This window comes from Amphiura filiformis, chromosome 16 (genome assembly GCF_039555335.1).
Source record: "Amphiura filiformis chromosome 16, Afil_fr2py, whole genome shotgun sequence".
Lineage (NCBI taxonomy): Eukaryota > Metazoa > Echinodermata > Ophiuroidea > Amphilepidida > Amphiuridae > Amphiura > Amphiura filiformis.
In genome coordinates, this window is record NC_092643.1 from 60,757,653 (window position 1) to 60,829,741 (window position 72,089).

General features: G+C 37.7%; 2 protein-coding genes and 1 long non-coding RNA gene across 3 annotated transcripts in view; all 3 read left to right on the forward strand.

The window, feature by feature from the left end:
- Nucleotides 1-2,816: 2,816 nt before the first annotated feature.
- On the forward strand, nucleotides 2,817-34,437 carry LOC140136292 (AN1-type zinc finger protein 1-like). The gene is made up of 9 exons (XM_072158019.1): nucleotides 2,817-2,939; nucleotides 8,175-8,217; nucleotides 24,183-24,222; nucleotides 25,241-25,374; nucleotides 26,481-26,572; nucleotides 27,324-27,445; nucleotides 28,255-28,413; nucleotides 28,823-29,039; nucleotides 33,374-34,437. The coding sequence occupies exons 1-8, from the start codon at nucleotides 2,882-2,884 to the stop codon at nucleotides 28,985-28,987; spliced, it is 813 nt and encodes a 270-aa protein (XP_072014120.1). The 5' UTR covers nucleotides 2,817-2,881; the 3' UTR covers nucleotides 28,988-29,039; nucleotides 33,374-34,437.
- A 2,798-nt stretch (nucleotides 34,438-37,235) lies between these two features.
- On the forward strand, nucleotides 37,236-38,054 carry LOC140172790 (uncharacterized). Its single transcript, XM_072195917.1, has one exon. The coding sequence runs from the start codon at nucleotides 37,236-37,238 to the stop codon at nucleotides 38,052-38,054; it is 819 nt and encodes a 272-aa protein (XP_072052018.1).
- A 33,125-nt stretch (nucleotides 38,055-71,179) lies between these two features.
- LOC140136297 (uncharacterized) overlaps nucleotides 71,180-72,089 on the forward strand; it is a 272,880-nt gene continuing 271,970 nt past the window's right edge. Inside the window, exon 1 of the long non-coding RNA XR_011856643.1 lies at nucleotides 71,180-71,484. This is a non-coding gene — a long non-coding RNA (uncharacterized lncRNA). The remainder of the gene's footprint in view (nucleotides 71,485-72,089) is intronic.

Sequence of the window (72,089 nt, forward strand, 5' to 3'; positions counted from 1 at the left end):
CCTGATAAGTCAGCATGTATTTTTAAATTGCTAAATAGGCCTATTAATCTTAAACCTTTTTGACCCTCCAACGCTTTCTCAAGTTACGGTCAACATACTGCAGTTACTGTCCGTTTTCCTATACACAATACACAGTGCTCTCACCATTGACGCGTGACCTGTACAAATGATGTATGTTGGGAGAATGGACAATTGCCTATAGTTAACATCACTGTGTGAAAAATAACCAGCCAATATTTTATTTATTCTCCAAAACTTCTAGCAAATATATTTCTCTAACATGACCTAAAATTACAGCTAGGTTAGATGTTCAGAAATGGTCGCACTTTTGTAAAATATGAGTGAGGGCAAGGCATAGCTAGCCAACTCCCCGTGTTAAGGGAGTGTTCATAAATACTTTGGTGGGGGGCTGGAAAATATTTTTTTCATGTCGAAATTTTTTTTACCCCCCCCTCTTCGCGAACCCAAAACTTTTTTGACCCCCCCTCTTAATGGACCTAAAACTTTTTTGACCCCCCCCTCATATTAGGTTCAAAACTATTTTGACCCCCCCCCTCATTTGTACTCTATTTTCTCCCATGATGGGGATGAAAATGCCTTTATTGTGACAATGTGCGCATACAGCGCGCAAACGTTTTGTATTTGACACTATTTTGGCCCATGATCATGGTGAATTTGGGTGGAAAAGGGGTTCCTTGCCCCTATTCTTTTCCTTTGCCCTCCAGATTTTATCTTTCATTTTTCATTCATCTTTGTCATGGGGCACTTTCCCCCCTTGCCCCTGGCTACGCTACTGCCGAAATGGGGTGTTTTGCTATTTGCTGGGCCAGTTCGTGTGATCGCGAAGCGCAAAATTTTGCAATTTTACCCTATTTGGGCCCAAAACACAGTGCTTTTCGATGTGCTAAAAAAGTTGCATAGGGCAGTTATTGTTTTTATTTTTTCTTCTATAGGATTTTTAGGGGATGTCCCCATGGAAACGATTAGGGGGGAAACGTGTACCCCGGTTCTCCAAGATTCCTCCGCCTATAATTGTAAAGCAACATGATTTAGTTGATAATAAATTAATAATCTGTACTGCATGAAACATTATTGTAAAAATTGTCAACACTAAAGAAGAACAAAGTTATTGCAGTCTTTTGGTGATTAAAAGAGCAGATCAGAAGGAACTGACACAAACCTCAAAATTAAGTTATAGACAACAAGAAAATTTTTAACACTTCATACTTATATTGAATGACTTTTCAAAATACATAAAGGACCTGATCAAATACCCTTATCTGGAATGAACTTTTGTTCTGGTTTTAGGGGAACATTTGCGCGCGTAGCGCGCGAAAAAAATTTCAGGCTATTTTATATTTTTTGCTTCAGGACTAATGTTGCTAAAGTTTTACACCCCCCTCTACGTGCCCAAAAACTTTTTAACCCCCCTGTTCATACACTCAAAACTTTTTAACCCCCCTCTTCAGAACTCCTAAAATTTTATGACCCCCCTACATATTTTCCAGCCCCCCTACCAAAGTATTTATGAACACTCCCTAATTGAATGGAGATTTGACCGAAAATATTGGTATCGGACCGCTCACTTCTGAAGGATGCCACAAAAAAACGGTAAAAGCTACATCTAAATTATTCTAAATAGGTTCTAGAAAATAAAGTTTTGTAACATGTCCTAAATTTTTAGCTAATTTAGATGTTTGGAGAGGGTCGCACTTTTGTGTTTTAGGAAGGATATGTAAACGACAGATAACACCAAAAATATGAAGAAATTATTTCCAAACCGTGTTAAGTCAACAATCATTATGTTGCTCATTTTGAAGAATGCTGGTTAACAAAAAGCAGGTCTTTGTCTCATTTCGTGAACAAAAGTACACATACCATTGTTTCCTAGTTCCTTTATAATCGGTTACCCAACTGAAGCTATAATACGCAAACTTTATTGCGAGTATCGCACATGAAAACAGTCACATGTGCACAGCCAGAGAAGATCCGATTTAATCAGTTGAGCTGTTTCAATGAGTGTTATCTTGGTTTAATAGCTTTTAATGGGGTTAAGTCCTGCAAAGGTCGAGATGAATTCTACTGTAGACATGACTGCATCATGAAGATTATGATCCTCTATTTATGTTCAAAACTGAATCAACATCTTTTGGTGTGTCAATTTCAAGTGGATACCCAATAAATTAATTATAAAACACATAGGCCCCAATGGTCTAAACCAGAAATAATTTTCTACCAATGATTAACTTTTGGCAAAAAAGATATTGAAGAAAGATGTTTGACCTGGGGATAGCATTATAGGTCTACTATACTACCATTCACAAACACTTTCAGATCTAAAAAATTTCAGGGCCGAGGCCCACATGAAAATTATGGGTCAACCCCATAGCAGTGGCGTAGCTGCCGGGGACAAGGGGCAATTTCCCCCGTGGCAAAAATGGCCTATTTGGATTTTGGGCCCCCGCCCCCTAGTGCAAGGTAAAAAAGAGGAAGAAGAAAGAGGAAAAAGAGAGGAGAGAGAGGGGGAGAGAGGGAGGGGAGGGGGCACTGAGAGATGGGGAATACGATATGCAATAGGCCTACCATACGATTATTATTATCAATAAGCCTGGCAAAAATTGTCTATTTGCCCCCCCTAAGTGCAGGGAAATTTGGTGTTTGGGTCCCCGCCCCCTGCCATAGAAAAGCATATAAACTCAATTTTTCAGCCCCCCCCTTAGGAGGGTCAAAACTTTTAAGCCCCCCCACCCCCATTTTGCATCGGGCCTCCCCAACAAATTTTGGGATGTGGTAGATTTAGTGACGTGCGCCCTTGATGTTTTTGCACTGTCAGCCATGCTTGTTGTTGCATTTTGCAACACAAACAAACCCAACCAACACGATGGCTGAATTGGTTCATGTGGGAAAACATTGTACTGTGACAACTTGCAAGCAACTCGGTAATATTTTTGGCAATAGTTTGACTGAGATGTAATGTAGTTGTAGTGAATAATGAATTAATTTGCATCATTTGTTATAGATGCAAGTAAGCTTAAAGGTCCGTAAACCCGATCGACAGCATCATCCCCCCAATTTTTTTCATTGTTGATGAGGTTTTGGTATCACATACTATTTTTCTCATTACTATCCTGAAATTTGACGCTCCAAGTCGATGTATTGCCGGAGAAATCATGAAACACAGCGGTTTTTACAGGTTACCAGTTTGTAAATACTAAAAATTACTCCGGAATTCTGGGGCAGGGAATTATGAGCGATCATCAGTCTCCTCAACAGCTACTTTGGTTTCGCGTCATACACATTCTGTGAAAAAAGCGAACCACACTAACTGCTGAGGAGACTGTGCGCCGTATTTAATTATAAAACTTCCACGCTTCACGTTGTGGGCTGTTTAGCTCAATTGATTAGCGCGTTTGTACTTACCCGAGAGGTACCCGGTTCAAAACCCGGTACCGGAAGGTTTTTTTTCTCTCCATTTTTCCCCCAAACATTTTTATATTCATTTGAAATGTACATATTGCAAGGGAAATATATTTTGTTTCCTTTTTTTCTGAAACGGTACGAAAAAAACAAATATTTTCCGTTCAATACGGGCCGGGCATTGTACATCATACGAACGCGAATTGTTGTTGTTGCTTGCCTGCCCAGAATGCAATTCATGTATACCAAGGTATTGGATTGCAAATTTGGCTATTTATTCACATTTACGCTGAAAATGCTCTCGTTTTTTCACAAAGCAGCATAAAGGGGGCGATATTTGATATTATTATATAATTTTAAAGACAATCCATATCCAAAACCAATAGGGTTACCCCCCTTTAAAACACATTTAGAGAAAAAGTTATTGATGTGGATCAAAATTCAACAACCATGAGTAATTTGTTTGATACTTCTGTGGTCCAGGTACGCAATGATGATAGATTGTATACAAATGTAGAAAATGTGAAGTCCCATCCGCTTTAACTCGCGATGACCAATGGATCAACCTATTCGCCAGCGCCAGCGAAGTGTTAGTAGTGTTTATACGTGTAAGGCCACCCAAGTAAAAAAACTAACATGTTTCACATGTTTTCGAAAAAAAGGAGGAAGAGGGGGCTTTTTATTTTCTCATTTTTTACCGCAAAATTGGTGTAAATAGCCATACTTTAAGCTGTTTTAGCATACAATAATGCCGGGAAAAAGGAGGAGGCCCTTTTTTATTTGTTGTTCTGAGAGTTCCACCCCTCTAATGATTACAAAACCTTCCTAAAATGTTTCTTGTATCTTAACAAGGCTATAGAAAGCATCCCAACTTCCTAGACATATTATTTTGAAAAGTTATAAGGGTCATTATTGTATTCTGGGGTCCAATGGTGTCCGGTTATGACCGACACATAATTTGCCCTGAATTTTGAAAACTGTAACAGGTATTTGGCCTATTTGTAATTTGTTATACAAAACAAGTGGGTTATTACTAAAAACTTTCAAAAAAGAAATTGTTAACAGCTATTTTTAATTTTTATTACATGTAAGGTCTCGAAAATCATGGACACCACTTGTGACAAAAAAGATCATCTACATCTGGTTGCCTGTTAGTTTCATTTATATGTGACCATTGCTTATTTTTTTGGTCTTATTGAGTGAATAGGATGTATACTAAAACTGTATGAAAGAAATGTTAGAGACAAAACATCTGTTAACAAAGACAGCGCTTACATAAAGTACATATTTTGGTGTCCAGCGTTATGCGACGTTATGACCGACATGTAAAAATGCAAAATGTGCTATATTTTTGAAAACAACAAATACTTCAAATGATATATTATGACATGTTTAAATATATGACTGACAAATGGAAATTGCAAAATAAGTTGAATTAAAGTTAAAGCTGGATATTGTACGACAAACTGGACACCGAGTTATGACCGACACATGAAAGTGAATAATATGTCATAATTTTTAAAAATTGGGTATCTGATAAACAATGAATACTTAAAACAACAGTGTGATATGTTTAGATAAATTTGCAGGTCAAATACACTTTTCAAAGTATGACATAATTACAGATAGCTTGTTATTGTCAGTCATAACTGGACACCAAATGATTTGGTGTCCAGTTATGCGCGACACCACTGGGCACCTTAAATTCTCTCATGTGCACAAAATTGATGTTATAGAAAGTCATCCACTTATCTATTATGCCACACTTGTGCTGGCCCACATAAAAATGGCAACTTTTAATCTAAACTGACAGAAATTGTACAAAACAGGCCCAATAGTTAACTTTTGGGTCAATTTTTGACCATGTATTTTGACCAAAATGCAAATATGCTGTTTTGAAGGTTACAGCAACTTCTTATAATGTTATTTTATTTTTACATTATAAAAGCTCCTAAACCACATTTAACTTGCAACTTTTTAGCCATTTTGGCATTTATATTTTTGTTTAGCAGGGGTTAAAACATGTTTGGTGTCCGGTTATGCGCGACATTTTAGAGTGATTTCTCCACAGTTATGTGCTTCATTACAGATTTCTGGGCAATCATCGCTGAAAATATTTTGCAGATTTTGAAAGAGTATATAATTCCACTCAATTTAAGCTAACTTTTGACATTAAATATTCAATTTTGAAATTTTGACTGTATGTCACACTATTGGACCCCAGAATACAATAATGACCCATAACTGAATTTCAAAAAATAAAAATATATTTGAGGAAACCTCAAAAAAGGAAGCGGGGGGGGGGGGGGACGTGAAACATGTTTATTTTTTTATTTGGCCTAATCCGATTATCACTATGTCAACTGAATCACGCTTTTGAATTCTGCACCACTATTGAAATGATCGCAACATAAAGTCTATGGCATATGTGATGCGATCAAGCAAAATGAGTCTGATGTCGATCAAAATCAAATATCTGTTTTCAATCTCTTTATATGAGCCATTCTCAGAGCTTTATTTTGCTGAAAACCCCATTATAATTAGACTTATGGTTCCAGAGATATAACCATTTTAGTGTTGCTCAGAACAATAAAATGCAAAGGAAGCTGAATACTATTATTGATTATATCTCAAAATCAATATTCCCGACATCCGACTCATTTTGCTTGATCGCATCACATATGTGCTACAAATTCCAAAAGGTGCGTGATGCAGTTATTATGTCAACCACTTCATTTAATAGTTGTAGTAACTACAAATTTCGAACGGTCAGAGCCTTATTGGAACTAGGCAAGTCAAACTTGGTTTGACATTCCCAACCCATCTACAAAGTAGGATATCAGATGGATCATTCTTAGTCAGTGGGAGTGGTCTTGTTCGTAGACACATTTCTGATTGGATAATCGCATGATTTCGGGTGCCGTCTATCAGGCCGTAGACGCCCCCACGTCATCATGCGTCTTGATAATCGTAACACGCGTTTAGAGGTGGCGTATGTATCGCGCTGGATGCGTGAGACTAGTGCGGAATACGCGAATGCGATAGCAATCTGGCGCAACAGAATACGTGAAGTTGTAAACAAGTTTCGTTCATTTTATAATGAGGGGAGTTTTTATGACGGTAACTTGGTTTTTGTTTAAAAAATTTGTTTACAGTTATTAAAATAATATTTAACTGACTAAGAATGAGAATAAACAATAGGAATTTTATTTTGCCTATCCTCTACCTATGATAGACGACAGGCAGGTCCAATATTTTTTATCGTAGTGGATACGGCGCCGCATCCACTACTCAAAATATTGGACCTGCCTGTCGCTCTATCACACGATAGAGGATAGGCAAAATAAAAATTCCTATCGTTATTCTCTAATTTTACATCACGACTTGTCAATTTACGCTTTCTGAAAACGCTCTTGTACATAACATACAAAACCACGAACTCACGAACTTTAACTTGCACTACTGACAAAATTGAGCTAAAAATTCAATGCATTTTGAAATCATTAATAGACTATGACATGAATACAAATTATCAATTTTCATATTAAAAATACAACATATCTTGAAATTTTTTTTTTTTTTTTTTTTTTTAGGTCAACCATGAATGATCCTAGCATTTAGGTCTAGGTCCAGGGACACTACAAAACCGAAAAAATAAAAAACTTAACTTTTTTGAATTTGGTACCGGGCAGGGTATTTCCTGCCGGGTAATGTAATCTCGGCGGGTACCCGTTTACCCGCCCGAAAATGCCAGCCTTAGCCATAACCCGTTTTGTGATTGGTTCAGATGATAGTGGCCGACGCCATTTTAATACAGCAACCCCAGCAACAGCCAATATCGTAAGCAAAACAAACAATATGACGACAACACTGCCTGGACATTGGACGCAATTATTTTTCCCCAAGCCGAGGTGTGTTTTTAGCTCAATTGGCCCCGTTAAAAAAAAGTGCACAAAATATATTTCCTAGTTCACATGAAAATAAATGATTTTGGTTTCAAAATAAATATGCAGAAAAAAAATCACCTGCGCTAGGGATGGGGATTGAACTTGGACCGCGTGGGTGGCAGGAAAGCCTGCAGACAATACACCACGTAAACTTCTGTGTTGTGTACATGTGTGAATTTTTAAGTATTGTATCATAACATAGTGCGTTTTTCATACAAAAAATTCAAAAAACAGTCTTACAATGAGGTTCACTGACGAACGGATTTAGACTGATAAAATTCTTGATAACATAAATACACTTTTGGAATTATTTGAGACGTTTACGTGTAAAACCAATGACGACGTCAAAATTCAGTCGATCTTGGCCGGCCCCCTGGATTGGTTGAATAAAATATTTTCCGCAAGATTTTGTGAGCCAATCAATGAACGCGATGGCCTTTTGGTAGTTTTGATCCGACCCTGAAAAGTGAAGTATGTCTATCCTGATTGGTTAAAAAAATTACTTGGACAATTGCTAAGCCAGTCAGCATGCTTGATTCTTATAAACCATGTAGAGGTGATTTCCTGCTGGTGATTCACGGATCGAGTATAAATTTAGCTTGACAACTCATGATATCCCACATGCTTGGAATTTACTATCTTATAGTTGCGATATTTCTGTTTTGAGAGTTGATTTTAACAAGCATGAGTTGCACTTTTATATTCAAGTAACCACCGAGGTATGAGATATATGTAGAAGTTAGTACGGTACAGTATGAAAAAGGTAAACTAAAAATTGTAACTTTTCTTGTCTTTCTTTCATACATGTAGATTTCTTGCCCATTGTATGTAATGGATGCTCACAGATATTTTGGTAAGTACATACAACGCACTGAAGGGTCTATTGTTCTATTGTTTCCGATTTGAGCGCTGACATATTGGAAAATGTTGCCAATCAATATTCATGAAGTCGTGCGATCAACACCTACAGCTGTTCAATTGGGCGACTTTATTGTCAGGTGCTTTTATTAATACATTCATAACCTCATTAATAAACGCGATGTGTGCGATCCAATTACATTTAGTTATTTGTGAAAACGCGAACGCAAATTGAGGTCATTAATATCTCACAATTGACCGCAAAATGCGTAATTGTTCCAATGTCGCACACAATTGACCGGCGTTCAGCGTGTTGTTGTGCGGCGAGCAAACTGTGTGGCGCTGGCTGCCGTATTTGGATTATGCGCTACCATATTTGCACAGATTGTGATCGCACTTTTGTTATTGGTCGTCATGTTTTAGCCTGATCGATTTTTTGAAAGGGAAGATGTAAAAATCATCTATTTTTATAAACTTTTGAGCAAAATTTTGTATTATTTTGTAAGGTGAAGAGATTAAAGTGACGGTTATGAATGGAGGTTAATAACTGCGCATCGGTTATTTGGAGGACATTGTGAAAAATCTAAACATTTTGCTTTGGACCTCGGAATATCCCTCGGGCTACGCCCTCGGGATATTCCTCGTTCCAAAGGCAAAATGTTTAGATTTTTCACAATGCTCTCCACATAACCGATCTTGAGTTATTAACCTGCATCGTTGATCCGCATAATTATATTTAATATAGTATTATAGGCCTACAAGTATGATTTGCTTTGCTTTATTGATTGATTCAGAAATAGTATGGCTATATGCTTCAGCAAATATATCACATTTGAGGTGCAGGGTAGACTCCTATATACGCGATGCTCATGTAAAATACTATGGTAGGCCTATACATAATAAAACACGATGTGGACCATGGCTAATGTCTTTAAAAATACTACAGTAGGAGTGATATCATAATTACTTCAAATCCTTATATGTAGACCTATTGGCAAACAATGTAGACAACTTACTTGTGTAGATTCTTATATCCGCCATACAGAGCGCACACTTTGCCTATGCTGCTGAACTGTCCGTAGCGAAATGGTAGAGCAAAGCGTGTTCACTGAGTATAATCAAATGGCGCCCAAACCAATTTGGGCGCTGCAATAGGTTTTTATTGTAGGTGAACCTCTGTTTTGTGTGCATGCGACAACTCACGCACACCCTTGGGATGGACTAGTACAAAAGGTACCTCTCGTACGTATAGGCGCTTTTACGTGACTTTCGTTTCATCACTTATTGCCTGTCTATTATAGCGTTAATACGCTGGTCAGGTCAGTTACCGATTTAATGGCGGAAGCCCTTTATCTCGAACAAAAGGTACCTCTCGATGAATAGCGTGTCGGGAACTCCAATTGGCACAAAGGAACAAGCGTTACATAATCTATTTCTTCTCCTTCCTATATAAACTCCTTGAGTACATATTTCTGTTAATTGTGGGTGTCAGATGTTTGTATTATCTTACATTCAGGCCTTTTTTCTCGAAAATCGTTTGGACATCAAAAGTGTCCGAAATCGGTTTCGAACACTTTTGATGTCAAGGCGCTTTTTCCCGAAAATCGTTTGGACATCAAAAGTGTCCAAATCGGTTTCGAACACTTTTGATGTCAAGCGCTTTTTTCGAAAATCATTTGGACATCAAAAGTGTCCGAAATCGGTGTCCGAACACTTTTGATGTCAAGACGCTTTTTTTCCCGAAAATCGTTTGGACATCAAAAGTGTCCGGAATCGGTGTCCGAACACTTTTGATGTCAAGACGCTTTTTTCCTGAAAATCGTTTGGACATCAAAAGTGTCCGAAATCGGCTTCCGAACACTTTTGATGTCAAGATGCTTTTTCCCCAAATATTGTTTGGACATCAAAAGTGTCCGAATTCGGTTTCCGAACACTTTCGATGTCAAGACGCTTTTTTCCCGAAAATTGTTTGGACATCAAAAGTGTCCGAAATTGGTTTCCGAACACAATTTTTCAAATTTTGATTATTTTTTTTGGTGTGGATGGAAAAACCCTTTCTGGCATTATTTTAAGATGAGCGCCCTCAAAGGTTAAGCTCACAGAGGGGTTACAGGTCAAAATAGGGGTCAAACTTAAACCTGCTTCAAAGACACCATAACTGCAAAATTGAATTCCTTGTCCCGCAGCGACCGCTACGGTTACCGACGGTCCTTGTTACAGGTAATTCTTCAGACATTTACCAATATTTTTAAGGCCAGACTTACCTATCTATCTATCTATCTTCTATACTAATAAAATAATAAGCGGGCTGTATCTGTCTGTCTATCTGTCTATCTATCTGTCTGTCCGGCTATGCGTTTCGCCGTGCGTCGACGCATCGCGCTGAAATTTCGCATATAGGTAGGTATCGGGAAAAGCATGTTGGGCATGTGGTTTTGAAGGTCATCGGAGGTCGAGGTCAAAGGTCAAAATTTCAAACTTTGTCCGATGGGGCCCAAACTTGGTGGGTGGAATCCTTGGTAGGAGGGGACTATAATCGCGAAATAAAATCGAGGTCAACCAAGGTCAAAGGTCATTACGGAGGGGTCAAATTTCAAACTTTGTCCGATCGGGCTCAAAGCGTGGTGGGTCGAAACCTTTGTATGAGGGGAGCATGAAAAACATTATATGGAGGTCATCCGAGGTCAAAGGTCAAAGATTTCAAACTTTGTCCTATCGGGTTCAAACGTGGTGGGTGCAATCCTTGATAGGAGGGGAATATATGCGCAAAACAAAATTGAGGTCAACCGAGGTCAAAGGTCATGTAGGGGCTAAATTTAAACTTTGCCCTATTGGGCTTAAACTTGATAGGTCAAAGGTCATCTGGGGTCAAACAGTATCGCTATCATGCCTGTGCACTCACAGCATCTGGGCTCTCACAGCCGCAGGTGCACTAGTTACTAATAAAATAATAAGCGGGCTGTATCTGTCTGTCTGTCTGTCTATCTGTCTATCTATCTGTCTGTCCGGCTATGCGTGTCGCCGTGCTTCGACGCATCGCGCTGAAATTTCGCATATAGATAGGTATCGGGAAAAGCATGTTGGCCATGTGGTTTTGAAGGTCATCGGAGGTCAAGGTCAAAGGTCAAAATTTCAAACTTTGTCCGATCGGGCCCAAACTTGGTGGGTGGGATCCTTGATAGGACGGGAATATAATGCATAAAATAAAATCGAGGTCAACCAAGGTCAAAGGTCATTACGGAGGGTCAAACTTCAAACTTTGTCTGATCGGGCTCAAACTTGGTGGGTCGAAACCTTCGTATGAGGGGAGCATGAAAAACATTATATGGAGGTCATCCGAGGTCAAAGGTCATGAATTTCAAACTTTGTCCTATCGGGCTCAAACTTGGTGGGTGCAATCCTTGATACGAGGGGAATACATGCGCAAAACAAAATTGAGGTCAACTGAGGTCAAAGGTCATGTAGGGGCTAAATTTAAACTTTGCCCTATTGGGCTTAAACTTGATAGGTGGAATTCTTTGTATGACTGAGGGGAGCATGAAAAAAATTGCACCAAGGTCATCCGAGTTCAAAGGTCATCTGGGGTCAAACAGTATCGCTATCATGCCAGTGCTCTCACAGCATCTGGGCTCTCACAGCCGCAGGTGCACTAGTACTACTAAAATAATAAGCGGTCTCTGTCTATCTGTCTATCTGTCTGTCTGTCTGTCCGGCTATGCGTTTGGCGCTTCGCCGCATCGACCGAAATTTGGGATATTGATAGGTATTGGGAAAAGCATGTTGCCCATGTGGTTTTAAAGGTCATCGGAGGTCAAGGTCAAAGGTCAAAATTTCAAACTTTGTCCGATCGAGCCCAAACTTGGTGGGTGGGATCCTTGATACGCGGGGAATATATGCCCGAAATAAAATCGAGGTCGATCGAGGTCAAAGGTCATTACTGAGGGGTCACATTTCAAACTTTGTCCGATCGGGCTCAAACTTGGTGGGTGGAATCCTTCGTATGAGGGGAGCATGAAAAACATTATATGGAGGTCATCCGAGGTCAAGGGTCAAAGGTCATGGATTTCAAACTTTGTCCTATCGGGCTCAAACTTGGTGGGTGGGATCCTTGATACGAGGGGAATATATGCGCAAAACAAAATTGAGGTCAACCGAGGTCAAAGGTCATGTAGGGGCTAAATTTAAACTTTGCCCTATTGAGCTTAAACTTGATAGGTGGAATCCTTCGTATGAGGGGAGCATGAAAAAATTACACCAAGGTCATCAGGGGTCAAACAGTATGGCTATCATGCCAGTGCTCTCACAGCATCAGGGCTCTCACAGCTGCAGGTGCACTAGTCTATACTATAATAATCATGAGCTCTGCCTGTGTGTCTGTGTGTCTGTCTGTCCGGCTATGCGTTTCGCCGCACTTCGACGCATCGTTCCGATATTTCAGACATGGATGGGTATTGGCCGTGCGCTGTTTACCGGGTAGTTTGAAGGTCATCGGAGGTCAAGGTCAAAGGTCAAAATTTCAAACTTTGTCCGATCGGGCCCAAACTTGGTGGGTGCCATCCTTGATAGGAGGGGAATATAATACGCGAAATAAAATCGAGGTCAACCGGGGTCAAAGGTCATTACGGAGGGGTCAAATTTCAAACTTTGTCCGATGGGGCTTAAACTTGGTGGGTCGAAACCTTCGTATGAGGGGAGCATGAAAAACATTATATGGAGGTCATCCGAGGTCAAAGGTCAAAGGTCATGGATTTCAAACTTTGTCCTATCGGGCTCAAACTTCGTGGGTCGAAACCTTCGTATGAGGGGATCATGAAAAACATATGGAGGTCATCCGAGGTCAAAGGTCATGGATTTCAAACTTTGTCCTATCGGGCTCAAACTTCGTGGGTGGAATCCTTGATACGAGGGAATATGTCATAAAACAAAATTGAGGTCAACCGAGGTCAAAGGTCATGTAGGGGCGAAATTTAGACTTTGCCCTATTGGGCTTAAACTTCACAGGTGGAATCCTTCGTATGAGGGGAGCATGAAAAAAAGGTAATCTGGGGTCAAACAGTATCGCTATCATGCCAGTGCTCTCACAGCATCAGGGCTCTCACAGCTGCAGGTGCATAGTACTACTAAAATAATAGCCGTTAGATGTGTGTGTGTCTGTCTGTGTGTCTGTCCGGCTATGCGTTTAGCCGGCGCTTCGACGCATCGTTCCGATATTTCACACATAGATGGGTATCGGGCGTGCGCTGTTTACCGGGTAGTTTCGAAGGTCATCGGAGGTCAAGGTCAAAGGTCAAAATTTCAAACTTTGTCCGATCGGGCCCAAACTTGGTGGGTGCCATCCTTGATAGGAGGGGAATATAATGCGTGAAATAAAATCGAGGTCAACCGAGGTCAAAGGTCATTACGGAGGGGTCAAATTTCAAACTTTGTCCGATCGGGCTCAAACTTGGTGGGTCGAAACATTCGTATGAGGGGAGCATGAAAAACATTATATGGAGGTCATCCGAGGTCAAAGGTCAAAGGTCATGGATTTCAAACTTTGTCCTATCGGGCTCAAACTTTGTGGGTGGAATCCTTGATACGAGGGAATATATGCATAAAACAAAATTGAGGTCAACCAAGGTCAAAGGTCATGTAGGGGCTAAATTTAAACTTTGCCCTATTGGGCTTAAACTTGATAGGTGGAATCCTTCGTATGAGGGGAGCATGAAAAAATTACACCCGAGGTCAAAGGTCATCTGGGGTCAAACAGTATCGCTATCATGCCAGTGCTCTCACAGCATCAGGGCTCTCACAGCTGCAGGTGCACTAGTATACTTAAAAGGTCCATCCGCCCGTAGAACAGGTTTTGTATTTGTCACAGGCAGTAAGGTTGGACCTTAGAAATAGATTATGAATAATCAGATTGTAGCTGTTGATATGCCATTTACCTAAATTCAAAGTTTGTTTAAGTGTTGTGCATCCTTAATCATTGCATTCCTATGGCATGTTTGTTTATGTGATGAGCGCCCTTGAAGTATAAGCTAAACATAGCCTGCAGCCCATCAATCACATGTAGCCACTGGAGGCTGCCATCTTGAAACCAGTGTGTTTGAGTGCTGGGACCGTTGGTCCTAAACTAGTTTTTACCATAGAATATTCATAATTATATTGTGTGTCTGATGTAACCAGCTAAGAAGAAATCAAGAGCAGATAATAAAGCTTCTTAAGATACTAATCGTATCCTTTGTCATCTGATGCATCTAAATTTCAAGTTGTTTATTCATGCGTTGAAAGCAGTAAGGACAGTAACTACATTCCCGGTTCCGGCATAATCAGCTCAGGGGAGTGATCCAAGTTTGCTCCTACATTTGTAAAAACTAGTAGTTGGTATTAAGAGTTGCCAAATAAGGGTTCAGTTGAGCGTCTGTTTTGTAAGCTTACCTAAAAATAGCTAAAAGCTTAAGGTCGTGTCAGCAGTGTAAAAATAAACATTGCTTTGGCACAAACAGAATACGGCAGCGCCAGGCATGTCAGACGTCACTGAAGATAGCGAATATAAATGAGTGTGCATGTAGATAAATGCACATTTGGTAGAAGCTTAAAGATTAGAACTTCAAAGAAGTTATTGAGGCCTATGAATCCGAATCGTAGAAATCAAAATAAAGATATCAGTAGTAGCTGCCTGTATGTACATTTCTAACACTGACATTAGATCTCTTGTACCGTTTTGCAGGAATGACTTGTAGAATCAAAAGCACAAACTGACACGGGGCTACTACTGAAAAATAGCTTTGTGGTATTTTAATAAATATCTAATAAAGGGTAACAAGTTTACTCCCACGAGTAAACTACGACAATTAGCGAGTAAACATTTACGACAATTCGCGAGTCGCTACGACAATTCGCGAAGTCGCTACGACAATTCGCGAGTCGCTACGACAATTCGCGAGTAAACTACGACAATTCAAATAAATTTTGGTAGTAAGTGCCTGTATGTACATTTCTAACACTGACATTCTTGCACCGTTGTGCAGGAATGACTCAATAGAATCATACAACACTGACTCAGGACTTCTACCTAAAAAGAGTTTTGTGGTATTTTGTTATCAATAAACGGGCGCAAAGAGCTTACTCCCGCCAGTCGGCACACGATAAACGGGTGCATCGAAATTTCTCCCACCCGTCAGTAAGCAACGTAGGGCCTGCATTCAAGCAAAGTTTCGTGTACTGACATTCGTATTTATTTCAGGTTTTGACACATCTAGCCTCACAAACCACTTCACACAGGTCCCTACGTATAGTTTCTCACATAAATTTGTGAACCGTTGTTCACTTTAGAAAAGTATTGCGCTTCGTTGCTTGCATCGGCGTCGTTTACATTACTTCGATTCGTTTCGGTACTATCGAAGACATCATGTCGAGTCATAAAAGCGGTTCGAATTAAGAAGCAGAAGATCTTATAAAAGTGATGCACTATCTAAAAGTACAGAATATGCTTTATTACAAGCAGCAACGAGAAAGGTAGAGCTAGAATGTCGAGCCAAAGCATTGAAGGAAAAAAAGGTTTAGAAAGTGAGGAATTTAATATGCAAGCAAGGGCAAGAGACTTGGAACAAGAAATGCAAGCAAAGGCACGAGACTTGCAACACAGTATCCAAGCTAGGGAAAGGGACTTACAACAACAAAAGGAGTGGTTGGAAATGAAGACCGAATTAAACATACAGCAAGCCAAAATAGATGTATTGGAGGATTATGAACATAAATCCCAGAGCTTAAGAAGTAGACCAAAATCAGTGCTTGATGACCTCACAGAAGCTCAACCAGATACAAACACATCAGTGAGGCAGTGGTTGAACCACAACACCAAAGAAAGTCAAGAAATTGATGGCAAGTTCCTAGCTAGACATGATACAATTGGTGCTGTAGGTCTAAATCCAGGGGCAAGACCAAAATACACACATGTGGAGTTGGGACCTGCAAAAGAGCAGCCAGCAGTGGGCATGACTACTGATGGTAAAGTACATACTGATTTAGGTCAACAAGTTCAACCTAGAAGCATGTTAACAACCAGTAAAATTATGCAAGTCAACTTTCCACCACAAAATGAAGTCTTGTTTCCTGCAGCAGCACCTGAGGAATCAGAGAGTACAGGGGACAGAATACCCCCACATTATTTGTCTGCCACTAAATATGAAAATATTGATGAACAGTATGGTCAAGAACAGTACAGTGAACAGTATGAACATGAAGGGCCTTCATCAGTAAAAGTACGGTCATAGAGTAACTTTATCACCAGAGCCTGATGTGAAGAAAAAGCAAGTCATGTTGCCACGGCAACATGTAACAAGCGAGCCAATAGAAGGGAAAGAAGATACCAGTATAGAAAATTTGGCACGCAACCAAGACAACTTGACAAGGCTGCTATAGTAGAACAACATAAACAAGCAAGTCTACCAAAACGCACACTTCAGGCATTTACTGGAGACCCGCTTCAGTATGTTACCTTCATAAGAGCCTTTGAATTCATCATCGAAAATAAGAGCAAAAGCAATAGAGACCGTCTGTACTATCTTGAACAGTACACAAGAGGTGAAGCCAACAGTTTGGTGAAAAGTTGTATTCACATGGATGATGAGGTTGGTTACCTGGAAGCAAAAAGGTTGTTGGAAAGGAAATATGGTAATAAGCACAAGATTGCAGAGGCTTACTTAGCGAAGATGAGGCAGTGGCCGAATGTGAAAGGTGATAGTTCAGGGCTACAAGAATTGTCATTATTTTTGTTAGAATGCAAAAATACCATGACCAGCCTGGGCTATACTAATGAGTTGCAAAGTACAGCAAACATTAGAATGTTGATGATGAAGTTACCATATAGTATGAGAGACAGATGGAGGAGACAAGTAGATTATGTAGAAGAAGAAAGAAACAAAGTGGTAACATTTGAAGACTTCACCTCCTTTCTAGAAAAACAGGCTGGAATCGCAAGTAAAGCTGCCTACGGTAGAAGTGTGACGGAGAAGGAAGATAGTACTAAGAAGGAAGAAAGGGTAAAAACCCAAACTATCAGACTTATAAAGCTAGAAGAAATCTAGCAACAAACACAGAAGCTGTACCGGCAAGTGTGACATCAAGAAGTCCAGGAGCCAGGCCAAATGTACTGTCTAATAGTCCAGGAGCCAGGCAAAATGTGTCGAAAAGTAGCCTAGGAGCCGACAAGCCGTGTACATACTGCAAGGGTAAAGATCACACTTTGGAAATGTGTAACAAATTGAAGGAAAAGCCTATAAGTGACCGGTTGCAGTATCTAAGAGAGTTGGGAGTTTGTTTGGCTGACTAAAGAAAGCAACACATTACAGTAAAATCTGCAAATACAAGCTTACCTGCAAGACATGTAAAAAGCGCCATCCAACAGTGCTGCATGTGAAACAGGAAGAGACAAAGAAGTCTGGTGAAGTTGCTAATCAGACATGTGGGCTTACAGGCGCCGGAGTTAAATCAAGTGAATCATATCCCACAATTATACCAGTCATAGTCTACTCAAGAGTTTCCAGAATGTCTGTAGAAACATATGCCTATCTCGACAACGGCAGTGATGCTGTATTCTGTTCTGAAAGGCTGCAAAAGGAACTACATGTTAAGGGCAAGAAAACCAAGTTGGAAATTGAAACCATAACCGATGATATCATAGTAGACAGTGAAATCATCCAAGATTTAGAAGTTTCTGACATGAACAGAAATAATATCATCTCTCTTCCAAAGGCATACACACAAGATAAGATCCCTGGTGACTTGGCTGACATCATCAACCAGGATGATATTGATGCAATTCCTTATATGGAAGAAGTTAAGCTAGGAAGATTAAGTGATGAATCTCAATGCCATATTGGTCTCCTCATAGGAAATAATGTGCCTAAAGCATTTGAGCCAATACATGTAGTAAACAGCCAAGGTGAAGGACCTTTCGCCTGCCAAACTAGACTTGGATGGACAGTGTATGGTGTCAAAAATAAAGAACACAAAAGGACATCAGTCATCCACAGAATTAAAGCACATGACACCATTGACCAGCAATTAGAGAAACTCTACAACGCTGAGTTCAATGAGCGAATCATTGATGATAAACCAGAGAGAAGCGTGAGTGAAGGACAATTCCTAAACAGAGTAGAAGCATCAATCAAGTATGTAGATGGGCACTACCAAGTAGGTTTCCGCTCAAAGATGATGACATGAAATTGCCGAACAATATACATCAAGCCGAACAGCGGGCATGCCATCTGAAGAGGAAGTTAGAAAGGGACTCGGTTTTCAACGACCAATACACTGCATTCATGAATGATATGTTTAAAAATGATTATGCAGAAGAAGTGCCCAAAGATGCATGCAATAGAAAGGATGGCAAGGTGTGGTACGTCCCCCACCATGGGGTGTTTCACCCCACCAAGGGCAAGCTGCGAGTTGTATTTGATTGTGCGGCGAAGTACATGGGCCAGTCTTTAAACTCACAATTACTAAAAGGACCCGACTTGACAAGCAACTTGGTAGGTGTGTTGACGAGGTTTAGAGAGCACCCTGTTGGAGTTGTAGCAGATATAAAAGCAATGTACCATCAAGTGCGTGTACCAGAATCAGACAGAGACTTTGTAAGAGTTCTATGGTGGCCCCACGGTGACCTGAGTCTGCCTCTGAAGGAATATAGGATGAATGTGCACTTGTTTGGTGCAACTTCGTCACATTCATGTGAGAATTTCGCACTGAGAAAGACCGCTGATGATGGTAAGGAGAAATACAGCGAAGAAGTATGCAACACAGTGCTGTCCAACTTCTATGTCGATGACTACCTCAAATCTATCGAAAGTGAAAGCAAAGCTATTCAACTCGTCAGTGATCTCACCAGCTTGTGTAAGGATGGTGGCTTCAAGTTGACAAAGTGGTTGAGTAACTCAAGAGAAGTGTTGCAGTCAGTCCCTGAAGACGATAGAGCTGAGACTACAAAGACACTAGATTTGAAGAATGAAGAATTACCATCAGAAAAGGTGCTAGGGTTGCTATGGTCACCACAAACCGACAGGTTCGGCTTCCATATTAAAGTAAAAGAGAGACCTCCTACCAGAAGAGGCATCCTAGCAATTGTAAGCTCCATCTATGACCTGCTAGGATTTGTTGCTCCAGCAATCCTGCCAGCAAAACAAATATTGCAGAACTTAAGCAAGCTGCAGCTTGGTTGGGATGAGTCTATTCCTAGTGAGCTTCTGACCCGTTGGGAAAGATGGCTTGATGAAGTACCGAAATTGTCAGATTTCACCATCGAAAGATGTTTCAAGCCCAAGGACTTTGGAGAAAGTGAAGTCCAGATGCACCACTTCTGTGATGCAAGTCAGAAGGGGTATGGTTCAGTGAGTTACTTACGATTCGTTAACGAGAGTGGTCAAGTGCATCTTACTCTCCTGACAGCCAAGGCAAGAGTTGCTCCTTTGAAGATCATAACTATACCTCGCCTAGAGTTAACTGCAGCTGCAATGGCAGTAAAGGTCAACAACATGTTGCAAAAGGAACTACAGTTGAAGGTCGAAAGCACATACTTCTGGACTGATAGTCAGACCGTGATCAAGTATATTAACAATGACACCGCCAGATTCCACACCTTTGTGGCTAATCGAGTCGCATTGATTAGAGATGGCTCCCAGCCACACCAATGGAAGTATGTAGGAACCAGCTCAAACCCTGCAGACGACTGCTCAAGGGGCTTAGCCGTTGATTGCTTCCTCAAGAATAGAAGGTGGACTGATGGTCCAGACTTCTTACACAAAGCAGAAAACCAGTGGCCAAAGACTACCATTGGAAACAGTGCTGAAGAGCTAGCTGATGATCCAGAAGTTAAAAAGAAATTAGTAGTCAACACAGCGTTGACAGAAGAAGCAACAGATACAATGGAGAAACTACTTACAAGATTCTCCTCATGGTATCAACTTTGTCGTTGTGTTGCATGGATCCTTAGAGTCAAGAAATATCTCCGTAAGATCTGTCATGATAGAGATGATGATAGAGTTGATGATAGAGTTGATAATGGAGATGATGATGGTAGAAAGAATGATGAGAATGAAGAGCATGGCAACATTACAGATTTGCTTAATGTTGCTGACATGCAAGAAGCAGAAAGAGCTGTGATAGTATATGTCCAAACCAAGGCATATCCAGAAGAAATTAAGACACTAAAAGAGCTGCAATTGAGAAATAATGACAGTCAGCCAGAAGACGACTTGCGACAAGTTAGCAAGATTAAGAAAGCAAGTCCTCTCTACAGACTTAATCCATTTATAGAAGATGGAGTAATCAGAGTAGGTGGTCGACTGGCTAAGTCAGCTCTACCTGAAAAGACAAAATTTCCATCAATCATACCAAAGAAGTCCCACATTGCAAAGTTGATTTTACATGACATGCATGAAGCAACTGGACATGGGGCAGAAACCACATGTTGGCTCACCTGCATAAGAAGTACTGGATAACAAATGCTAATGCAGCAGCTAGAAAGGTTATCAACAGTTGCATCACCTGCAGAAAGAGGAATGCAAAAGTACAACAGCAGATGATGAGTGATCTTCCCAAAGACAGAGTCACTCCAGGAGAGCCACCATTTTCAAGAGTTGGAATGGACTATTTTGGTCCACTAGAAGTTAAACAAGGCCGTAGTATAGTCAAGCGATATGGTGTAGTGTTCGTCTGCCTTGCATCCAAAGCCATACACATTGAAATGGCAGCGTCTTTGGATACCGATGCCTGCGTAAATGTCATCTGACGATTCGTGTCCAGAAGAGGCCAAGTGAAACAGATCCGCTCTGACAATGGCACCAATTTGATAGGGGCAGAAAGAGAGTTACGCCGAGAAATTGCCGCTTGGAATCAAGACAGAATCCATGACTACCTTCTGCAAAGAGAGATTGAGTGGACCTTTAATCCACCAGCAGGAAGTCACCATGGAGGCATCTGGGAGCGTCAAATCACGGACAATCAGGAAAGTGATGTGCTCTGTTATAAAGGAACAATTACTAACAGATGACTCTCTTCATACATTACTGTGTGAGATAGAAGCCATAGTTAACCGCCGACCCCTCACCAATGTTCCTGGAGAAGTATCTGATTTGGAGCCACTTACACAAATCACCTTCTTCAACTAAAGAGTGACATGATCTTACCACCAGCCACTGCAGGAAAGCTGAGTCAGTATGCCAAGCGTCGGTGGAGGCAAGTCCAGTATCTGGCAGACCTGTTTTGGCGCAGATGGATCAAAGAATACCTTCCTCAGTTACAGCAAAGACAAAAGTGGATTCACCCACAGCGAAATGCCAAGGTGGGAGATGTCGTCATGGTTGTAAATGAATCTACACCCAGAAACGTCTGGCCGCTAGGAAGGGTGATTGAAACTCTCCCAGCAAGTGATGGACTGGTTCAACGTGTGCGAGTGAAAACTAGGACAAGCATTCTCACCAAACCCATTGATAAACTGTGTTTGCTGTTGGAATCAGAAGTCCCAGATCAAGATATAGGAGTGAAGAAAGATTCTACTTCAGCTCATCCACCAGTACCAGCATTGGATAACCCAAGTACCAAGCCTAAAACTACGTCCAGTGCTACCCACAATGAAACTGTATCAGTGTTAGGTACTCCAGAAGCAAGACCACGACGAACATTGAAACCAGTGAAACGCCTGGACTTGTAAAGAACTAAAGAATTAATAGTGTTATAACAACAAGTCACTGAAACCGTTATAACCAAAAGGTATCAGCTAAGCTAAATTGCCACTTAGTCTGGAGGCTAAGCTACGGATCAGCTGATATATAAAATAAGACTAAACATCAGTTTACGTAAAATTGCCATGAAAGGCAAGCTGACACCTTGCTTTCACTTTGGAACAACTGATGCAAACTGTCAAATTCATCATGAGATCTACCAGATGTGATGACGGATAAACCTACCTGTACTACAGATGTGAAGACTGGTGATTCGTCTCTACAGCGACGTGTCTGCGTTTGTGTGAAGTTGCCAGATTCGTATACAACTCATCGTCAAGATCAAGAATGAACATGTTTGACACCTAGATCAGCACATCTGTGAATTTGATTTTGTAAAGAAGAATCCTATGCATGCAATTTGTACCGATGGAACCAGTGTGCATCATTAGCAAGTTTGTTTAAAGTTTGGTACACCACAGGCCCATGGAGTTAATTTGCAAGATTCTACATCGTATTCTACTGCTTAAAATGTGTGCACGATTTGTGGATGTGTACAGCCTGCATGTAAACCATATTTGGGATACACCCTTTTGAAAGTATGTTCTCTGCGTGTATTTTGGAATCTCGATAATGCTCAAATTTGATTTCTCTTGAAATTATTGCTCTGCTATTTATCAAAGGGTATGCATGATCGAGGTTTGAAATAACTTCACTCAAGTTTGTAATTGTGTTCCTATTCTACATGTACTTTGCAAGTAAATGCATCCTATCAGCATCTGGTGTTTTGACCATAACCTGGATTGACTGAATTTGCAAATTTGGGCCATGGCTGCTATGGTTGTGCACAGGCAGTCATATTATATCAAGTTGTGTTTTTCTCATGGCTGCTATGGTTGTGCACAGGCAGTCATATTATATCAAGTTGTATTCTCATTTACAAGGTGTACCAAACAAGATATTCGCATGCAAGGAGTTATGTACTCTCATCTAAAGGACAGCAACAGACTGCATTTTTAGTTACAAACTAAACATTGTTGTGTTCATGTTGATATGTTGTGATCATGTTACACTTGAATAGTATCTCCCATGTGTTCAGTTGGCTTTTCCAATCTCACCAAATTTGCCTGTTGTGTGGGCTTTTGTTTGGTTTTGTTTCAAGTAATTTTGGTTGGCATGGGCAGTTATCTCTTGAGTGCAGCATCATCTAACTTGTAAAATGAAGCTAAATAATTCTTTCATGTGAAGTAAAATTCACTTTTGAAATGTCCGAAACTCAGTTTATTTTTTCTTTTGGATCAAATCATTTGAAATTTTTGAAATGTTTTTTTTTGTTTTGAATCATAGCATTGATACAAGTTTTTTATCACAAGTGAATCTCAGATAAAGGTTTTTTGATTTCACAAATTTGTTCATGTTTCAAAATCAGTCAAGTTTGAAGTTTAAGGGGTCACAAAGGCACCTCTTGTAAAAGGTTCAGTTTTGTCAGTAAATGGCACACCAAAACTATGTTTTAAGAAGAATTGTTGCTGGTAGCAGACAATTAGGCGCCGGAATGTTGATGCCATTTACCTAAATTCAAAGTTTGTTTAAGTGTTGTGCATCCTTAATCATTGCATTCCTATGGCATGTTTGTTTATGTGTTGAGCGCCCTTGAAGTATAAGCTAAACATAGCCTGCAGCCCATCAATCACATGTAGCCACTGGAGGCTGCCATCTTGAAACCAGTGTGTTTGAGTGCTGGGACCGTTGGTCCTAAACTAGTTTTTACCATAGAATATTCATAATTATATTGTGTGTCTGATGTAACCAGCTAAGAAGAAATCAAGAGCAGATAATAAAGCTTCTTAAGATACTAATCGTATCCTTTGTCATCTGATGCATCTAAATTTCAAGTTGTTTATTCATGCGTTGAAAGCAGTAAGGACGGTAACTACATTCCCGGTTCCGGCATAATCAGCTCAGGGGAGTGATCCAAGTTTGCTCCTACAGTAGCAATAGTATTTTTGTGCTTCATATGTAGCAATAGACTACTTGCTGCATAGCTATTTTACAGGTGCTTGCATTCATGATATTTAAAAAATAGTGGTCAATTTTGTCAGGTATGTATAAAAAGTTTGTTTAAATAGAGTTCAGATAATTTAGTGTGGGATGTTTTGACAGATGTGCACTGGAACGTTCAGACAAAGGATTTATATTTTTTGGAGCCAGACTATTTTAAACTATTTTTCTTACTAGATATGTTTTACTCTTTCAGCAAAGATCACTACAGTGTGGATGCTCACAATTGCTCACAGGTAAGCTTTTCCCACTTGTAGGGTAAGAACTTATGTTAAGGTTAGCAACTATTTTAAACTGTTGCGATTTGGTAGTTCACAGCATCTTGCGAATAGTAGTGAGCTTTGGCAAAAATTGCATTGATCATTTCATAGCGAGAGTGTAGAAGAATTCAAATATCACAGATTTATATACTTTTGTAGATTCTGTGGTTCTTGAGTTATGTTGTAAAGAGGGGTGAAACAACAACACTTTTGTAAAACGTACATAACTCATTAACAACAATAAATCAAGCAGCAAGTTTTCAAAGTGTATGATTTGTAGAATGAACTTTTGCAAAACACTAAAGAGTTATTTTTCAATGATATCTTGATTCAGATAATGGAAATCAATATTTTGGTTGCTTCGACCAACAAAAAATCGCGTCGCCTTAATTTAAGTTTAGTGATAACATGGCTTGAGTGCTTATAATGCTTAGTTCAGCTGCATGCTTTATAAGAACCCTTCAAATTTTTGGCCAATGGAGCAGTTGTACTTGGTAAATACAGAATTGAGGTCCTGATTGACTAATTGAATTGCATCATGAAATATTGGCACCTAATTTATGGAATAGGCCATGTAGCATCACATGACTTGGCTATTTTTATGCGATAAACAGGGTGTGTGTATTGGCATGGGCGAAGGAACCTCAAATACTTAGAACTGTAAAAATTGAAAAAGGTGTGAAGAATAAAAACGTGTGGTCCATTTTCACAAAACTTTCTGAAGCTTTGAAAAGTCACAAAATTCATAAGCAAATAATAGGGATTATCTACAGGAACCCTTCATAAAGTCTTGTAAAATGGTATTTGTAACTTGCAAAAGGGTATGAGTTATGAAAGTTTAAAAAAGAGTGAAATGGACCCAATCAAAGTGTTGCTGGAAATACATTTTGTACAAACATCTAGAAACACCCGCTCAGGAATTTATATATCTTTTGATCTGTATACAATAGGACAAGCATTCAGAATAACAACTGAAATTGTATTGTCATTTCAGGAAAATTTCAGCAAAGATGGTTGTACAATTACCTCTACAGACCCTACTTCTTATGAGTGCACACATCCGGACTGTACAAATCGAGAGTTGATTCCTATACTATGTGAACACTGCAATAAACACTTTTGTCTAAGGTAGGCCTGCTACAAATGCAATTTTTATTATTTTTTGTCACAGATTTGGAAAAAATCACCAAAAAATTATACTTTTGAATCCAAAAGATGGCAAATTTGGTCCTTGGTCCCTCTAAATCCGTGAAAAAAATTAAAAATCGCAAATTAAAAAAAATATTGATTTTATGTTTTTGGCCAGATATCGCATATTTATGTGTATTTTGAAAAATCAAGGCCCCCGATAGAAGATATGACCTTAATCTCCCACACAGGGTGTAGATTTCAAATAGAGTCACCCATTCAGGTAACCCCATTTGAAATCTACACCCCCTGTGTGGGAGATTAAGGTCATGTCTTCCATAGGGGGTGTATTGATTTAAATCTGAATTGCCCATTGTTTTAGAACAGGTACATAAATAAGGAATGGGATTGTCAGTGGATACGTATAAAAATGTCAAGGATTTTCAGGATTAAAACTGACATGTGGTATGGGACGGGTATGTGCGACGGTCAAGGATCCTATATATTTCATGCTCCCAGCTGTACCTTTTCAACAAAAGCAGTTTTTGGCAGGATGCTCATCCTACCCAAGCATCCAAAAAACTGCTTTTGTTGCAACCCCCCATATGTGACACGATCAAGGGAAATGAGTCGGATGTCGCTAATATTGATTTTGAGAGATTGGCAAAGAAAGTGTTAAAATTCTTTTGTTTTATATTGTTTTCAGCGATTAATAAATTGACGTAACTTCACAAAGAAAAGTCGTATCAACATGGGATTTTCAGTTTCTAAAAGCTCTAAATGTCCTCTTTAGAAACATGTGTAAAACTAATTTTCGTCCAGGGCTGACATGTGACTCATTCCCCTTGATCATGTCACATATCAGTACTTTTGATGATTTTTTGATGTTTCCTCAAAATTGCTCAAGTGGATGTAAGGGGTTTTCCAACAAAGCTCTTCATTTGGTTTCATTTTTTGCCGTAATACAATCACAGAATGTAGAGGAATGTATTATCAACGGGTCCACCTCGGGCATAAACAATCAATCATGTCCTCAATTCTATCAATGAACCCCTAAATCAGTAATGTTTATTCTAACTAGAATAATTTCTATTAATTTCTTTTAGCCACAGACACCAACAGGAGCATAGCTGTGTAATGCTGAAAGAAAAGGAAGTACCAATGGCAAAAACAGCAGAATTAGTCAAACAAATCACAGGTATGTTTGAGACAAAGAAATGAGATGAGGTTTGTCACGCATGGAGACCAAAATAGACTACCTCCTGCATTTATTGGCAAACCCATGAATAGAAAGATTATTTGTGTCTACTTATAGGTTAATACATGAGTATCACTTGTTGGGAGTGAAATTGTACAAAATAATGCACACGTACTGAGATGTTGATGCATCTAATGCACGAGCCCCGAAGGGGGAGGGGTGCATTAGACGCATCAACATCTCAGTACAAGTTTTGGGGGAAACTTACAGATAGGAATCCTGAAGACAGTCCTCACAGTGGATTTCCCAAAGTTTTTGCTCAACAGCTGTGCAAAAAGCCCTCTGTGTGGACATACCTATTACGTGGTCACCAGTTTTTGATGCATGGCTTTATTTTTCAAAAGAATTGTCAATTCTTTGTCTGCATCACATACTGTTGTATAGCAAAAGGCTGTCTTGTGTGATTTATTTTTGTTATTGACATCTGAATTGTGATGTAAAATGAACTTTATACATTAATTTTGAGGTACTGTCACAATAATACAATCTCAGATTATGTTCATTCATAAAAGAATGAAGCATGCCAAAATATAAATAACAATATGTGATACGATAATAAAAATAATCACTCAAGGCAGCCTTTTGAGATATGACGGTATGTGATGCAGACGATGAATTATGATTTCGTTTTGATTTTCATTGAGTTTGAACCCTAAAATTTTCATTTTGTTGCATTTTTCTCTGTCAATAGCTTCTCATCAAGCTAAGGGTAATGTCAAGAAAGGCATCGGTAAGAAATCGGCTAAGACTGCTGCCAAGGTGGCGCTAATGAAGATGAAGATGCATGCTGTAGGAGACAAGGGGATTCCTCAGGTATGGTTAAGGGAGAGTGTGGCTCACTGGTTAGAGTTCTGGCTTCTGATTCAGGAGGTCCCGGGTACGATTCCTAATGGTGGAAAATGTGCTAGGATATTCAACTGGAAAAACAAAAGTCTGAATTTAATTGGCAACATCTGAATAAATAACAGACTTCTGCTCTCCCCATGGTACGTTTAGAGTTTGGTATATGAACCATGAGAGATTTCTGTCCTTTTGAGTGGTTGTTAAGCCATCGGTCATCATATATAGAAGAGCTATATCTGTACATGTAGTTTGCAATCAGTTTCAAAAAGAATAGGGCGTTAATACCTGACTGTTTCCAACCCGTCCCGGTGTTCAAATGGATGCCAACAGAAACATGTTTCATAAGAGGCTTTCTTGGATTAAAACCTGAACAAATCACATGAAAGCAAATCAAAAACCTGTCAATAAATGTCATAGTTAAAAAGTCTGCCTATATTCCTGCCAGAGGTGGACTGGTGTGGATGGCAGCTGTCAAGAAAGGTTTAGTTTAGACACTCTGGTTTTGGCAAATTTTTACCAATACTCCCACCAAAGTGAAGAGAGAGAGAGAGAGATAGCAGAGTGTTCCTGTGGGAAGAAAAAAATTTTCTAGTGAAATCAGGATGGACACATTTTGGTACATGTAAACAACTTAAAAGCCGAAAATTAAAACGTACAGTTTAAACCCAATATTTGTGCCATGCTTCAGAAAAAAGTCTCATACATATGGCAGGCTAATATCGGAGTGTCGTTAATTACGTCATTAATTGTATTTATTTATTTATTATCTATCTTAATAGGTAGAAAGAATCTACTTCAGTGTGGTGCTTCCCAGAGGCTGCTGTTCAGAGAAAAACAAAGCCATATTCTTTTCTTCCAATTGGAGTATAGGCCGATGTGTGGACAAAGTTGCTGAAGTGATGAGGCTAAAGAATGACAACAATATAGCAAATGCAAAGGTATAGATGTAGATGTGACACAATCCTTTGACCTCCATGGACCACCATGGAGGTCAAAGGAGGCAGTTTTGAAAATTGGTTTATTGCCATACAAATATTAGGCTATCATATACTGAAAACACCAATCTAGCATACTTTGCTTTAAAGTTAATGAAGTTTTGTGATGTGTATTTTCTTATGTATTTTATTGTTTTTTTACTCCATATTTTTGGCTTTATCTCAATTTCAAATTTGGCACCTTTGGTCTTCATGGATGAGATTGTGTCACATATATGTTCACTTATCATAAGTTATATATAATGACACAAATTGGTCCAATCAGGCCTCATTTGGATCGGATGAGGCGTAACACTATGATGTAGAATAGTGGTAGGTTTATACTCCTTCATAATACTTTTTAATCCAATAGAAACTTCGGCTATTTCATCCGGACACAGGAGAGAGCCTAGCCATGGATGCAAAACTTGCCTCTTTACTATCAGGAGACGTGCCTTTATACAGTGGTGGGTTTGTCATTTTAGAATATGTGGATAATGGCTGTGTGGTGCTGGACAATGTGCAAGATTACTTATGATGAAGATTTCTCCTGGTGTTGGTAGCACTGATAAGCTGGATTTGATGCAAAGGTAAGAATCACTTTTTATTAATGATAATGTGTGACCTGTGCTGTAAAACATAATAAAGGGTTCCCAAGTTCTAAGTTCCACCCTATTATTTATTGTTTTACACACCTGGTCCAATTTACAAAGCCACACATCATTTGATATGTCACAATGACACATTATGTAAGAAAAGATGAAGTTTTGAAAGTTGCACTTTTTTCCATTCAACTCTCACAAAACATGCAGAATATTCTAAACTTTTAGATTGTGACTGAACACAACAGCATCTGACATTGTAAATTGGATCAGGTGTATAGATCAAAGTGGGCTACCAATACATTATTTCAAGTCGTCTAATACAAATTGCAGATTTTTCTTAATTTGTGATTGCTTTTGATAACAAGGACTGCAGGATTTTGTACTTTGCAAAGAAACTAATCATGATATGGATCAAATCAAGATACTGTATTTCCTTAGCTACCCCTTCAATTAAACGCCCCCACCCCTTTTTTAACCAAGATGTTTAAAAAAAAGCTGATATTTCCATGCTATCTTTTGTAGCAAGCTTACCAAAGTGCACACATAGGCGCTATAGGTTACATTTTGACTGCTGCACATTCCATGTATATTTTGTTGTATTTCTATTCAGTGTGCATTCTTTAGTAAGTATTAGAACTAAGTATGATTGGTTGCTGATGATCCTCTATTCTCCCAGGCTATTGTTGATGCCTGTACTAAATTCAAGGCTTCTTTATATTATATCTCCAATCAGAATAGATCAATCTATTCTGCATAGATGTTTTTTACTTTTTTCATTTCATGCCGATAATATAATGTACGGAAATGTCGCAGTTATGAAGAGACAAGCACTTCTCGGTTTGTAAACAAACTTGATTTTGAAACAGATCTTCTACTAAAACAATGAAAACATTATCGGTGTGCTGTAAAATCATACAGGGAATGGATTTTGCCATTGAAAGCAAGATCATTGTTATTGCTCTTGCACCATGTATCATAATTGTTTCACTTTCTTTTAACTTATCTTCGTTAGGCAGGAAAAACCTCCTATGTGTTTGTGGCCCCTGAACATGTTTAAAACATAGGAAGTTTTGCTTTAAACATGTTCAGGGGCCAATGACACACAGTAGGTTTTTCCTGCCCAACGACATTATGTAATGTATATTATGGAAGAGGAGTTGGCTAATTGAATGACTTCATTAAATCACCGCACCTCATTTACTAAACAAGCAATGACCTATCTTTTGACCCTTGCTTGACATCATGTGACCTCCGCTTGACCTGTCTGCTTCTATTCATATGATGAACTGGGCTGAAAGCTTACATTAGTAACAGAAAAAGGACTGCTTTAGCATGTCATTACACACATTTGCAGTGTATGATAGTGTGTAATTTGTGCATGTTAAGTTCAAAAATGAAGTTCAAGGATTAGTTAACTCAGAATGTGGGGAGTTTTTGTGTCAAAATGTAAACTTGAAGCTTACTTATCCATTCGAATGTAATATTCTGATACAATTTGAAATCCAGTTTTTTTAAAGTTTATAATATTGATGTGACTTACAATATTGTAATTCAAACAAAACCATTTTTGTGGCATCATCTATCATGTAAAATTGCATACATGTTTTGTTGCATCTTGGCAACATTATCATCCATGAAGTAATTAGTGGAGATTAATATATTGAGCTTACACTGAAATTCCAGGTGTTGTGGATATAACATATAGAGGTAGTCATTGTGACGTCAACGCCGCCATCTTGTGGGTACGGAGTGCCTTGTTGCTAAGATCACTGCGTTGACGCTTGACTGAAGAGCTGCGTCACGCGCTGTGACTTCCGCGTAATCGGGGGTGTAATGTCTAACACATGCCATGCAGAATGGCAATACCCACAAGATGGCGGATCCTGTGGAAAAGGCTTACGGCCTCTATTGGAAAAAAAAACTATATACAGTGAGACTTTTCTTACAACTTTTGGCTCTTGCAGTAAAATGACTGTGTCCTTCTATGAAAGTAGCAATACTGCCCTCTCCTGAAACTAATGAATACTTGAACATTTTAGTGCCATCAGGCAGAGCAGGCGGAGGGAGTCCTTCAGGCTTTAGGGTGCATTATAGCAAATCACTATGTAAAAAGTGCAATGTAAATGAGTTCCGGTTCCCATAGGAGACACTGTGGTGGTGTCCTTAGGGACCATGTTTTTTGTGAGGTTGGCATGTTCTAATATATATGAAAGATGCCAGCTTATTAATCACTAAAACAGAAATTATACAAATTGAAATTATACAAATTGATTTCACAAGAAAAGTAAGCCATCTAAATTACCGCTAACAGAGCCAGTTTCAATGCTAGTTTTAGTGTTGAAAAAGCGGCGTTGCTTTTCAACATTTTTTAATAAAAAAACTGAATCTATGAAGATATCCAAAATTGAAACTTAAATGAAAATTTAGTCCTTAAATAATACAGGGATGATGTGAAAAGTATTGTCATGCGGGGTAGAAAATGCTGTTTAAAATGTTGATTTATTATGTTCTCTTCGATGGAGATGCTATTTGATGGTCTGCATCCTTTACAAGCAAAATTAATTTCCCAATATGATTGCTCATCAGTTTGTAAGGTTACAGATTTGTGCAAAAAATCAGTCTATTGATTCCTAATATTGTGCAAGTTAGTAAAAATTATTTATAAATGATAAATTTACAAATAAATGGGACTCAGCCATGTACTGATTCAACATATTTGACTTCATTCCATCTTATACAAAGAATAAAAAACAAGAATGTTAATCCCATGGGCACTACTGGCTTTCTTACGGTGCCCCTGATGATTTAGTAAATACATGATATAATCATCTTAGCAACCAATCAAAATACAGCTTCTATATCTCAGGAATTCTGAACTTAATCCCCTTCAAGCTTACTGACTATTCTGATTGGCTCAATACATGATGTAGCCTTTTTTTGTAACCAATCAAAATAGTCCTTGGAGGCTGATAATTGTTGCTGGTAGTGTCTGCTGTGTTAAGAAAGCTTGTCATGACCTTGGATGTCAAAGATTTCATGCTAGTAAAACATTTGCTTAGGGTAGGAAAACAACTGCATAGTATTTGCTTTGGGTCCATTTTACACAATGAAAAATACTTGCTTTGGGTACTTTTTTAAAGTCCTTGTATGTGGGTGATATATACATTACAAATTGAAATGCAAGTGCCCCCCCCCTCCCCCGGCATTAAAGTAGAATACTGTATTTCACAACAATATTTTTTCTTTATCTTCATAGTAATTTCACACTACTACGCTGGTTTTCAAAGTTTGTTCAACCTTGCAAGTACTAAACTTAGGCTTTATTTTATGAGCTCTTAAAGCACTGTATTAATGACTACTAAAAGCATGTTCAATCAAGTGCTATACCAGTTGCTGTAGACATTTGAGTGTTTTTTTGTAGCCTGATAGTTGAGAAACTTTTTTCATACACCTGTCACTCTGTGCTATCCATGTTCAGCACCTTGACAAAATGTAAGAACTTTATTGCCACCTTCTACTCAATGTTTTACACCTCTGACACAGTGACACTTCACAAAGCATGTAAATTTGTAAAAACAAGAAATTCACAACTGTGTTGTTGACACCTCCTTTGCCACCCTTTTTCTTTGTTTTGTCTTTTTGTCTGTCTGTCTTCCTCTCTCTCTCTCTTCTTCCTCCCTGTAACCCTCATTTATACTCACTCTGACACTTAGAGAATAAACGATAGGAATTTTTGTTTTTACTATCCTCTACCGTGTGATAGACGACAGGCAGGCCCAGTATTTTGAGTAGTACTACGATAAAAATAGTGGACCTGCCTGTCATCTATCATAGGTAGAGAATAGTAAAAACAAAAATTCCTATCGGTTATTCTTATTCTTAGTCAGTTAAGTATTAGTTTAATAACTGTAAACTACTTTTTAAGCAAAAACTATGTTACCGACATAAAAACTCCCCTTATTATAAAATGAACAAAACTTGTTTACAACTTCACGTATTCTGTTAGTGCGTACTGCTAACGCATGTGTGTATTCCTCACTAGTCTACACATACAACGTGATATATACGCGAACCTTTACAAGCGTGTTACACGTTATCAACACTCATGATGACGTGGGGTCGTCTGCGGCCTGATAGACGACACCCAAAATCATGCGATTGTCCAATCAGATTATGTGTCTACGAAGACTACTCCCACTGACTAAGAATTTCCTTTCTTTTGTTCTTGCTCGCTCTATCTTTTGTTTCATTCTGAGCTTTTTACATAACAGCAACATAAAAACTAAAACAAATTATTTTCCTTGTAATTTTTTATACAGATTCAACAACATTCTCAAATGCAAACCATGCACTACCAGACCAAATCTCAAATGTCATACAATGTAAATCTAATGATTCAAAGGAGTTGGACAGACATCTTTTCAGTGAACTTGGGCACCGGGCTATTCCAGTTTAAATCCATACACCCCTATGGAAGACATGACCTTAATCTTCCACACAGGGATTTTGAATTTCAAATGGGGTTATCTGAACGGGTAACTTCATTTAAAATCTACACCCCTGTGTGGGATATGAGCATGTCTTCCATAGGGGGTGTATGGATTTCAACTGGAACAGCCAATTTATAAGTAAAATTGAAGAACAGATATGCAAATACTGTGAACTCATTACAAAACTGAGAATTTGAGATAGATTTTCGCGTAATGTATTCAAGACAGTGAACCACCATCGCTTTTTTAATCGGATGTTATTACCATTATTATGACACAACAACTTCCTTCAAACTTACTGTCTTTCAAGTGTCATGGGACAAATCAGTGGTGAGAATGTGTGGATACCATGTCTGCATTTGGAGTCTCAAAGGAATATTTTGTAAACTTGCTGTCATGTTTGTTTAAGTTGCATGAGAAGGAAAGCAGAGAATCTTCCTAACAATGATGGATCTGCTCTTCCAACTACACAGCTAAAAGCTCTCTGTTCTCTCAACTCAAAGTATCTGCTTTATAAATTACAAATGTCGTCGGGCAGGAAAAACCTATGTACTTGTGGCCCTTGAACATGCTTAAAACAAAACTGCCTGTAAATTTGTCATCATGTTTGTTCAGAATATGTGTGAGAAGGAAACCCAGAGAATTTTGCTACAATGATGGACCCACTCTTCAACTCCACACCCAGAAGCTCTGTTCTCTCTAGTCAAAGTATCTGCTTATAACAATATCATTGTGCAGGAAAAACATATGTACTTGTGGCCCTTGAACATGTTTGAAACAAAACTGCCAAGAGGTTACATAGGAGGTTCTGCTTTAAGCATTTTCAGAGGCCAATGACACAGGAGGTTTTCTTACCTAAGGATGACAAGCAGTTAAATAAATGAGTTCTGGTACAGATCCAATAAAAATGAAAGTACTCACTAGATATATTTCAGTTCCTATCAGGAACCTTGTTCACTCTGCAATGAATGTAGTGTTTCTAGATGTCGGTAGTCCTTGGTGGCAGTGATGGTGTTGCCACGTTTGTAGGTTGCTGTTTTGAGATGATCTGGTCATAGATTCTGTCCAATTTGTATGCCCCCTCGTCCTTGTTCATATGGCTTCTTTTAGCCAATGCGTGGTTTTGTCTGCCTCTTGATCTATGATTGCTGCCTCGTCCCAGTTGATAACATGGTTGCTGGCTGCGACATGCTCAGTTATTGCCGATTTATGAATTTGGGATGTGGATGACTTTCTTTGTGATCTGGTAAAATTTTTGGAACTTATTTTTTTGGCTTCAGTTTTGTGTTTTGAATCAATTTATGAAATACCTTGCAAGAGCTGCCCTAAGACCTACATTGGAGAGACAGGCCGTCTTTTCAAAACTAGACTATCTGAACACAAAACTGAAGCCGAAAATGTGGCAACACCATTACTGCCACGAAGGACTGCCAACATCTAGAAACACTACATTCATTGCAGAGTGAACAAGGTTCCTGATAGGAACTGAAATATATCTAGTGAGTACTTTCATTTTTATTGGATCTGTACCAGAACTCATTTATTTAATTTATTTTAATCTCATCAATAATGACAAGCAGTTACTGTTTTACCTTGGGGAACAGATGTTTGCCTCATAAATTAAAATGCAGCACAGATATTGGAACACATGTTCGCATGTGAATGCAGTGTCTTAGTAGATATTTTTGCGAACATTTATTTTCGCACTTTTTATGCTCATTGCACTTCTTAATGTTGTTGTTGATGTTGCCATGGTAACCAAGCAAAATAAATGGATTATTCTAGAAAATTGTATGGTTGTTTTATTTGGATTTCTGCTACATCATTAAAGACCAGCCTATTTGGAGGGGACTAACATCCAGTTTCAGCCCCAACCCCCTTCCTCTTGAAAATCCACTGCAATTCCGATTTGTACAGTGCAAATATCCATCAGCTTTCACTCGAGACTTTGGTTTACGTGAAGTATGGTAGTGACGTCAATGCTTATTTGCAGTTATACCGCATACGTGCTGACAAACTGCCTTTGTTGGGGTGCGTGTACGCGCTGCATGATTAACTTTGTGCGCTTGATTTGATACATCACTCACCACAAGCGTTACGACAAACTGCACTTGTACGAAAGTACGTATGCTCTGCGTGATTAACTTTTTTGCGCGATTCAAAACTGCAACCATCAAAATAGGCACTTATGTCACTACTTACATGAGGTGAACAAAAGTATAGCTACAGGCTGCTACGATAAAAGGGCACATAATTAGCGCTTGCAAATACCATCTCCTTGTAACGATATATGTCATGTGATCAAGCAAAATCAGTCGGAAGTCGGATATATATTGATTTTCAGATTTTCCCAAACAAAGACAATAACTTCTTTTGTTGCATATTGTTTTGGAAACACTTCAACTGTTCATATCTTTAGAACTAAATGATCAATTTCAATGCGGTTTTCTGCAAAATGTAGCTTTTCAAAAATTTTATACAGTCATGTAAAGAACTGAAAATCAAATATTCCCGACTTCAGACTGATTTTGCTTGATCACACCACACATACTGATGACCTATTTGCAAAGAATGGATTCAGAAGTGAAGTGATGGGTTTTCAGAGATAATTCATATTTACATAATCCCAGGACTGAACTTAAGTCATCCTCCCAATGGACCTGACCTATTTTGTTATATTGTAATTCAAATTGGGCTATTCCAGTTGCAATCCTTACGCCCCTTATGGAAGACTTGTGCTTAATTTTCCTGACAGGGAGTGTGAATTTCAAATGGGACTACTTGAATGGATGACTCCATTTGAAATCTACACTCCCTTTGTGGGAGATTAAGGTTATGTCTTCCATAGGGGGTGTATGGATTTCAACTGGAATAGCTTATAGTGCAAGATAAGTGGAAGGCAAAAGTAAAACAACTGCCCTTATTCTTAAGAATTAAAGGCTTTTGAGTGATTTAGTGCAAATGGAAATGAAAAGCCAATTGGTAAGCCTACATTTAGTTAGAAAGAAAGAACAGTTTACCAACCCAAAGTGCTGCAATTAAACTAGACAACAAATAAACACAAATCCTGACCGGCACACAACCCAATTTGAAAAAAGCATGGGATTCAAACCCATGACCTTCCGATAATGAAAAGCCAAATGGTAAGCTTATAATTAGTGAATAAATTCTGTTGTAATATGTGACACGATCTAGAGACCAAAGGCGGCAAATTTGAAATTGAGATAATGGTAAAAATAATGAGTAAAAAACAATAAAATACAAGCAAATATATCTTAAGTCCTTTTTAAGAGTAAAACTTAATAATGTGTCAGTGCATGATAGCCTATTTAATGTTTGTATGCAGATTTGAGTCCCGTATGCTTGGCGTATATCTGCATGTTAACAAATTGCGCATCTACGCGACGCAATGCGTTGTTGCACGTGTCTACCCCACAAGTTCAACAAAGTCCTTTTAAATTGCGAACACGAGTGAAATAGTGTAATAAAATCCATCAGAAAATCTGGATTGATATTTGTATTGATAAAAATCATTACAAAATACATACATATTTAAAAAAGCTCAATTCATCGCAAGAAGTGGATTGAGATCTTCCTAACCAAGAGGAAACAGTGTGTCGTCCTCGATGGTATTCAGTCTACTGCAGCAGAGGTAGATTCCAGCGTGCCACAGGGCACTGTTATTGGGCCAATGAGCTTCCTAGTTTTCATCAATGACTTGCCTAGCTGTGTGAGTGCTGGTACAAAGACCAGACTCTTTGCCGATGATGCATTCATCTATCGAGAGATCAACTCTGTAGAAGACCAGATCATCCTTCAAACAGATCTTGACGCAATATCTCGTTGGAGTCAAGACTGGCAGATGACTTTTAATACCGATAAATATTTCAAAATGAACTTCACAACCAAGAAAACCATCAAAATCTCCCCATACACATTGTGCCAAAAAACTCTTGAGGCAACACATTCTCATCCGTACCTTGGTCTGAAGTTTTGTGACAATCTACGTTGGAAAGAGCATATCTCTGAAGTCACAAACAGCTGTAAGAAGATCCTGGGTGTCATCAGAAGGAACTTCAAAGCTTGTCCTACATACATCAAGTCTCGCCTCTATTTGTCGCTCATTCAACCCAAACTGACTTATGGGTCGGCAGCTTGGATCCCTTCCACAAATGAAGAGAGACACCAGCTAGACATGATACAGAGGTCAGCTGCTAGGTTGTGCTACAACAACTACTCCAGAGAAGCAAGTGTTACGCAAATGCTCAACCAACTTGAATGGCCAAGTTTGGATACCTGTCGCCTTATTACCAGACTTAGCTTGATGTACAGAATTACACACAATCTCGTCGACATAGACTGGCAGGACCACCTCACCCGACCAACACGAATGACCAGGCGACACCACCCATCTTCATACATGCAAATTAGAGTCAACTCAGCGACCTCACGCAAACAGCTTTTTCCATGGACAATTCCACACTGGAACGGACTGCCCACGACATATTAGACATACCAGACTACAAAAACTTCAAAACCGCCGTTAGGGACTACCTCAATTAAATTTCGCCAAATCCAGTCTTAGGTCATTGGTTTGTACCAACTCTGATGCGATGCGGGTACCCGTTTATTCAGAGGATAATGTCCAGATCCAGAAGCAACTTCAGCAGTACACAACCGCATTAAACCAGAAATATATTCACATGATTTTGTGGTCTTTGAGACTGAATGCTACAAAGATGTCTCAAAAATGTATTTTCTGGGAGGTGGTTCTTGATTTTAGATTGGGTAGAGTATGTGTGGCTTGGATTCTGAAATCATACCCCAAAAATATACAAAATTTGACAAAAAAGAGACCCAAAAATATACTAATTTTTGATTAGTTATGTTTAACGAGGACACAGTGGCTCAGTGGTTACGACCTTGAACTCATAATCTGAGAGCTTGCTCGACGTGTGTGAGTTTGAGTTCCCGTCCCACCTCCGTGTTGCACCTTTGGGTAAGGCACTTTGCCTCGCTTGCCTCACCCCACCCAGGTGTAATGGGAAGCTGTTAGGGGTAGTCACAGTCATTGTACTGATGAACCCTGCACCATTTGTAGGCAGCAAACATGGTTCTGACATATTCTAATGACGGCGGAATAAAAAATATATATAGAATATAAATATCTACATTTATTTTATTATTTTGATTTAAAATGTGGTACATTTGCCAATTTCTGAGTGTATTCACTTGGTCAATATGAATTTTAAATGTGAAAGGGGAAAACTGATTATGAAAAGAAAAAACATGTCTGAAGAATTGGCCTATTTGTGTGTATGGTGTGTTAAAATCTTAAGTGTGTGTGTGTGTGATGGAGGAAATAATGTAGGATTACTAGAAAATCTTTTGATGGGTTTTGAGGAAAAGGGTATGTATTTTAATCTTGGGAAGATTGTGGAGGCTTACAAAAACAAGAAGGGGAAGGATGTGTTGTGCAGGGGGTGGTACTCGGTATAAATGACCATTATGTGGACATGCTGCAAGCATGGGTAGCATTTTCAGCCTTTGGGTATATCAATGAACACCTTTTGTAATGCTAAATTTGTTTTTATATGGATGGGTCCTTTTTTCAAAATTTTCTCCCATTTTTTCTGAACATAGCCAAATTTTGCCTCACTGTAGCCACGATTTTGTTTTTTCTCAAAAAATTTTGGTAAAGCTAAAACAATTTGTGTTAAATTTGACCACAAATTTTGGCTTTTGGTATGTTGATGGGTACAAATTTAATGAAAAATGGTATATTACTGGGCCGACAAACTCAATAAATTTGAGTACAACTTGCTAGTCTTTAGCTCTGGCATGATTTTTGAAGTAAAAAACAATTTCAGACTTTTAATAAAATCTCGGGATCGTGAGATTGATTTTAGCCAATCAGATTTGTTGATTCACACATTCACAATCTGAGCAAAATAAATTCAACATCTGTTTTAATAGATAGTGCTTCATTAATAAAGAATTTGCAAAGTCTGTTTTTTTTTTCATCAAATTTATTTTCTCTACATAAATACATTAGTCTGTGACATCCCCATTCTACAAATCTTTTGACACACTTATCATTGTAATTTTATTTTCTAGAAAGAAAAACTAATCAATCAAGTAATCAGGTCACAACAAGCATATTTCAAAGCAAGTGGTTCTGTTATATTCATCTGTAAGAAGGAAGTACTTAGCTTAATTAATTTGTAACTTAAATTAAACCATATGGAGCTAAAAAAGGTATAAGATTTCATGACACTAAAAAAAGTGTATTTCAAATTGCTAATGTATCCGTGTGGAGGAAGTGTATTGAATAAAATGATGGATTCATTTTGAAATTGAGCATTATTCCTTTTGTGTACAGGGTATATACTATTGTTGCTTTTGTGACACATCTGGATTGTCTCATTGAATATATTCATTGTATATTTATTAAAAATTACGTAGCAGCCGTTTATTGCCTGACATTTACATTAAAAGTTGCATTGAGAGAGTTGGATACATATATTTTAAAAAAACCACTCAAATATTAAAAACGTAAAAATAAATATTGCATTAAAGAATTGCACTTCAATTGGACTTGAAACAGTATGGCTGTCAAGAATACTAAGTTGCTTCAAGGAGGTTGGTGAGAGAGGGTAGGGGACTAGATTGAAATCTGTTGGTGCTATATCTATAAAAGAACCAAATTTTGGTGGTCTTCTGAGGATAATGTGGGACCGATACTCGCTTGGTGGGAACCAGGATGGGATCCTCACGGACGTGCTTGCTTTCTGGACAAATTCATTGCAGATGTTTTGTCTCCTTTTAGTTTGAGTTCGAGGTATAAGGAATCTGCATATAGGTAGTAAACTTTCTATCATGTATGTATTTGCAAACACATCTCAGTCTGAATTTTCTCAAGCTGGACCACCTGGTTACTAGTAAGTCTTGAATGCCAATGTGGGGCAGTATATTCTAAAACAGGGTGGATGTACCCCTTGTACACCAATAATAGCTGGTTGGTCAAAGTTGGCCAGTTTGAAAGCACCGTGCAAAATAATGAAAGCTTAAATGGACATGAAACACACAACGCACCTTGAAAAAGATAACAAGGGAATGTGCCAGCACAAGATTTGAACCCACAACCTTCTGATCACTAGGCAGGTGATCTAATCATTATACCACTAGCTCCCATGGATAAATGGTGGCTGAAACTGAGTATTAATGATTTATACTTTGATCAGCTCGTAATAGGCGGGAATTGTTAGGCTTTTACCACTACGCCGAAAAGAAGTCCCACTTTTAAAGTGATAAAGTTGACCAGTCTGGTATATATCTTACGCAGTAGAAAAAGTAGACAAAGAATAGGGCTTGAATCAATAATTTGTGATTCTTCTGGCGAGATGTCACAAGACAATTCTCGAAATAAAATATATCGATATTAATCCGCGATGTTATAAGGCCCGCCGATTACAAGCTGATCAAAGTATATGTAGGCAGTCAAGGTATACAGTACACATAACTATTACGTAAGTACACAAGTACAGGAGATCATTACTTTGATTGTTTCCCCAGCATTACACAAGTGAAGTAGGTAATGGGGTAATGCATCGTGTTACCCCATTACCTACTTTACTCTTAAAATGGACTACCTAGCAAAACATTTAATCTCTGGTGTTTATCGTGTAGAGTTGGTACTCTTTGGTTCTACCCCCTTGGTTACAGCAAAAGAAAGGTAAAATGAATGACTTTTTTCTATTCTTTATTTAACCAGTCATTTGATAATGGAACACGAATATCAGGTAATTGGGCTGTGAGTTAATACACATCTCTTGTAGACTTAAACATGGGTAGCGAAACACAGGGGACAAAACTTCATTTGTAAATGTGCTATGGTTTCCAAATTTGTATTCTTTTATATTCAGCCTGTCATTTGTAAATGGAACAAGCATATTCAAATAAAAGTATCAAAGTCATGTTCTGACGGTAGTAGAATTCTCAAGGATCGGCATGCCTGAGAATTGCGATTCAGAAGTCAATCCTAAAGTGCATGTACACACGACTCAATTGAAGCCTAGAATCCTTCAGTTTCACAATGCCTGATGACATCAGCGCTGGAATTACAACTGGAAGCTTAGAGTAACCCATTGGGGCACACAAAATTGAGCCATATTAAATATAAGGATATGCTCAGCACTTGAGAATCGCAAAATGTATTGTTAATGAGCCAGTAGCCTTCGAGGACCACTTTAGCATACTCAGAGAAAACAGGCCTTGCCATTTGAGGCGAGCGATCGCTCTCGCTCACCACCACTCGCCCAAACTCGATTTCTAGTGAATGTTTTTCCACTCGCCATAGACACTAAATATCACTCGCTGCGAATCTCCCAAAATCAGCCATCGAATCAACCAATTCAGCATTTAATCGCGCATTTCAACACAGGCCTAAATACATACATACATACAAAGGTTTTAAGACCGAAGCTCTACTAGATTATACACAAATATGTGGTATTTGTGAAAATTTGACCACTCGCCTAGAATCATGCCAGCGAGTGATTTTATTTATTTATTTATTTATTTCAACTTTCTTTATACAGGGTAGCTCCTTCAGTGTAAAAGCACTGCTATTCTCGGAGGCCCTGTAACAAGTGATTAACTACTAGCCTTTAAAATCTAGACGGCAAGGCCTGAGAAAATGTGAATTTGCCCTAAATTTCTTATGGATGGGGAAAAGTTACGGATTGGGACCTCAAGACGAGCTCAAATTTCCCCCAAGTTTTTGCTCAAGAACCGCATATGCTTAAGCAAAAAGCCCTCGGTATGGATGTTCCTCAACTAACAAATCTATACTGAAACAATCTCTTACTTAAAACATGGGCGGTGGAACTTTCATTTTTTAAGTGTGGTATGGTTTCCAAGTTACAACAGAATAAAGCAAAAATAAAAAGGCCTGCAAATGCAAAGCAGAAAATTTAACTTTGACCTTTTTTGCCTATTTCCCCATCTTCAATTTGGGAGATCTTTTAGAAATGCAATAAAAACCAATCTGTTCCAATTTTGCGTAGGTCAAGCCCTAGATTGATTAGATTGAAAATGGAACACAGATATCAAAAATATCAAGTAACAAATCTCCTCTGAAACATTCATATAGTCATGTTCAGGCGATCATAGAATTCTCAAGGATTGGTATGCTTAGAATTGCGATTCCTACGGTGAGTTCCTTCGAACGAGACAGATTTGGCCTAGAAAACCGGTGACGTCATGAAATGAGATGTGCCCGCTGTGAGAAAAGGGACTATAAACGCTCTCAATGGACTGAACGTATACTGTTGCTGTTCACAGAAAAAAATTCCAAATTAAGTATTACAAATTTCATGGTTTTTAAACACATGGATAAAATCAGCCGCTTCTTTTATATATATTAGACAATTGTGATATTACAATTCATATGTATATCAATATGCACCAATGGAAATACCCATCCGATCGTCTACCCAGGGTAAGGTTACCCAGGGTAACCTTACCCTGGGTAGACAATGTGATAGGGACTTTGATATATAGTTACGATATATGTACACCCTAGAGCTGTTCTTATACATTTAATTCCTGTTTTTAAATAAGGACAACATTCAAGTTTGCACATTAATAAATAACGAACGTACATGTCAACTAGAACACTGATCAATTGGCCTCCAAGTTATACCGGTATAAGGCATTCATGTGCTATAACAGAGTGATGGGACTGGGGTCTGAGTATTAAAAGAACGTACAATATCATCGTTGATGCATGCAGCGTGACACTCCCGATCCCGTTGGTTCCAATGCAGCACCGAGGTCAAAGCATTAATGTTTGGTGGTGTTTGTGTGGGAAACCCGACCAGCATGACCAGCTCATCAGTATGACATTATGCAGCGTTCCCAGTGTTTACACAGCACGGAACGTCCGTAAGCGTGGACATGACCGTGGTACATATGCGTGCACTCGGTAGTCCAAGTTGGTATTTACAATTTATTATGTACAGTTTTATTAACCCATAACCATGATAACACGTGTAAGTTCAGAATGAAAAGTGAGAAGAGATTGGGTTTGGCCGGTGTTTGGAATGTTAGAAAGATAAAGAAACTAAAAAGATAAAGGAAGAATAAAGTCATTAGGCCTATATACCAGTAAAATAGAAAGTTGAGTAATAATATACCTGTAACATTTTTGACAATATTGAGCGCCTAAATTGCACATATCGAAATTTCCCAGCATGTAACATTTCAACTGTGTTCATCTTTCAAGTTCACATACATATATGTGTATTAAATTAAAGTGTACATCGTGACTATCCCAGGTTGACCAGCACACTAAACTAACTACCTGAAGTTGACAATATGTCTTCAACGGTTACCCTGGGTTGACACTGCAAAAAATGTATAATGTTCATAGGAGTATAATTTTAATAGACATTACACGTTGGCAAGAAGTCATACGTCATATACCCTGTTTGTGTTAGCATGGTTAGTAACAGCACACGGATATATATCCAGATTTTTACAAAGTTATATAGAGTCTACCCAGGGTAAGGTAACCCTGGGTAACCTTACCCTGGGTAGACGATCGGATGGGTATTTCCATTCGTGCATATCAATATCATGAGAAATATTAGGCCTAAAAAATAAATACATAATTTGAGCGTAGAATTTCATCTGAGACTAGCATATAAACCGTGTTAGTCCACAAACTCATGTATCTGATTTCCTGTATATTGCAATGATATAGTTTCAGTTGGATGAAATATTACAAAGCAAGCGCATAGTAACAATTACTGTGTGGGCTTTGTTCCTCGAAAGAGAACAATAAGCGTGCATATTGTTATGCAGCATTGTTATGGTAAGTGATAGTACAACTCATTGTTGCTAATGTCAAAATTGTCAAAGTGATTGTGATTGTATGATGAGAGCACGATAAAGTGTCCGCTTCATTTACCTACGTCATCAGTCAAGCGGGGAGAACACGTCACGCTTGAGCGGGGAAGAACACTTACGAGGCTGAACTTTACCCACACAATTTCTCCTTTTTCAGGAGAAATACGCACAAAAACATTGCAACAAGTGTCAACTTGTAATGTAATAATTATTCTCTTCGAATAGAGATAAACTTGTTTTTGCTATAGACCTGCCCTTTAAACAAAGGTCATTATGTTAAGCACAACACTCAAGAATCACATAAGATACAGCACTCAAGGATCACTCGGGGGGCATGAAATCCTCTAAATTTTTAGGGATAAATTTGGGGGAAAACAGCAGATTCTTTTTGCTCAAGATTCGAGTTGCTTAAGCAAACATCCCTCCATGTGGACGTGCCTATTGTCTGCTCTAAATTAAATACAGATCTGTTTCAGACTTATGCGCAGACAGTAGATTTAAAATTCATCTAAAAATATCAAAATTCTGGGTTAGTCAAATTATATATGTGATATGATCAAGCGAAAGACTCAAGATGGTGATAAAATCAATATTTGTAGCACAAGTCTTTTGTTTCTTGAATGTTGTAGGGACAATATCTCGACTAGTTAGCGCAAGGCCCTATCTGCAATAGCTGCCTATTGACATTTGACAATTTTTGCATTGTATACTATAGTTCTATACATATCTGAAACCTGGCAGCTATTACAGATATAGGGTCTTCTTGAACTAAACCTTAATCTGTTTTTCAACAACTCTGCCTATACTTTTGTACAGGAGCCAACCGTTGTTAATCCGTGATGAATACACACTTTTGCAGTAAGCGTATACGCGAACGCAAGGTTACGCGTTACGCATGAGCACGTAAAATTCGTCATGCCTGGAACGTATGCGTAAACATAAACTCACTTATGTTGGCGGAAGCAGCTAAATATTACCGCTTTATTCTTTAGTTTTATTGCTGATATCAACAGAGAAATACCGCGATCTTGTAAGGTTGAGTGGCAATGACAAACAGACATTCGAATGAAAGAATTATGTAAATTAGACATCTTTAGCTTGTTTACGTTGTTGAAAGGATTCAATCATGTTCATCGTTGTTCATCACCGATTAACAACTCGCGTCCAGCGTGTCTGCGTGGTTTACTTCGCTCGGGCAGCTCGAAGTAAACCACGCAGACGACACAAACGCATCGTTGTTAATCGGTGATGAACAACGGTGAAACATGATTGAATCCCTAAATATCTTCAATCCTACGGATGCAACTTTCAGCAAAATGCAGCGTTTACAATGGGTTATTACAGTTAAAATCCACACACACCCTATGGAAGATATGTCCTTAATCTTCCACAGAGGGAGTATGAAATTCAATTAAGGTTACCTGAATGGGTGAATCCATTAGAAATCTACACCCCCTATGTCGGAAATTAAAGTAATGTGGATTTCAGCTGGTATAGCCCACCGAGTCAAATTTAACAGTCAAAATGGGGTTCAGTATTATGATTGGCCTAAAACAAAGGGTCATTGATATATCCCTGGATTTTCAGGCCACCTATAGGGAAAAAATGGCCAGTTTTTTTAGCCTAAATGTAGAGATGCCAACATTGTTCTTTTCTCAAGTGAGATCCATGCACAACCTGATTCCGTACATCCCTCACGGCAATGGTGTATAACTTTCAAACAGTCTATTTGTCCACTTTAAATTACTCCCGAAGAGAATTATTAGATAAATGTTTTGGTCTGCAATAATTTTTGGCTCTTCCTGTTGAAATCCATACACCCCTAAGGAAGATATGGCCTTAATCTCCTAGATTTCAGACGGAGTCACCCATTCAGGTAACCCCATTTGAAATTCACACTCCCTGTGTGGGAGATTAATATCATATCTTTCATAGGTAGTGTATTGATTTCAAATGGAATAGCCCAATACATTACTCATGAATAGAAAGATTAAACAAGAACTTGGCTGGTCGAAATTTTATCTTCATTAGGTTTCACTGCCTGAACAGAATTGATTGTGTCTCACCTCGTTTTTCAACCAAATCAATGGTAATAACTCTTTAGTGAGGGATCAACATTTAACCACAAATTGCCTCAGGCAAAACTCACTTCCTGGGAACTTAATACCACACAAGGTCATTTTTATGTAACTCATTCACCCTTTTGTATTATATCCTAGCCTCTAGCTATAATGACAGGTTAGTGATCTGGTCAACTCAAACTCATAGACAGATACCAACCTCAAGAGGGAATTACATTTTTGTTCAATTCTCTTCAGGTATTGAAACCTAATGTTATTTTATGAAGAAATGTTGAGTGGGAGATACCATCTGTGCAGGCGTAATCAGGATTTAAAGGTGCAAATGCAGAGCTGATCCAACTTTAAAGTGGTACTACACTCCCTGATAAATTTTGTGACTAATTTTACATTTTTCTCAAAAAAATAACTACACACTGGTAACAAAAGTTATGTATATGTGACACGATCTGGTCCATGGGGGCCAAAGGAGGCATTTTTGAAAATTGAGTTACTATAACTATTACCTTATACAAACATAAGGTTATCATATACTGAAAACACCAAAGGCCTAGCATACTTGGTTCTAAAGTTATGAAGTTTTGTGATGTTTATTTTCTTATGTATTTTATTGTTTTTTTACTCCATATTTTTGCCTTTATCTCAATTTAAAATTTGCTGCCTTTGGCCCCCATGGACCAGATCGTGTCACATATTATAGGGGCAACAAATCCAATTACTTCACTGAAATTTCAGTGATTCAAGACAAGTGGTTCATTATATATGTTAAGAAATGAGGTACATTCTAGCGGTACCTCTTTTCTTATTATAGATAACGTACCGCTTGTCTTAAGTCACTGAACTTCCAGTGTAGTAACTGGATTCCTTGCCCCTATAATATACAGTTACTTTTGTTACCAGTGTGTTATTGTTTTTGAGAAAAATGCAAAAATAGTCACAAATTTATCAAGGGGTGTAGTACCACCTCAACGATTAAATAGAGAACTACTTACATGAAATAAGGGTGTGAGGTCTCTCACTCATCATTAAATTGTTTTATCTTTCTATTTTATCTCGTAATAATGTTCCCTTTATGGCAATAACAATCAACATTTGATGGATGAACTTGCAACTTTCAATTCTAACATGTTTTATCAATGAAAACTTCACTCTAATTCTAAGTTCCAACTCTCATTGTTAGGTTTGACTTCACTTTCACTGTTTTTATAGTCAATTGGTATAATTTGCGAAGTTTTCACATGGTAATTTTTACAGTGTTTAATAGTGTATGGTTTTCTATTCAAGGGTTAAGCACTGCACTTCCAAAGTTATTGCAAGCAATTACTGGCTATAATAATAAAAAGTAGCCTCATTTCTCCATCCTGCCTGTTTCATAATGTCAGTTACAAGCAACATAGCTTTGTCTGCCTTATAAGTCGACTTAAACTGTTGTGTCTATTCCTGCTTGGACGTAACAATCTTGATCCATTGAGTAATAGTGTCTTTACTAACTTTCCCATGGGCTTACTGCGACTCACAAACAGTTGTTTTTCCCCTCCATGGAGGTCCTTGCTCTGCTTCACTAGTCCTTGCACCAAAAATACAATAGAGTTTGTTTCTACTTGTTTGAGGTCTAGTTTCCCAGGTCTAGTTTGTGCAAAGTCTGTTGTTGTTGAGATGAAATCAGCGCTACTAACATGTTTTGTGAGTGAAATCTCGTAATGACAACTCGTTGGCTGGTGATGTGTGCAAATAATTGAGAACAATTCTTACATCCCACACAACTTCATATCGCGGGTTTGATGTTTTCAAATTAAACACTACTTTCAAGTATCTTGAGGTAAATGGTTGTGACCCCAGGGAATGCCCAGGGAATGCCCCCGTGGGAGGACAGCAAATGCAGATAGTGCTGATGTGGCAGAGTTCATGGCACTAATGTATAACCTAAATGATCAAATAAAATTTTTAACAAATCCAAAACATGCACTACAGTTGTAGGATAGAGTGAATGGAAAATTAATGAAGAGGTCTTCCTTCTGCAGTGGAGAGAAATAGACCAGCTAGATAGATATTAGGCAATTCAAAACAACACTAAATTTGATAAGAACTTTCCAATAGTGCAAATGACGTACAGTAATAGCTTCACTATTCTACCACAGGAACATTTCAATTCCTTGAATCCCTGTGGGCTCTTGATGTTGTTTTCACACATTCTATACAATTTTCATGAAAAATATGCTGAAAACCTCAATAGTTTAATTGATTTGAATTTTGTTCATAGCCCTGAGGAATAAACCCCCAGATTTTCATAAAGGGAAAAATGACATTCAATATCCTATGGATAACATACACTATATGATATAAAACAGAATGTATGATGGTGCAGGTGTTTCAAATCCAACCTCACTGAGATCTCAAACATCATCTGACAGGACACAGTTCCGTAAACCCAATATACTTGTACATCCATAGAATGACCTTTGAATATGCTGGGTATTAAAAACTCATACTTAAGAGCTCTGGTATTAACATTTGCACAGTATTTTTAGTGGGAGCTGAGAGTACACCTAATTACCTAACAAATTGCATTATATGAGGAATGTCCTTCTGATATCAAATTTTGATTGTTTGAAATTCACAATTTGATATTTGATAAATTTGTGATATTTAACAGTCCTCGAAGTAAACTTTATAAAGCTAATGATATATACTTAAAGTGTATGTAGCTGGGATGAAAAGCCGACATCAATTAAAAATTTTGACCGTTCATATTGAAGATAAACATTTTTTCACAAAAAGACCTAAATGTTTTTGGTGTTTTGGGGGAAAAAATCCATATGTAGTGTCTTGAAAATTTAATGAGTAGCCTCAATTTTTGCAAAGAGCAGCAACTTTTTCTGAGGCATAGCATCCGTCATTGTCGCAAGTAAGGTTTTTATGGTAACATACTATAAATTCTATGGCATCTAGCCTATACATTGACTTCCTCCCAGACTCTTCCATCTACAAGTTTCAATCTATACCATTTGAAGATAACCCCGTTCAGAGACATTTTATGAATATTTAGCCCTAGAGTGGTGCTAATCTAAACAGAAATTTACTGTTGATGAGTTCCTAGCGTTTGATTTTACCCAAAGCTGAGGCACTACTGATCATTCTTGTTTTCACAGGGTGTTTCATAAGATAAAAATGAAAAAATTGTTCTGCCCTCCGTTATGGGTGCTCATTTTCAAACCCCAAAATAGGCATTTTACAATAGTCTCAAGTCCAATTTTAACACAGTAACTAGTATCCCAACCCCTCTGAAATATTTGGATCAAAATTGTGAGTGTTTGTTTCCACTTTTTAATTCTTGTTTTTAGTCAATACTACTCCGGCAAGGAGGTCCATTTATTGTGACACTTTTTTTGTACAGTTTGATCAAACATGAGTCTGTGTAGTGTATTATTTAAATAGAGTGTTAAAGGTGGGTGACCTGATTGACAACCTCATCTCCCCATTATACCCATTATAACCATGAGGTTTGGGCATCTGAAGCTGTGGGCTGATGAGCTATTCTATACAAATCAGGTCCAATCCAATGTCAAAAAAAAAAATAATAAGTTGCCTAAATTCTGCCTCATTTTATAGTGGTTTCGTATATACATACTTTGTTGATTAGGATGAAGGTTATGAGCACCACTGTTTAATTTTTCACAGAAAAGTATTATTTCAGGACAAGTTTTTACTTAAAAAGGATTCCAAATAATGAATAGGCCTAATGTTATCCAATCTTAGTAATTTCCATAATGGTAGCTGCCTATAATTGTAAATAGGTATAGTAGTTAGCCTAGATGTAAGTCAGTCACTGTTGATACACATAAAGGATAATCATCTGATATCAATTTGAGATTCTGTCTAATGAAAGGATTTTGTTTCTGTGTTTCTTTTGACATTTCATAGTGAACCACACACTTAAAATATTATTCTTTCTCATACTCTGCAATTTTTTCAGTTTTTATGTCAAGCATATCTAGGCATTAACAGCTGAAATGTAGGATATAATGCTAACAAAACTTCCGCCAGGCACAAGTGACCTGGTGAAGGCATTTTTACAGGACAGGCATGTGTAGCCAACAATTGGGCATATTACCCTGATCGGAATCTACTGTAATAAGGTCTTTTTATCCATTTTTTGTTTTTGTTTTGCGGGATGCCCATTTTTTTTTGACCTCTCGCACCAAAGCAAATACCTTAACCAGTGTGCCATGCTGCTCCCTAATATAAAAAACTAGATTTCGCAGTTCTCGGGTTGGGCGGTTGGACACAACTTAATCAACTCTGTTTTGTAGCTGTCAACGCTTACTTCGGTACCCATAATCTGAAAACCCATCGATGTTAATCATGTCTTGAAAGTAGGCCTATATTGGTCCGATGAGATGCACCTGTTAAATACACTGCTTTCCGATGCGCGATGTGGTACTCTGCGCACACCCCAGTTGATACTCCGCGATAGCACACCGCGAGCACGCGATATCGCACCGCGCGTATGCAATATCGCACCGCGAGAAAGCGACATCGCACCGCGCGAACGCGATAGCGCGTGGACGGACGGATGGACGGACGGACGGACACTCTGTGATTAGTATTATGATATAGTAAGTGTATTTTGGGGCTCATAGTCATAAAGAAAGGTTGAAAGATGAGGATACAGAGCTTCAGTTCCAAAGTCTTCAACAATAACCAAATTCTCCACCAGGGAAATATTAAACCGCCTTTTTTTGCATAATAATAGTCTTACAAATAAAAGTGTAAATAAATTAGTTCATGCAATTTACACATAATGTTTTTTAAACATTATGGCCTGCAGCTAGTTTATACAATTGTTCACTAATGGGTGTTCATTCTTTTAATTCTATAATAGTGTCTCTTACATAAAGGTGTGTTCACATTGTCAGACGACGCCCTGGCAGATCTTGGTCGGCGCAAGTTGCTAGGAGTAGCGGTAGGCGCTGCCAGGAGTAGTGGCAGTGTGAGCAATGGTCAGCGTAAATTAAGTTCTGCTAGGCATACGTCCGACGATTTATCCAGGAGTAGCAAGCTAGGTGTAATCTCCCCCCCCCCCGGGCGGGTGTTGCAATGTGAACACTGCTATGCCTGGCACCAGGTGTAAGTTTGACCTTTTTTGGTCAGAGCTAAGAAATTACATTTCGTGTGGTTGAAAAAGGTCACAGAAACACCGGAAGTGGGAGCCGATGTTTGCACCGACCAGACGTGAATGATTGGTGGAACTAGTTGGCGTAGTGCTAGGAGTAGGCTATATAGGTGTGGACACGCGGTAAGAGTAGGGAAATATTTGTGGAATTTTTATCAATGTTAGCGTAAGTCTACGCTGGGTGTATGCTGTGAATGCGACTATAAAGGTGAACAATCCTGCACAAGCATATTGGCTTTATATGAGGAAACAGAAGTGGGAAATGGAAATTGAGACAAATATACATATATTTGAGGTAAGCCAATTGAATGAAACAAATCAATGCATATATTACATTTAGCCTTTGGGTCAAAACAAAGGAAATTGGTACTCGTATCTCAACTGCCATGCACAGAAGTAGTTTGATTTGATTGTTTAGTATTATATTTAGAAAAGCTTATGTAACTTAATGCTCTGCATGCTAGCCATAGGCGTCAACATAAAAAGTCCCAAGTTTTCAGGTATTTTCTCGAAATATCAAAAGCTATCTTAAGAACCACTGAACCAATACTAGGCTTGTTTATACTTATTTTAATGCATTTTTCATGCTGATTCCAAATATGGTCATGAAAATTTACAATTCTGAAATTTTTGAAAAATTTAAATTTTTCGCCTGCAGTCAATATCTGCGTGGAGAGAGTTAATGTCGGAAAGAAGTATGCCTAATTGGTTAATACCGGGGTGAATAACCACCTGCAAGATGACAATATCGTAATATTTGTGCATGTTGGCATAGCATCATAGTGTTTTCCCTATTGTATGTAAATGTAAAAGAATTTAAAATGTTCAATTGAAAGTGCCAAAAAAAGGTGGTTGGTGACCCTCAATCAGGCTTTGTGCCCCTTGTTGGATGATTCGTCAGTCATGTCAGTGGCGGATCCAGGATTTCAAAAATGGTCATAAATACGGGAACCTGAGGGCGAGATGGCCGAGTGGTTAAGGCGTTGCGCTGCCGGCCGGGAGATACGATCGACGAGGGTTCGAGCCTTGGGCTTGCCTTAGGTGAAAATTCTCTTCCCTCCCAAAAAGTTCCTAAATGGTCGGGAATCCTTCAATTCAGTTCAGTAATTAATTTCAAAATTTAATTGAAGAATTTCTTCTCGCCCCCATACACTGCTTAGCACGTGCAGATATAGGTAGTGTATGTGCTTCGTCCGTGATTCAGAAGTCACGTAAAGCCGTTGGTCCCGTGTTCAGGAGGTTTCATCCCTGTGCTCGTTAAAGTGTCAGAGCTATTCGAAAAAGAGAAGGGGATCATCCCGGTTCTGATATCTGCACTCAACCCTCTAGGTTCAAGAGGACAAGATGGGCGCGATACAACTGTACATAGGTTGTCTACCCATAAAATCCTGTAGAATGTAGAATGAGGAGCTGTTAGGACCCACAAATTGTCCTAATTTGCATGAATTTGACAAAAATTCAAGGGCTGGTCCACCCTAAAACACCACCTGCATATGGATCCACAACTGTTCATGCTGCATGCTTTGCCTCTGGGAAATGACTAAGGGGTATTGGGTGACTTCTGTGATTGTTTTTTGTTTTGGTGCTTTTTGAATACATTGATGCTGGGTGACTTTGATGATGGTTTCAGTGAAATTGCCCAAATTTGAGGGCTTTGGGGTACTTTTTGAACACATAATTGAGATGATTGAATAACATTTGCTCTGTACTATGGTAGTCAATTCACACGCACCATAAAGTGACATGGTCCAGCCTTTCCATGTTCTGTTATCTACCTTACATTCAGGTCTATCATTAATATGTGATGCGATCAAGCAAAATCAGTCAGAACTCGGAAACATTTAATTTTTAGTTTCTTATAGGATAGTAAAAAGTATTTACAAAGCTGGATTTTGCGGAAAACCCCATTGAAATTGAACAACCAGTTTCAAAGATATGAGCAATTAAGGAGTTTCCAAAACAACAGGTAACAAAAGGAAATATTTCCTTTGTTTGGCTATATCTCAAAATCAATATTTCTGAGTTCCGACTGATTTTGCTTGATCGCATCACATGTTACAAATTTTGAGTATTGCTCCAGCGGTTGATATGAGAAGCAATCACTTTTTAAACATTGTCCATAGGAGAGTATATAGGCCTGATGGTGATACTACTTTTAGCCTTTGTTCACACCATCTATGCAAAACATATCTCAGGCATATAAAGTTACATTTTACTGAGAAAAATATGAATTTTCTTCTCATACCAAGATCTTAGTTTAAGGTGGTACTACACCCCTGGCCAATTTTTTGCCTATTTTTGCATTTTTCTCAAAAATTATAGCTCGATGGTGACAAGTAAGATATGTATATTATAGGCTCAAGGACAACAACTACTGCACTGGAAATTCAGCAACTCAAGGCAAGTAGTTATTGATTTATTGATCAAATAGTGGTTTTCCCTCATTTTTGACTGTAACTCCACAACTGTTGTCTGTGCTGAAATAAAATTTCCAGTGCAGTAGTTGTAGTCCTTGCCCCTCTTACTTGTCACCAATACGCTATTATTTTTGAGAAAAATGCAACAATAGGCACAAAATTTGCCAGGGGTGTAGTACCACCTTAAATGAGGAACAATGGGAGGGGGATGAGGCTGTTGATATGGTCACACACCTTTAATGTTGAGAGGTTACAGCAACACAGATAATTTGTACCATTTCAAAGAATACCTGCCTTTGAGTCGTTCCCCTCCATATCATCAAGTGATTGCTTGCATGATTAGACGGCAACATCACAGTGAAAGATGACTGTTACCATGGTAACATGTTATCCTAGATTCAGCAGGTGTGATTAAGGAGGAAATAGGTACTGCTCAAATGGGAAATTCCAGTTGATATCCATACACCCCCTATGGAAGACATGGTCTTAATCTCCCACACAGGGGGTGTAAATTTCAAATGGAGGTAGCCATTCAAGTAACCCCATTTTAAATTTACACTCCCTGTGTGGAATATTAAGGTTGTGTCTTCCATAGGGGGTATGGATTTCAACTGGAATAGCCCATTTTCTTGTATACAACTTGATGACGTGTTATGATTATGATTATGGAATGTGCTAGAGGATATTAAAACACATAACTAAGCTGTAAAAAATATATATTTGTTTTGTCATACCCTTGGGGGAAAAATCAAAATTGAGATTTACTTTTTTATATGCATTGATTTTATGAATGATTTGATGCCCAAGTTGTTGTCATGCATGATGCATTTCATTTAAAAGATGCATTTCTTTCAAAAGATATGAAGTTTGAATCTCTCTGCCAAATTCAATACATATTTTCACGTTTTAGGGCTTTCTAATTCTCAATTTGTTAATAAATCAATGAAAAAAACCACTATTCAAACACCTGCTCACCTGTAATCTTGATTTCTATCATTTTCATGAAAGCGAGTGTTAGGCATGCTAGTATATGTCATACATTAATGATAATGTTTCCTATTTTGACCATTTTCATGAATTTTACACATTTTGAGCTCATTTGTCAAGGTGATATTGAGTTACATTGCTTGATTGATGGATTGATTTGTATTTTGATGTATGTATGAATGTAAATTTTGCTAAAAACCAATGACAAATTGGCACTTTTTCAAGAAAATTTTAAAAATATACCCTTTCTTAAGGGATCTAGAATGAGCGTTTATGGCGTTTTGACAGTATTTTTTGTGGGACATGAGAGCCCCTCAGACGTATCGAATTGCATTCTGAATACGAAGCATGTCTTTCTGATATCAAATAATTCTCATTTTTTGAAATTCACGATATAATACAAATTGTATGACAAATTATTAAAATTTGTTAGCCTGGAGGTAAGTCACTGCTAATGCACATAAAGGATGATGATCTGATATCAATTTGAGATTTTGTTTTTCAGTTTTTATGTCGAGCATATCTGGGCATTAACAACTGAAATCTAGGAGATAACTTTAACAAAATGTCAGACAGGCACTAGTCCCCTGATGCAGCCATAGATAGTTGATCAGGGCATTTTTACAGGACAGGCAAGTGTAGCCAACAATTTGGCATATTACCCTGATCGGAATCGACTGTATTAAGATCTTTTTATCATGGGTCCTCTGCCCATTTTTTGGAATGCCCATTTTTGGGGGGACCTCTTGTACCAAAGCAAATATCTTTAACCAGTATGCCATGCTGCTCCCTAATATAAGAATATAATAAGTGTATTTGGGGGCTCATAGTCATAAAAAATGGTTGAAAGATGAGGATGCAGAGCTCCAGTTAATAACCAAATTCTTTACCAGGGAAAACATTAAACTGCCTTTTTTGCATAATAATAGTCTTACAGATAAAAGTGTAAATAAATTAGTACATGTAATTTACACATAATGTTTTTTAAACATGGCCTGCAGCTAGTTTATACAATTGTTCACTAATGGGTGTTCATTCTTTTAATTCTATGATATCGTCTCTGACATAAAAGCTGTGTTCACATTGTCGGATGTACGCCCAGTGGAACTTGGTCGGAGCAAGTTGCTAGAAGTAGCGGTAGGCGCTGCCAGGAGTAGTGGTGTTGTGAACGATGGTCAGCACAAGTTCCGCCAGGCGTACGTCCGACGATTTACTCCTGACAAACATCAGGAATAGCGAGCTGGGTGTAATCTCCACCAGGCGTAAGTTGCAATGTGAACGCTGCTATGCCTGGCACCCAGTGTAAGTTTGACCTTTTTTTGGTCAGAGTTAAGAAATTACATTTCGTGTGCTTGAAAAAGGTCACAGAAACAACTAGAAGTGGATGTTTGGTAGAACTGGTCAGCATAGTGCTAGGAGTATGCTGTATGCTAGGTGTGGACACATGGTAGGAGTAGGGAAAATATTTATCACTGTTAGCGTAAGTTAACGCTGGGTGTAACTCAAAATATGAACATGACTAAAAAAGGTGAACAATCCTGCACGAGCATGCTGGATTTGAGGAAATAGAAGTGGGAAATGGAAATTGAGACAAATATACATATATTTGAGGTAAGCCAATTGAATGAAACAAATCAATGCATATATTACATTTAGCCTTTGGGTCAAAAGAAAGGAAATTGGTACTCCTATCTCAACTGCCATGCACAGAAGTAGTTTGATTTGATTGTATAGTATTATATTTAGGAAAGCTTATGTAACTTAATGCTGTGCATGCTAGACATAGGCTTCAACATAAAAAGTCCCAAGTTTTGAGATATTTTCTCAAAATATCAAAAGCTATCTCAAAAACCACTGAACAAATACTAGGCTTGTTTGTGCTCATTTTTATGCATTTTTTATGCTGATTCCAAATATGGTCATGAAAATTTACAATTCTGAAATTTTTGAAAAAAATTGAAATTTGTCGTCTGCAGTCAACAACAGCGTGGAGAGAGTTAATGTCGGAAAGAAGTATGCCTAATTGGTTAATACCTGGGGTGAATAACCACCTGCAAGATGACAATATGTGACATGATCAAGGGGAATGAGTCACATGTCGACCATGGTCGAAAATGAGTTTTTCATTGGTTTCTCAAGAGGACAATTAGAGCTTTCAGATACTGAAAACCCCATGTTGATATGACTTTTCTTTGCGAAGTTACATCAATTTATCAATCGCTAAAAACAATATAAAACAAAAGAATTTTGACACCTTCTTTGCCAATATCTCACAATCAATATTAGCGACATCCGACACATTTCCCTTGATCGTGTCACATATCGTAATATTGTGCATGTTGGCATAGCATCATAGTGTTTTCCCTATTGTATGTAAATGTAAAAGAATTTAAAATGTTCAATTGAAAGTGCCAAAAAAAGGTGGTTGGTGACCCTCAATCAGGCTTTGTGCCCCTTGTTGGATGATTCGTCATTCATGTCAGTGGCGGATCCAGGATTTAAAAAATGGTCATAAATACGGGAACCTGAGGAGCTGTTAGGACCCACAAATTGTCCTAATTTGCATGAATTTGACAAAAATTCAGGGGCTGGTGCACCCTAAAACACCACCTGGATATGGATCCACAACTGTTCATCCTGCATGCTTTGCCAGTGGGAAATGACTTAAGGGGTATTGGGTGACTTCTGTGATTGTTTTTTGGTGCTTTTTGAATACATTGATGCTGGGTGACTTTGATGATGGTTTCAGTGAAATTGCCCAAATTTGAGGGTTTTTGGGTACTTTTTGAACACATAATTGGGATGATTGAATTTGCATTTGCTCTGTACTATGGTAGTCAATTCACATGCATCAGAAAGTGACATGGTCCTGTCTTTTCATGTTCTGTTATCTATCTTACATTCAGGTCTATCATTAAAACAATATGTGATGCGATCAAGCAAAATCAGTCGGAACTCGGAAACTTCAGTTTTTAGTTTCTTATAGGATAGTAAAAAGTATTTACAAAGCTGGATTTTGCGGAAAACCCCGTTGATATTGAACAACCCGTTTCAAAGATATGAGCAATTAAGGAGTTTCCAAAACAACAGGTAACAAAAGGAAATATTTCCTTTGTTTGGCTATATCTCAAAATCAATATTTCTTGAGATCCGACTGATTTTGCTTGATCGCATCACATGTTACAAATTTTGAGTGGTATTGCTCCAGCGGTTGATATGAGAAGCAATCACTTTATAAACAATGCCCCATAGGAGAGTATATAGGACTACCGTACTTTTGATGGTGATTACTACTTTTAGTCTTCGTTCACACCATCTTTGCATATCTCAGGCATATAAAGTTACATTTTACTGAGAAAAATATGAGTTTTTTGCTCATACCAATATCTTTAAAGGCCCAAAAAAAGTGTTTGTTTGCCCAGACACGACCGATCCAAAAAATCAAAAAACATCATACACTTTTTTTTTACAATGATATAAAAATTTTTAAAAATTATGTTTTTTTCCTATAAATATGCCAAATGACAATTGAAAGTTAATATTCCTGGCAATCAAAGCTTTCATTTTTCCCATTTAACACTCCCCAACAATATTTTACCATCAATCAACATCAATATAGAGAATCTAGAACTGATGGCGATGTCCTGATCGCACTCGCGCCGCAAAGCGTGAGACTGAGTGCGAGCGCGCGAAGGAGTTGGAGTTGAGTTGAATTGTCATCATGGTACAAAATGGCATGACAAGTATGGTCTGGGATTTTGTACTACAGGCTTCAAGCCCGTCATCCTTGCAACAAGAATGCATTTATACCGAATTTATACTGAATCTTTATCAAGATATTGTTGTCAAAAGGACTAAACTTCATATGGTAAGGTTGACATACATTGAAGTACAAAATGTAAGGCTGAATGTTGTATATTTTCTCTTGCCCCACTTGCTGCAACACGTGTACAGATCTAAGACTAAAAAAAAGGAAAAAAAGAAAAGGAAATCAACCTACCGACCCACTCCTTTCTACCCCATGTCTGGGCAAACAAACACTTTTTTTTTGCCTTAGTTTAAATGAGGAACAATGGGAGATGAGGCTGTTGATGTGGTCACGCACCTTTAATGTTAAGGTTAATACAGCAACACAGATAATTTGTAACATTTCAAAGAATACCTGCCTTTGAGTCGTTCCCCTCCATGTCATCAAGTGATTGCTTGCATGATTAGACGGCAACATCACAGTGAAAGATGACTGTTGCCATGGTAACGTGTTATCCTAGATTCAGCAGGTGTGATTAAGGAGGAAATGGGTACTGCTCAATTGCAAAATTCCAGTTGATATCCATACACCCCTATGGAAGACATGACCTCAATCTTCCACACAGGGGGTGTAAATTTCAAATGGAGTCACCAATTCAGGTAACCTCATTTTAAAGTCACACTCCCTGTGTGTAAGGTCATGTCTTCCACAGGGGTATGCATTTCAACTGAATAGCCGTTTTCTTGCATACAACCTTATGATGTGTTATGATCATGATGATGGAATATGCTAGAGGATATTAAAACACATAACTAAGCTGTAAAAAATATATACTTATTTTGTCATACCCTTGGGGGAAAATCAAAATTGAGATTTACTTTTTTATATGCATTGATTTTATGAATGATTTGATGCCAAAATTATTGTCATGTATGATACATTTCTTTCAAAAGTCTCTCTGCCAAATTCAAATACATATTTTCAAGTTTTAGGGCTTTCCGATTCTCAATTTGTTAATAAATCAATGGAAAAAAACACTATCCAAACACCTGCTCGCCTGTAATCTTGATTTCTTTCATTTTCGTGAAAGCGAGTGTTAGGCATGCTAGTATATGTCATACATTAATGATAATGTTTCGTATTTTGATCATTTTCATGAATTTTACACATTTTGAGCTCATTTGTCAAGGTGATATTGGGTTACATTGTTTGATTGATTTGTATTTTGATGTATGTATGTGTGTAAATTTTGCTAAAAACCAATGACAAATTGGCACTTTTTAAAAAATATACCTTTTCTTAAAGCAAATTTTCATGAAATTGAGAGCCATTGATAAAGCAAAATGGCTGAAAATGCACCCCAAGCCAAAACTAAACAGCTGAAAATGCACCCAGAATCTGCCGCACATCCCCATACCCTCATTTCCACCCCCTGCATATAAAGATGTCACATAATATGTGTTAAATCTGTTTTTCAAACTTCTCCCATATTGAAAATTCTGCCACTGACTTCTCACTCAGAAAACTCCTGATATATTAACATTCATTGCACAAACGTGACGGACTAACAAGATATCATATGCAAGGACACTCCTGTTTGTATCTGGCTCAATATGTGTATGCATCCTTGGAAAGCATATAGTCTCTTGTAAGAAGGCATCGACTCCATTATAAGACTCTTTGCATGGGGGTGTGAATTACACAATGTCAAAAGAAAATTCTACAAAACAGATAGATATTTTTCTCTCCATTACGGATATCTAATGCAATGTGATACAGGTGGTAGTCAATCAATCTTATGCGGTATGATTGAACAAAAAAAAAGGTTGAATGCTGACCATGATTTGATTTCTGCTTTTTAGACGTTGTAACATTACACATTTTTACTGCTACATTCTGATGAACATTTCATCAAACTTGAATAGGTTCTTTACAAGATCTGAACATTTGTAGTGTTGGAAACACAACAGGAAACAGGAATTTGTGTTTTTATTTTTGACTTATCTTGAAATCAATTTGTCGACTTCTATTTCTCTGTGCTTAGTATTTTAAAACCAATGACAAATTGGCACTTTTTAAAGAAAATTTTGAAAAAATACCCTTTCTTAAAGCAAAATTCATGAAATTGAATGCCATCAATAAACCAAAATGGCTGAAAATACACACTGATTCTAAATATATGTTAACTCTGTTTTTCAAACATCTCTTATATTGAAAATTCTGCCACTGACTTCTCACTCAGAAAACTCCTGATATATTAACATTCATCACACAAACGTGACGGACAAACAAGATATCATATGCAAGGACACTCCTGTTTGTATCTGGCTCAATATGTGTATGCATCCTTGGAAAGCATATAGTCTCTTGTTGTAGGAAGGCATTGACTCCATTATAAGACTCTTTGCATGGGGGTGTGAATTACACAATGTCATAAGAAAATTCTACAAAACAGATAGATATTTTTCTCTCCATTACGGATATCCAATGCAATGTGATACAGGTGGAACTCAATAAATCTAATGCGATATGATTGAACAAAAAAAGGTCGAATGTTGACCATATTTGATTTCTGCTTTTTAGATATTGTAACATTACACATTGTTACTGCTACATTCTGATGAAAATTTCATCAAACTGAATCGGTTCTTTCCAAGATGTTAACATTGATTTAGTTGATTTGCATTTTGATGTATTCAAATATTTGTAACTATAAATTTTGTAAAAAATCAATGACAAATTGACACTTTTTCAAGAAAATTTGGAAAAAAATACCCTTTTTCATGAAATTGAGAGCCATCAATAAACCAAAATGGCTGAAAATGCACCCCAAGTCTAAACTAAATGGCTGAAAATGCACCCTGAATCTGCCGCATATCCACTAAGAACCCCCTGCATATGAAGATGTCACATAATATGTGTTAACTCTGTTTTTCAAACTTCTCTTATATTGAAAATTCTACCACTGACTTCTCACTCAGAAAACTCCTGATATATTAACATTCATTGCACAAACGTGACGGACAAACAAGATATCATATGCAAGGACACTGCTGTTTGTATCTGGCTCAATGTGTGTATGCATCCTTGGAAAGCATATAGTGTCTTGTTGTAGGAAGGCATTGACTACATTATAAGACTCTTTGAATGGGGGTGTGAATTACACAATGTCATAAGAAAATTCTACAAAACAGATAGATATTTTTCTCTCCATTACGGATATCCAATGCAATGTGATACAGGTGGAAGTCAATAAGTCGTAGCGTTTGCGATATGATTGACCATAAAAAAGGTCGAATGTTGACCATATTTGATTTCTGTTTTTAGATATTGTAACATTACATTGTAACTACTACATTCTGATGAAAATTTCATCAAACTTGAAACAGTTCTTTCCAAGATAATAACATTTATAGTGTTGGAAACACTACAGACAACAGGAATGTTTGTATTTATTTTTAAGGTATCTTGAAATTAATTTGTCGACTTCTATCTCTCTGTGCTTAGTATTTAAAAAACAATGACAAATTTGCACTTTTTCAAGAAACAAATACCCTTTCTTAAAGCGAAATTCATGAAATTGAATGCCATCAATAAACCAAAATGGCTGAAAATGCACCCAAATCTAAACTAAATGGCTGAAAATACACCCCAAAACTGCCATATATCCCCATGCCCTCATTCCACTAAGAACCCCCTTTGTATGAAGATGTCACATAATATGTGTTAAATCTGTTTTTCAAACTTCTCTAATATTGAAAATTCTGCCACTGACTTCTCACTCAGAAAACTCCCGATATATTAACATTCATCGCACAAACGTGACGGACAAACGAGATATCATATGCAAGGACACTCCTGTTTGTATCTGGCTCTATATGTGTATGCATCCTTGGAAAGCATATAGTCTCTTGTTGTAGGAAGGCATTGACTCCATTATAACACTCTTTGCATGGGGGTGTGAATTACACAATGTCATAAGAAAATTCTACAAAACAGATAGATATTTTTCTCTCCATTACGGATATCCAATGCAATGTGATACAGGTGGAAGTCAATAAATCTTATGCGATATGATTGAGCAAAAAAAAGGTCGAATGTTGACCATATTTGATTTCTGCTTTTTAGATATTGTAACATTACACATTGTTACTGCTACATTCTGATGAAAATTTCATCAAATTTGAATAGGTTCTTTCTGAGATAAACTGAACTCAAAAAAGAAACTTATAATTTTTACAACTTGTGAATCACAAGGTCATATCTTAAAATACTGTCAATCAAAATGAACCAAAATTACACAGGATTACCTTAATACTCTACTCAAAACACATGTCAGTAACCAAGCAGTTGTCCAACTGACACAACAGCAAAATGCACTGTCATGGGACAGCTTCCTGGACTTCCTTCACTTTCACAGCCCAACATTTGGCACCCAGGACAAAAAATCTGTGAGAATGCACACAAGATCCTTGCACAGATGATAAAACGGTGCTGCTTTCTGCTTTTCATACACTTTTTTCATGAAACAGGGCTGGGCTGTGAATGTGGTCCAGGAAGCTGTCCCATGTCAGTGCATTTTGCTGTTGTGTCAGTTGGATAACTGCTTGGTTACTGACATGTGTTAAGAGTAGAGTATTGAAGTAAATCTGTGTGTAATTTTGGTTCAATTTGATGGACAGGATCTCAAGATATGACCTTGTGAAAAATTATAAGTTTCTTTTTGAGCTCAGTTTATGAACATTTGTATAGTGTTGGAAAAACAATAGAAAACAGAGGAATGTGTGTATATATTTTTGTCGTATCTTGAAGTCAATTTGTCGACTTCTATCTTTCTGTGCTTAGTATTACAACACATATCAACATTTGACTTTGTGTGTTTGTGTGACTGGATTCTGGGAACAGACCGAATAGTCAATGAAAGTGTTGATCTTGAGAATGACAGCTGAATACACAATTTTAAAAATTACTCTAACAAAATTTTGACCTTTCGTAAATGTATATCATCAATCAAGGTCAAATTTTTCAAAATGATGAACGTCTTTTCTTCCCAGCTACATACACGTTTTAATGTACATATCATTAGATTTATAAAGTTTACTTTGAGGACTGCTAAATGTCAAAATTTATTCAATTTTTAATAATTTGCCATAAAATTTGTATAAAATCACAAATATTTGATATCAGAAGGACATTACTCAATTCAGAATGCAATTTAGTGTATCTGAGAGTGCTCTCAAGTCCCACAAAAATACTGTGTAAACATTGCTATCCAATCCCTTAAATTGGGCTTAGGTTCTAATTCTATTTCCATACATCAAGTTGTCATAAATTAAGCTGATTTGATGAACTTGGCAACATGCCAGAAATACTCCATGTACAAAGTCTATGGGGATTTCCAATCACCAATAAATTATGTAAGTAAAAAACGCTCATTTTGCAGGTGAGTTTTCTCACCCATTATTGTATACAATACATCCTGCATTATTTTCAAGCAAATCTGTGCACGACACCTTTGCCATTAAAACCACCCTAAATAGATATCTGCTGTTAATTCCTTGATTAACCTTGACATTTTAAAATGTGTTTTATTTGCATTTGTTTGAAAAGTACAAGAAAATCCATACAACCTCTATGGAACACAGCTGAACACATGACCTTAAACAAGGTCCATTCAGTAATCCCAGTGAAAGTGTAAAAAAATTTAAATTGTGTATGAATTACTTAATAGTGCAGGATAAGCCACTAAAAGTGTCATTAGGTATTTTTTAAATGACAAATTGGGCACAAAACATGAAAACAGCAGTATTGACAAAGTTGAATCCCCATTCAAATACATGTAGCTAATTTCTCTACTTAATTAAGAAAGGAAATTACAGTTTCATGTAAAATATCCTATTTTCGGCTTAACTACTACATGTAGCACGCTATGTTAGCACATCTATACTACTAACAAAGATGAAAAAACTGAGTTTGGATGATTTTCTAAAAGAACAAATCACTAAATAGGCCTTTAATCTCCCATTAGGGGTGGATGTAGATTTCAAAGGGAGATACCCATTCAGGTAACCCCTTTAGAATTCACACTTCATGTGTGGAAAATTAAGGTCATGTCTTCCATAGGGTAGATGGATCTCAAATGGAATAGCCCATCGACAAAGCAGATGCTATGTGCTGAAGACAGAAAACATTCATTCCAAAAGTGTAGACGAAGTCTAATAAACAATAAACATTATATTACATATTGAAAGCACTAGCAGTGATTTGCCAAGTCAGAAAAATCAGGGAACAAAAGCACCAAAATCAGATTTTTGCATTTATATGCTATTATACCTGCAAGAGATATAAACTAAAAACTGCATAAAATGTCACATATTGGTCAATACTGGAGGAGTCTTTGTTCGGACAACTGTAGCTGCATGCCTGGGGGGGCACTTCAATATGAAATGGATATAGGTGTAGGGCTGGCACTTTCGCACTAAGGGGCATTCGGTGAGAGCAAAATATAAAAAATATGGGGTCATTGGGTGAGAGCATGATTTTTGGCATTCGGTGAGAGCAAAATGTAAAAAATATGGGGTCATTGGGTGAGAACATGACCTTTTTTTTTAACGGAATCTTTGGGTGAGAGCCGAAACTGCGCCTCAAAAACCTCGAAAATCGAATTTCTAGTGCTAAATGGCTTCAAATTTCATTGTTTTTTCAAAATAAGTAACAAAATCAGTGATAAATGAATGTTGCTGTTCAAATTGAACTTGTAAGGGTCTTTGGGTGACAGATCAAAATGGAAAAATAGGGGGTCTTCAGGTGACAGAGCATGTGTTCGCAAAAAAATATGGGGTCTTTGGGTGACAGCGATGCTGAAAAAGGAGGTCTTAACAGCCCTACATACGCGTCACCTCTAAAGTTGGAGTGCCCCCCCCCCGGCTGCATGCAAGTGAACAGCACTTCATATTTTATCAACATTGCTGTTTTTTTGTTTTTGTCAATATATGATCCATCTCGAGTGAAAGAATAGTTTTGCGCATCCCATTACCTTGACTACTAAGTAGCTTCTTTGTCATGTTTAATTCACTTATAATTGATAATTATAATGAATTTTTTCTTTTCACTTCTCGGTCATCTCAAGGGAAAGATTAGTTTTTGTCCATCGTATTACCAAAATTACCTCTAGTACTAAGTAGCTTCTTTGTCACACCCAATGACAATTATTTTGACTTATCCATCACTTTTCAACAACTTTCTATTAATTTTATTGTTCATGCTTTCAATGGGATGGAGTCTAGACTTGGTGGATTGTTAAAGGAAGTGTCCGGCAATCACAACTTATGTCTTATATGTGTTAGAAAAATAATTATCAAGCATGAATCACATGGTTTTATTTAAAACAAAGTCATATTAACCATAAAAACGAATAAAAACAGCCATCTCTCAACACGCGATATTCAAAATTCACGCACCAAAATTGTCTAGAGCAATGACGTCCTAATAATTCAATGAAGCTTGACGACATTTGAGCACAAATAACCATGACGTCACTGCTCTAGAAAATTTCGGCGCGGGAATTTTGAATATAGCGTGTTGAGAGATTGCTGTTTTTATTTGTTTTTATGGTTAATATCAGTTTGTTTTAAATAAAACCATGTGATTCGTGCTTTATAATTATTTTTCTAACATACAAGACATAATGTTGTGATTGCCGGACACTTCCTTTAAAAACAATTTTGTTAAATTTTGTTTAAAAATCGATTATTGTTTTGAACATTGTTTTGAACATCATTTGTTGTATAGAATTCCACTAAACACTGCTGTGAATTTTAAGTGGAGTGGTTTCACTTGTTATTCTGATTGTAGTTTCAGTTAGAAAACATTGTTTAAAAACTCTATTTGCTTAAAAAACTATTGATTATTTTTGATAAAATCAAAATGTCAAGAAATAATGGAAAATAATCGAGTATCCTATTAAAAAAATGTTTCCCAAGCCTGATGGTGTGTCTTCAATCATCTTTATCAGATTGAAGTATTAAATCTGAAATCTCTTCAGAAATTCAATTTTAATGGAGTATTTCATGATCCTAGCATCGTCTTTTTATGACATTTTTCAGTAGATATCCACGAAAAAAAGCATATTCCCCAAATTTCAGTTGATTCCGATTTTGTGTTTGCGAGTTATGCATGATTATTTGTATTACACTGCTCCATAGACAATGTGTTGTAATTTCGTTCTGGTGTACCAGAATAAAATCAAAATGTCGAGAAATAATGGAAAATAATCAAGTGCCCCTTATATTAAAAAAATATTTCCCAAGCCTGATGGTGTCTTCAATCGTCTTTATGAAATTGATGTCTTAAATCTGAAATCTCTTCAGAAATTCAATTTTGAGAGTAAATATGTAGTATTTTAACATTCAGCTCACAATATATCACATATATCCGCTATTATATGTATTCCATAATTTATGTTTGTTAGTAGATATACACCGTCTCTACATATCATATATACTATCATATATATTCGAGCTTATAGCTAGAGCCTAGAGGAGAAGATGATTTCTTGTGTGACCAAATAATAAGCTTCTTGACACCCCTCTCTGGAGATTTCTGCTTGGATCAGTGGCAAGGGGTTCACACTGCAGGCTAAAGCTCATAAGAAACATGGAGTTTTAAAATTGGTTGTGTTTGATTTAAGGTGGTACTACGCTCCTTGATAAATTTGTGACTATTTTTGCATTTTTCTCAAAAAATAATAACACACTGGTAACAAAAGTTATGTATATTATAGGGGCAAGGAATCGAGTTACTACACTGGAATTTCAGAGACTCAAAACAAGCGGTACATTATTTATGATAGGAAATAAGTACCGCTAGAATGTACCTCATTTCTTAACATAGGCCTATATGAACCACTTTTCTTGAATCACTGAAATTGAATCAGTGAAGTAATTGGATTCATTGCCCCTATAATATACATAACTTTTGTTACCAGTGTGTAGTTATTTTGTGAGAAAAATGCAAAATTAGTCACAAAATTTATCAGTGGGGTGTTGTACCACCTTCACAGATCACTTTGAGGTTTAAAACCTTTGGGTTTGGGTTAAGGGCCAGGCTGATGAATTCAGGTTTTTGAAGGGGGGGGGGTCGAACAAATTGTTGCCTTGCTTTTCTCGCTAAGAAATTGTTGCGATTTATGCACTTTTCTACAAATGAGCACAGATCCTGGTAATCTGTGAAATCTGTCAATCTTACTTTTAAAAAAATCACCTATTTTTTTGCTGGAATGTTTTTGTGAAGCCCTGTGAAGGATTTATTTTCTTCTCTTAATGGTGCAAAACCCTCAAGGATTTATGTCTGTCTGACCATCCCGGTTATCAGTTTCAACACTCTTCCCACTTCCATCTAAAACACACAACAACTCTCGAGTGTGTTTTCCTTACTACCTTGTTTTTGAGTCAACAGCATAAATTCAACAATTTATTTCAGGGAAAAAAATACACAAATATTTATGATTTTATTAAAGATGAAATGAAACCAAGTACAGGCCGTGTTTTGGTTGTTAGGTAGATAGGAGGGTGTCTTGGGAATAGTGACAAGCACACTTGCATACATGAGATTTTGACCCTCAACTATGCTTCAGGACCATAAGAAATAGAATCGCCTAATAGCGGCGATGTCCATTATTATATGCCTGGCTATATTCTGTTGCTACACTGTAAACTCATTTTTAAACACTTTAGGCATTTAGCCAAATTGTTATTATTTTCTACATGTGCCTTTTCAGAAAAAGATTTCATATTTTGAAACATATTCTCCTATATCAAATCCAAAATAAAGGAGCGATTGCCGAATAGGGTGCAACTCTACTAGTCTTATTACAAGACTGCCCTACCCCAACCCTAAACCCTAAACTCCGTAAACGAGGACTGGACTCAAGTCTAGCAAGTTGCACCCTTTTCGGTAATAGTACCAAAATAAATCAACACTGTCCCTTTGGTTTATAAGTTATCTCACTTTAAATTTGTATCTAAACACATCCTAAACACTTATACCACATTGGTTGGTTGTTCTATTTTTCAAAGGTAAACAGAGTTTCGATCATCTGAGTTAGGGCCCATCAACTCAGATTTCTAGACCATGTACTTTGCCTGCTGGACAACAAGCCTGAGAAGGAAATTTTGCCTTTATGTTCTTCCACCACATGGGAAGAGAAAATGTGGACAACAATTTAGTGTTGTTGCAGTATGATCAGAGCCTGTTGGGTGGAATACTGCAGCCAGACCAAGTTGTTACAATGACCCAATATCACAGCAGTTGAAAGAATTAAAGAAACTTGTGGTCACCTGATCCCCCACCTGCCAACTGATGATAGTGATGATGATGAGGGTTTAGGATAGATAAAGGAAAGCAAATTGAATTATCTGTTTACAAATTGATAATATCAATTATAATAGTGAATTGCTGCTCTATGAGGTATGGCATCTAGTTATGGTCCAGGAGCATAATTGTAGGTCAAAATTTCAGATGTGCAAACAGACTTGAGGTATCCATGTAAGCAATATCTATTGATTCTTGCAGATTAAGTCCTTTCAAAGCGTCGTCTGCTCTAGTTTATTTAACCTGATATTGAACAAAATAATCTTGGAGGATGGATGTTGTTTAGATTTCGCTTGGCTTGTCTTGGGAGAGAGTTGTCTTAAGGAGGTGTGGCTTGATATTGCAGTTTTCTTATCATATGTGTTAAATCTGGTCAAGATTTTCCCCTGAAATTCTCAAGTGTTATTGCATTTTTTTTTTTTTTGCAGAACTTGGTTGGCAGGTGTGTTTTCTTTCGCAAACAAATATTGAGAAAAATTGTCAAATTGTGTGTTAAATTTTGCCCAAAATCTGTCCCTCTGGTATAGAAATGGTTCCTCTTTTTGGTAAAAATTGGTGTAAATATGAGTCCCACTTCTGGACTCTTGGAAGCCCATACAAAACTTTAAGTATCTCTAGAAATATTTTGTTGTTGACAAACGATGATACTCTTTATAAAGGCAGAAGTAAAAAACACTTTGTTTGTATCTGACATCCCTGTCAATCAAAATCTGTGTGGCCCGTGATTGGTTAGCACAGCGCTAGTCTATCTAGTTATGCTATCGTAACCAATCAATGACCAATCGAAGTTTGATTGACATAGGCAAAAGATGTGAATTAGTTTTGCTGTTTACCTTCTTTTATAGGTCTTATAGAAATGTTGCTAATGGCTTTGCCTTAGAAGAATGTCTTCATAATAATTTGTTGGTGTAAATTACTTACAATCCATCTTGAGTTTGAAATCTGGACACTTTTATGATTTTTTTCACAATTTTATGATATTTTGCAATCATCCTTTTCCAAGAAGATGTGAAAAATTGCACCTCCTCAATTCATGAAAATCCTCTCAACGAGAGGCATTTAACATGGTGTTCTATATGGGACTTAATGACTGAATATAATAATGACTGAATATGTCGAAATTGTCTGTTGACCTGACAAACAACAAATTTGACTAATTCCATTTAGGTGTGTTGGGACATGTGTAAACATTACAAATATGCCAAAAAATCAGGTTTGAAAAAAACAACAAAAAAAAACAACAATATAATTTTATAAGATTGTACATAATGGCATTAAAGATTTTTCAGATGGCTATTATAGATCCTATATTTGTAAGAAGGCTAACCTAAAAAATTAAGTCCAGATGAACCGAGTCTGTGTTTGTTTATTATAATTATCTCCACTAAATGTACTGCTTTCTCAAACTCCCCTCCTAACACAATAAATGAGTCCACATCTCCTCACGTAATACCTATCCTCCTCTAATAAAATAAATGAGTCCACAGTGAGTAGTACACACAACGCCAGCAACATCCATTCATTGGTATCTCTACCAACACACCAAGTATAACATTGTCGTGCTCACGACTCACAGTGGCGTATTACCGCACACCGTGTCTAGTATCTCTCCTCACTGTGTGTGCATGGATCATATTGCAGCGTTAACGTGACAACCCTATTGCAACTAAAGCTACTGTATATATTCCGACACAGCAATCACTTTGGGAATATAACCGTATTGTGTTACCTTCCTGGAATGTCAGTCTAAACTGGTGTTCTGCCAACCAAGACTCCTATTCAACCTTTTGTAGCTTTTCCTCTATGTGCCAAACTCAATTTTGTTGGTTATTATTGTAGATAAAAATAGTTGCTAAAGAAGTTAATTGACTGTCTATAATTAGATAGTTCAAACTATTCAATGTTTCAGTCAACTGTCAACAGTATTCTTGTGCGATGAACTTTTTCATCAAATGTGCTTACATTTAAAGCTATAATTAAGACAATATAACTTGGTTGATTGACAACCGTTGTTATTAGGAAGTGAACACTTTTTCTGCATCCGCATCAAGTGTGCTTTTGAAGTAGCAACATTTTAAAGGGCTTTGTTTTAATTGCCAGTGCTATACGGAGTTGCTGAATGAATACAGTACATTGTGTATTATAAGTCAACGACTCTCTGCGAAGTGGGATTGGTGACACAATTTGGATGTTAACGTCGCTCAGTGGATCTTAATTAGTGATTGGTTAAAAGTGTGCTTGGATTTTGTAAGGTAAGTGTAAAATTAGTTGAATATTCTTGAAATTATTCCTTGCGGATAATCTGGATTATAACTAGAGCTCAATGATTTTTGTGCTGCAAACTTCTGAATGGTCCTGTCACATTGAAAAATTGTGGGTATGCATGCTTACAGAAATGCATGGAAATTCAAATAAGGTAGGCGTACTCAGGAGCTTAACTAGCTGGGGAAGGACCGGGGTGCCCCCTTTTGATCAAATCAAACCATAAACTTATTCTGTTGCCAAAAGGTGCTGGATTTACTATACTTCTAAGAAATGTTTAAAAAACCCATCCCCCAATGTCAAAAAGAAATCTACGCCACTGCTAAAATCAGACCCTTTTGGGCCTTATTTTACCTCAATGTTTTTGGTTTGCATAGTGTTGTCATTAATGTTGTCAGTAAAAAGTATTTCCAGTAAAAGTGCATTTTTGTGTGCCTGGCAGGAAAAGAAATAGATAAATCAAGGTCTGACTGCAATTTCAAAGGAGTGAATTAAAGATAAAATTATTTACTCTTTCTAAAGATTAAAGAATAAAATATTTGCTATTTGTAAAGATTAAAGATGAAATTTGCTATTTTTAAAGTGCATTATAAAT

Coding starts and splice junctions, on each gene's coding strand:
- LOC140136292 (XM_072158019.1), top strand. CDS start 2,882: ATGGCTGAATTGGTTCATGTGGGAAAACATTGTACTGTGACAACTTGC. Junction 2,940..8,174: donor GACAACTTGCAAGCAACTCG/GTAATATTTTTG, acceptor TCATACATGTAG/ATTTCTTGCCCATTGTATGT. Junction 24,223..25,240: donor ATGCTCACAATTGCTCACAG/GTAAGCTTTTCC, acceptor TTGTCATTTCAG/GAAAATTTCAGCAAAGATGG.
- LOC140172790 (XM_072195917.1), top strand. CDS start 37,236: ATGAGCTTCCTAGTTTTCATCAATGACTTGCCTAGCTGTGTGAGTGCT.